General features: G+C 37.0%; 1 protein-coding gene across 1 annotated transcript; it reads left to right on the top strand.

Moving 5' to 3' along the window:
- Positions 1-51,658: 51,658 nt before the first annotated feature.
- LOC109000251 (BAHD acyltransferase At5g47980-like) lies at positions 51,659-52,978 on the top strand. Its single transcript, XM_035687177.1, has one exon. The coding sequence runs from the start codon at positions 51,659-51,661 to the stop codon at positions 52,976-52,978; it is 1,320 nt and encodes a 439-aa protein (XP_035543070.1).
- The last annotated feature ends 19,111 nt before the right edge of the window (positions 52,979-72,089 follow it).

Here is a 72,089-nt window from a genome sequence, read left to right as displayed (position 1 = left end):
ACAATTCAGCCACCCACATTGCACTGCCTTCTCCCTTCTCCTGTGCGGTAGGTCCTTCTTTCTTGCAACTTTGGTACGCAATGCTTCTACACTTGTGATGGGTGGGCTGTGGGCCACAAGCCCACGTGTTCTCATGACATTACCAAAGTGCTTTTATAATTTTAGTAGTATGGGCTTTCGCATGGATTTATTTTAGATTCTTCTTACTTTAGGATGGTTAGTTTTTAAATGAGTTGAATTGTTTATGTTTAAAATAGATTTGTAGTATTTTACAAAAACTATGTTAACGATTTTTTTAATGAACTTTATTTTATTGTATTAAGGTATTATTTTAATTTGGGTTGTGCTTAGTATTGTTAAATTAGGCATGAGCTTATTCGAATAAAAACTATTAGCCATAATCTTGATTTTACAGAAAATATTTAAAGACTTTAATAAAATTTATCGAGTATTAATTTTTATAATTAGTTTGGTAGTATATAGTAAGTGTTCGATCTTTTATTTTAAAACACTTTAAGCCAATTATATAGAAATAAATCTTTGATGGTTATATTTAGATATGATTAGTAGTTTACATGATCTTTAGTATAAGTATTATTAAGGATATCTTATGAATTACTATTGCTTAAGAAATTTATGATGTCCTACTATATTATTTGTTCGCAGTATTGAATTATCGTTTTAATAATAATTTATAGAAGGATGAGTTTTAAATATAATTAAGTTAATTTTCAAAATGAATTTAAGTTGTTTTGCCATTTTTGATAAAATTATTTTATAATAAGTTAAGACTATTTTTTTAATGATAATATATTTATTAAATTTCTGATAACTAGATAGTTACCAAAGCTATTTCCGTTGTTTGAATTTTAAGTAAACGGAAAGTTTTAGCAAGTCCTTTTAGAAGTTTAGTAACGCTTAGTGTTTTGTATAGGTGACGATTAACATTCATTCAGCATGATTATGGAAAGATTCAGAATAGTACTTAAGAAGTTTAGGGAAATGGGATTCATATACTAGTTTTGCATAAAAGAAATGAAATAAGGTTGACTTTAAAAATAAACATGTTTTTTTTTTAAAAGAACTCTGAAAACGACCTCAGATGTTTATTCTACATATGCATAAATTCTATATAAGAGAAAGTATTTTCTATCATGACTGGTGTAGACATGAGCTAATTTTGTGCATTCTGTTTCTGAACTATGAAAAAAGAGCAAATTTGAAAATCTAAAAGTTTTTACTATGAATAAATGAAGATGTTTTGGATTCTGTTTATTTCGAACATGTGAAATGATCTGAAGCTATTCAATATTTTGTTTTAATATGATGTGTCATCTGAAAACCTTGGCATGAAATTCTGATTCTGTATCTGAATGAGATCTGATTCCAAGGATGTTTCGTTCTGTTTCTGCTAAGGCCCAGCCACGAGTATCATGGTGGTTTATAACCCTACCACAGGGGTGAAATATGGTATACGACCCAGGCACAGGTATAATGGTGGTTTATAACCCTATCATGGGGGTGAAATATGGTGTACGACCTAGCCAAAGGTATAATGGTAGTTTATAACCCTACCAAGGGGGTTAAACATGGTATTTGTTCCGATGTGATGCTATGAGATGATATGAATATATTGTTTTAGTTTGGATATGCCAAAGGATTTTCTTTTTGGGAACAAGTTTGATTTTCTGAAAATTTCGCTCTGATATTTGTACCAAGTTTTGTTTATGCATTCTGAAAGTAAATGTGTTGTTTCTATATTTTGAAAGTAAATGTATTTTTTGGGCATACCGAACTTTATAAATGATCATGTTTACATGCTAGTATATGCTCTCTGCTTACTGAGTTGTTAATAAATCACTCCTTATCTCCACAATATTTTTCAGATATTTTGATGGTTCAGCTGAGAATCAAGATTATGAGACATTGGGTGCGATGATTTAAGTATAGTGGTTTAAGCATAGGAAGCTTTTATGAGTATTGTCGATTTTTATTAAGAAATTTTGTTGTGTTATGATGACTTAGCACTTTGGAAAATCAGTTATATTGAGGAAATTAGATTGGATCGAATTTTTTATATGATATTAGGAATTTGGAGTCTATTTTTTATATTGTTGAAATGTGAGTTTTAGTGTTAGGAAGTAACTCTCCGACCCGTGTGGGACCGGGGCGTTACAGTTGGTATTAGAGACATGTTTGTGGTTCTTCAAACTATAAACATATGAGGTTTAAATATTTGTGGGTTTTATGGTCTTAGAATTTTGCGAACACCCAGATACGATTTTTTGATGATATGTTAGCACTTGCGGACTGATGAAATATGTCCCACAAAGATTTTAGATTTTTGCACATTTTAGGAAAACGATTTTTTAAGACATTCAAGATTTTAATTCCGGTAGGCGTAATTTTGTGGACTGTTGGAAATGATTCTGACAAGATTTAAGGTTTAGACTTTAGGTTGACTTCTTGGAGAGAGTTTTGCATAGGAACTTGAGGCTTAGACTTGTGATATTGATGTTTTAGAGGCTACAATCATGTTGGTATAATTTCTGAATTTGACTCTGGTGACATTGTAACTCACTCACGTACCTCTAATTTTAGAGGTACGTGAGTGAGTTACAATGTGTTTATGACTACAAGTTGTTAGAGTGCGCAGCAGAAGCGTGGTTTTAGTGATATTATAGTTTGAGAGTTTATTTCATTATTTGTATGAGGTTCATGGATTATGCGGAGAGTTCGAAATTATTATTTTGGTCTTTAATTGCATTACTGAGGTTTATATTTTAGACTTGAAATTGTAGTGTTTGCAAACGTGTATGGCTAGGGGAAATATGAGAGAATATGATTGACAATATTGGAGAGTTAGAATTTGAAATATTAGGTTTGACAAAATGGACGATTGGGATAGGCATGAAATGGTTGTACCGGATAAATATTTAGGCTTTGCTTGTGGCACTAGCAAATTTCGAGAACGAAATTTTTTTTAAAGGGGGTGAAATGTAACACCCAGGCCCAATCTTAGCCCAGGCCCATAGAGAATTTCTATTGCTAAGTAAAATCGCTCCATTTATGAGTCGTGTGTACACTCTTATTTTTTTTTATTTATTTTCTTATTAATAATATTATTTGTTTTATCTTCTTCATTATTTTTTTATTATTTAATTTTTTTTTTCTCCATCTCTTCTCTCCCCCACCAGACGGATTTCCTCGATAGTTTTCCTTCCTCGTTACCCACGTCCGAATTGCCCTCAACAATCGCTCTCCCACATCCTTTTATTTTTTTCCCTTTCCTGTGCACCTTCGATGCCGTTTCATTTTCTCTGATAAACTTTACCTTGTAAATGCTCTCTATCTTGCTAATCTTCACCGTCAGTTTATTTTTTTCTTTATCACTACTCACATCCCGTTTCAAACGTGCACCCACCTAGCACTCAACGTTCTCTGTGAATCTCCTCCGCGAACCACCTACCACCTCCAAACCATGCAGGGAGCACGATGGAAGCAACCAACTGCACCTAGTTGCAGCACCGTGGGACTGCCCCCACGGCCTAGCCTCTCAGTGTCATCAAACGGGAACCAGCTCCACTCACACGGCAATGCCACTACAAGCTGCCAGACCCGCCCGTTGACCCATACTCCCCAGACATTCAACACATAAACGCCACCATCACCATTGTCCGTCGAAAGCAAAAGCCGGAGCTGCTTTGTTTTGGAACTATGGAAACAGAGCATCGTCGCCCAAACTGGGAACCATGACTAGCCATAGTTGGGCAGCGACGCCACCATCAGCAGCAACAGACGACTAAGATTTGAATATAGGATATTATTTTGTGCCTATTTTCATGATTTTCTCGTCTAAATTAAATGCAACCGCTTATGCTTGTGTTGTTTAGCTTCAACGATCTCTCTAATTCTTAAGGCTGCTACTAGATTAAATCTTTAGCGCTTGTTTTAGGTTGCTTAGTAGTTAAGGTTAATTAGATCGCTTGTTTTCTAATTAACTGCGACTAAGGAGAGATAGGAAAATAATTCCAATGGTGAATATTCAAAGTATGAATTAATATATATTTGCATCGATGATCAGTTGTAAAATTTCGATGGTGGATGTTGACTTAGATCAAGGTTTATTCTTTTGATTCATTTTGATACTTTAATTTGAATTGTTCCTTAGTTGTTCTTCTTAAAATTATTTTTGTTATACTCAAAACCCCCCATCCTTGTTCACGTAGCATAAAACTAGGCTAAATACTCTCTGTGGGAACGATCTTTACTTGCACTATTACATATATTTTTAGGAGCATATGTTTTATTTTTGGTTGCCTGCGATAGCACACCAGAGACAGATAAAGAGATAGAGAAAATGCCTCAAGCATTTGCAAACTCAGTCATGAATTTTGAGCATAAAATAGACCCAAATCAGAATCAAATGAAGAGAACAAACCTTGGGATCACGAGGATGATAGTGAGTTGACGACAACGATGATGGGGTCACGAGGATGATGGGATTTCTTCAATCGACAGTTCGGCATTGAGGAAGGGAGGCTAGGGTTTCTTCAGAGAGAGAGAGAGAGAGAGAGGGATATGGGAATGGGGAAGGGTTTTTAACCCTAGTGTCAAAACGATGCCGTTTTGGTTTATCAAAACGTCGTCGTTTTGACACTGGGTATGGTTTGAAAGAAAACCCGTGTACCCGAGTATTGTTATGGGAGTACCGACCCGGGTTTATTCTGGATCGGAATAATTGGAATCCGAATACCCAGGTTATGGACCAAGCCTAAAAAAAACCAAATCGGATGAACAGTCCTACATACACCATTTACATTGATCACATCGTATGGACTATGGTACCAAAATGTAGTTTATACAACAAACCCATAAATAACAAAACATACAATTAATCAAAAGTGATCATTATGTACTCATAAATTTGTTGTCGTGGCATTTTAATCAAGTTTAGAGTGGTCAGCGGGTCCCACCTTTGCTGATGAAGTTATATAACTAGTTGTTATCTCCTTTGTATTTATTTATTTTTTTGCAAAGTAAATATTCCAGAAATAGAAAGAGAAAAATGAATCTTAGAGGATTAAGATTTGAAACTTGCTTAATTATATTTTAAATTAAGTGGTTATTTGGGATTGCAATAGGAAATAAGATTTTCTATTGTAGAATTTTTAATTGTAAAATTATACTCAAAAGTTCTACTATTAAAAATATTTTAACTATTTGGTAAGCTTATACTTAAAGAGTTTTTAAAATTAGAGACACTGAGTTTTGAACAAAAGGTTCAATTTGGTACTTTTTAAAAAAAAAAAAGATCTTCAGCTTGTTTGACAAGTTGAATGCACTTTTGTTAAATTTACCATGTTGGTATAAATGCACTTTACATGCGAGGAAAGAGTCGCGTGTGATAAATAAGCCAACTACTAGTATAGTGGCTAAGACTGTTCATCCAGACCGGGTTTTTTCCTGGCCCGATATGTAACACCCCACTTCCCAAAAAGACATTTTATAATTTTCGAGGAGCCAGTGTGCTACTACTAAACTTGAATTTAAAAATTTTTCTTTTTTTTAAAACCGCGCCATATGCGAAAGTTTCCATAAATAAAACAAACTTTAATAAATACTGAAAATCCAAAATAGAGTGTGCGGAAGTACTTATTTAAAAAAAATACAGAAGTCTCATGTGCTTCTCAAAATAATTTATTTAAACTTTAAACCATTGAAATAATCATAGCATAATCTGTCTAGACCTCTGCCTCACCTCCCGGAGTCAAGTCCTGTCTTACAGTCTCATCTTCATAAATGTCATCACTTAGGGTAGTTTAAAAACATAAAAAAAAAAAAAAACTAAAATGAGTCGAATACTCAATAAGCAACACATCATGCAGTAAACATAATAAACATAAGGTTTCAAAAAAAAACATGCATATTCATAAATACATATAAATAACATGAACATGAACATTAACTTATCTTTCACTTATCATAAGCCGTTACTCACTGTTGACCCCCGTGAGCTAGGGTTAGCGAATCTAAGTAGATTCTGATTCTGCCCGTGGCCGTGGGTTGTGGAATCTATACATAAGGAAGACATAATAGGTGCACTACCAGCATGCACGACCTGGCAATGCAATATGCCTATAACATAGGTACCGTCTTCTTATCATAACATAGGCCGTTACATATCTTTTCATAATCATACTTGTATACTTGTAATTTCATAGATTTCAAAGGAAATCGCATACATACTTGTCATATCATAGATTTCAAGAGAAATAACATACATACTTGTCATATCATATCATAGATTTCTAATGAAATCATATTCTTTCATAAAAGTTGTGATACATGTTTCCTCACATAAATTCATGACTTTTCATAAATAATTTTATGCATAACTCTCACATAAAATCATGCATGACTTTCCATAACTATTTTAATGCATAAAGTACAACATAAGATCGTCAATTTTCATAAACCTTCACATAAAATCATGACCCTCATAAATCTTTTGATGCATAACTCCTTTCATAAAATCATGAGTTTTTATAAATAATTTAACGCATAATTCTTCACGTAAAATCATGGATTTTCATAATTTTATCATGTCTTGGGTACATAAAAAGGGGCTTCCAATGGAGGGCGTACATGCATAATATTTTTATAAAAGACATGCCGTTTACCGTACATACGTGCAAGGGTATGATGATATTACTTACCTTGCAGTGTTAATCCACTATTTTCAGCGTGTAGTCGGTCGCCTATAAAAATAAACACGTAATTTTCATAAATTTCTAATTAAACAAGTGATTTTATTTAAAACCTAAAATACTAAAATAGTCTGTAATTCCAAAACCTAGATTCTTCCTAGCACTAAAATATTCTCATCTTTTAATCCTAAATAGGCATGGGTATTTTTGGAAAACAAAACAAAGGGCATTTTTGTAATTTAACTAACCCACCTAAAGTTGATTTTACAGGTTGCATGCATTCGGGTTGGGTTTTACGCGGGTTGCATGCATTCGGGTTGGGTTTTTACGCGTGAAGTAAAGGGTAAGGGCGTACTGAGAGCTAGGCGTGAGGCTTTCGAGCTTAGTGGTGTTGAACGGCGGAGCTGGGTGGTTCCTCGGTGGCTCAAGGCTGGAGAGATAGAGAGAAACCGAAAGCTTGAGAGAGAGAGAGAGAGACCATGTAACACCCCGTATTTTAGTGTATTTTTACTGAATGAATTATTTTTATGGATTCAAAATTTATTCTCTTATTTTAAAATTATTGGATTTTTAATTAGGTTATTTTTAGGATTTTTAATTTGGTGAAAATTAATTTTTATGTGCTTTCTTAATATTTATTTATTGTTGTGCATTTACATTACTTTTCATATTTAATTATTTACTGTGAGATTTAATTATTTTAATTTGACTTAACCATTACGTTTAAGTTATTTTATTTAACTTGTGGTTTTGAAATCGTTTCCATTGGATCATTTTTGTGACCCAAGTTATGAGGATTGGACCTCATTTCTTTTCCCTCCATTTTTCTTTCCTCTCATTTTCTTTTTCTCTTTCCTCTTTTCTTTTTCTTCTTTTTTTCTTTTTCTTCTTTCTTTTCATTCTTTTTTCTTTCTTTCCCCAGGCTCTCCCGCGCGACGTCCAGCCCCTCCCTCTCTCTCCGTCCGATCTTCCTTCACCGCCCAGTGCCGCCGTGAGCCGACGGTGGCCGTCAACTCCCATCCCGTTCGCCTCCCCTGCCGCTGGCGACCTCACCCCACCAACCTCACCTCCATTCGCGCCGCCGTTAACCACCAGTAGCCCTTCAAAGCTGCGGTGTCACTTTCGCTCCAGCGCCACCGTCGCACCACCATTGGCCACCATCTTCACACCACTTCATCCCCGGCCTCTTGCCAACCCATTGGACCCAACCCCACCTCCGATCCACCACCGGTGAAGCACATTCTTCAACATTTCCGTTTTGGGTTTTGGTCTTCTACCGCCGCCCACGCAGCCACCCACGGCCAACCTTCACCACCATTAGCTTCACCGACCTCCCTAGGCCCTACCTTATCATTTTGGGTCTTCGTTTGTCTCTGTTGAAAAGTGGGTATCTGTGACCCACGGCCACAGTGTATTTTACACTGTTCTGTAGCTGTTTTTCCACTTCTTGCAGCTTCGTGATCCTTCGGAAATTGCTTTATAGCGCTGTAAGTATTTTCCAAAGAATTCTTGTGAATTTATTGTATTTTTGCATTAACACATTTCACTGTATTTGAACTGTTGATTGGTTTTGCCGGACTGAGTCCGAGGAGTACGAGGGTCGGATGGATTGGTGATTGGAGTTGTTTGGTTGGATTTGATTGGATTGGTTATTGATGGTTGTTGATTAGTGTCGGTACATGTGCATTTCATGATTTCATGCATGATCATGTTTGTAAAGGAAAACTGGGTTTTCGTGTATTGCATTCATGTTCATGTGTTTATGAAAACTGGATTTTCATGTGATTGGAATTTGGGTGCGTGCGTATCACGACCCCAAGCCGAGATGGGGCATTATCTAGGTGGAGCTCCTCTGGTTACTCGGGAGTGGAATATACTGAGTAACGTCCCCTGGATTGTCGTTGGGCGACAATGGGATCGGACAAGAGATTCGTGCCGACTCTGTGGTCCTTCTGATGGCGGGGACTAGAGGATGTCTGGCCATGTACGCGCTGGGCGCGGAACTGGGTATCGCTCGTTGCATAGTGGGTGCTCGGCCTTGAACGCTCTGGGCGCGAAACTGGGCATTGCTACGAAGCCAGGACGTGCGGATGGTCCCTAGGGGAGGCCATGGTGCATAGGGTATTAACGGATTAATTGGCTATTTTCTGGGAAAATAGTGTGAGTTGGATTTTGTGTAAATCGTTTTCTAGGAAAATGTTTTACGGATTATTTTTGGGCCAAATGGGATTTTGGCGTGTGTTGGAAAATTATCATTTTCGGGGAAAATGATGTTTTGAGGAAAATGCATATTTCATCATATGCATGCATGTTGGTTGCATTAATGCATTTTATTCCTAAGAATTATTTGGGTTATACTTATCTGCGGTACCATTGTGTGGTAACGCAGATTTTGATGCAGATGAGGAGGAGGAGGGCGAGCCTGAGGAGACGGCTCCGCCCGATGAGTGTTCTGGGATCACTGGCTTTGTTGTTTTATTTTACTTATTTGTATTTTGGGACATGTGTTAAACTTCAGTTTGGATGACTGTATAACTACTTTCTAAACTTCACTGATGTTTACTTGTATTTAAATTCTGGTACTTAGTTGACTAATCCGCTGCATTGTTTTTTGTACACTGTCGCTTGTACACACACTTGGCACTTTCATTGGGATGCATGACCGTGTTGTCATCATCCCGGTGTCTCGATTCCTGTGTTTCCTTACATGGGGGTCGGGGCGCCACAGACCAAGTGAGAGAGACGAGATGAACGAGGGGGAAAGGACATGGCTTGAGGGAGAGGACTTACATATGGTGGTCCAGGGCGTAGCTAGCCGAGTTGCGGCCCTGTGTTGAGGACGTTTCCGACGAGGAGTGACGGTTGAAAAGGTGGGAACTTGGCTGTACGGTGGCTCCCAAAATACTCTGTTTCGAGGGGCTAAAACAGGGGAGGATGGCAGCGGCTTGTTGGCTATTCTGAGGGCAGGCCGTGTAGTGGTTCTGCTAGCTGGGCAACGAGGACGACTAGGGCAGATCTAGGTGGTCCTTCATGGTGCTGTGGCTGATGGAGGAGATGTGGTGGAGCTTCCTGCGGCACCGGTGCAAGCAAGGGTTAAACTTGCTACTGCGATGTGCAGTTTTCTTTTAGACTTGTTCTATGTAGTGGGCTGGCGGTTTGGGATGCACGTGAAGGCTTGGCTGAGCGACGGTGGTGGAGTGGGGCAGCCGTGCAGTGGGACTAAACTTGGGGTTGGGCAGTGCTAATGCACTGGTTTCAGTTGTGCAGGTGGTTTGTTGGGCGGCTATCTGGTGGCTGCAGTGAGGTGATCCGACTCTTGTAGTGGTCAACGGAGGATTGAGTAGAAAACATGGTTGTCTTCGGTATTCAAGGTGGAGGGAAAATGACATGATAGTCTGCGGGTGTGAGCGGCTGGTTTCGGCTTGAGGATGGGGCTGGTGGTTGTTCACACTGGAAAAATTGGCTCGGGTTGGATCTAATGACCTTGAACTAGCGCGATGCTGGATTCTTAAAGACGTTCTTTTTGGTGCATTAGTAGAACTTAAGTGTTGCAAGAGAAATCAACAACGTTATATAATATATAAAACCAATATAGATGTAAATAAGTTGTAGGAGACAAATCTAGAATACCTGATGTAACACCCGAGCCTAGCACCAAGCCCTTTTCTTTATTTTGGAGTTTATAGGTACGAAAAGTCCATTTGAAATTGCGAGTAAATTTTTTGGAATAAACTACGGCCTACTATTTTTATTTTGGCATAATATGATTTTATTTCATTGGATTTGAAAATTAGGGTAAAAATCTTCTTATGGGTCGAGAAAATTTTGGCCAAGTTGGATTATTTTTAGAGTTGAGTCGAGGACCAAAACTCAGGAAAAAGCCCACTTATTAATTTCTTATTCCACCCAAAATGTGAGCCTAAAAATTCAAAATGGGCCCTACCCAATCACCTCAAAACCCAACACGTGAGAACCAACCAACGTTCAGTTAGTTTCTTTAAACCCCCCTCCCCCTCCCCCAATCTTGCACGACTCCCATCCCGATGCACGTACATCTCTCCTTCCCTCATCCCTTTAGGGTTTGTTTTTGGTTTTCGTTCGCCTATATATACTTAGCTAATCCTTCGTGCATGAAGAAAACCCAAGAATAGGGCTGCTGTCTCCTTCCCTCATCCTCCATTGTACAGAGAAGCAACCTCTCAAGAGTCAAACTGTTGCCTCGCAAGGCAACTCCCCCACAATGAAGCCGCCACCCTCCACAACCTCCATTCAGTCACCGTTGCTGTCTCTGCACAACCTAACCCCATGAAGACTAGCAATGGAAGCAACCTCCACGTTCACTGTGGCAGTTTCTCCTCCATGGAAACTCCTTGAGCCATGCACATAGCAACCCTCCCAACACCTTCACGTCATAGCCATGCACCATGGTGGGAAACAAGTACCCCTACCACCCAACCCCTCGAGAAACTGCTACAGCCTTGTTCCTTGACATAAACAGCAATGCCACCCCCATCATGCAGCACAACAACTTTGAATGGAAACCAACATGCCCAGACCACCTCTCAAGACAGAAACCACAGGCCCTCAGCCTAAACCTCAGCCCTACACCACCACACTGTCACTGTGAGATGCCCCTGCAGACCACTAACCACCACGGTTAACACCAAGTGAGCCGCATGCCTTTTGGTTAACACCCAAAGAAAACCGCCCCTGTTTTCCGTACTCAAAATAGAGCAACAAGCATGGGCGTGATACTCCACTCGACCACCATGCAGCCAACCTCCTTCGTTCAACCACCACGCAGCCACCGTGATACTTCTGACGCACCACCCATAAAACCATGTCGAACCTGGTGCCGCCGTGAGCCACCATCACATGATATCTCCACCCCACTCGATAACGCAACTCTCCCCTCTTTCTACATGTTTCTCTCTCTTCCTCATGGTGCACTACCATCGTGCTCCATCGTAGACTTCAGCTCACCCACAAGTGAGCCCTTCATTGCCTCCCTCATGTGACCTGCTGCCGCTCCTTGCCGCTCTGCCATAGACATCCACCTAGGCCACCACTACAAATAGCTCTTAGTGACGATTTATATTTGTTTGGCATTGTTGAGGAAAATTTCTGAAAACTTAAGAAGTCCAGGTAAGCAGGGTTCCTATGCTAGACTTTGCATAAAAATAAAATGGACTGGGGTTAATTTTTGAAAAATATGCATATTTTGTTATGAAAAGAAATTGAAACGACTTCAGTTATTTGTTTTGTATTACTCATGAAATTCTATATAAGAATAAAGTATCTTCTAGCATGACTGGTGTAGACATGAGCTTATTTTTGGTATTTTGTTACTGAACTAAGAGAAAGAAGCGAATATGAAACTTGATAATTTTTGCATGTGACGTGAAGATGTTCTGAATCTATTTTGGAAAATGTGAAATCATCTAAATTTATTTTAGTACTCTATTTTGATATGATGTATCTGAAAAAAAAAATTCTTTGGCATGACTTTCTGATTCGGTTATGACTTTGATTCTGGTTCTAATTATATTTCGCTCTGATCTCTAGCCCTCTCAAGGGATACAATAATGACCTCTGGCCTTGTCATCGGATATAATAGTGACTTCTAGTCTTTTCACGGGATATAATAGTGACCTTTGGCCCTACTATGGGACATAATGGTGGTGTTTGCTCTCAGTGCAATTGTTTTGGTAACATGGTTATTTATGTTCTGCTTAGCTTTCTGCAGAAGGCACAACCCTACCACGGGGGTTAAACGTGGTCTCAGTTCTGATATGATGCTTTGATATGATATGATATGATAACATGAAGATGTTCAGTCAGGATGTGCCAAAGGGGTCTTTGAATATGAAAAATTAGTTTTTTAATATGAACAGTTTGAATTGTCGCTCTGATTTTTTTTGATAATATGTATGTTTTGAAATTTGCTTATTGAAACTGAAATTTTTTGTTTAGTCATTTTGAACTCTAATGCCCCAGCCCTGGATTGGTCTGAGAATTAGTACCTGTCAGTTATAAACCTGTCTCTCAACACATCTAAAATCCCCAAAGATTTCGAAAACAATAATCAATCTCATATATGCCAAATAGACACATAATAATCTCCACAAAGTCATCACTATATTAATAACATAAACCAAATGGGCCTAAATATCCCAATAGGCTCAACATAAATGACTGATAAATCTTCAAGTCTTACTAAAGAAAAAAAAGACACATAAACGTATCTAAAAGACATTAGAAATCTTTTGTTAACAGTAGTACCCTAAGGTACCCAACAAGCTATCCTTAGCTTAGCCTTTCTCATAATTTCTATTCTTGGTCCTCAGCTGAACCATCCACATCATCTAAAAAATATTTGGAGAAAATGGGTGAGTTATCAACAACTTAGTAAGCAAAGAACATATACTAATATGTAAATGTGAGCCTTTTAAGAAAAGTCGGTATGCAGAAACAAAAATTTCATTTTCATATGCACATCTCAAATTGTATTATCAAAAAATCAGAGTGACTTTTCAATCTTTTCGTAATAAAAAACCAACTGCTCATATTCAAAACCCTTTGGTCATATTCAAAAACACTTTGGCATAACATAACTGAACATCTTCATCTTATCATATCATATCGTATCGTATCATATCATGTCACCATATTATATCATATACCATATTTAACCCCATGGTAGGGTTGTGCTATCCCCGATGGCCAACCACAGACCTCAACTTAGCCACCAGTGAGCCCGTCTCTCATGTGACCTGCCATCGCTGCCATCCTTGTGGCCCTAAACATCCACCTAGGCCATCGCTACACATAACTCTCAATGATGATTTATATTTGTTCATCATTGTTGAGGAAACTTTCTGAAAAGTTAAGAAGTCCACGTAAGCAGGGTTCCTATGCTAGACTTTGTATAAAAATAAAATGGACTGAGGTTGATTTTGGAAAAATGCATGTTTTGTTTTGGAAAGAAATTGAAACGACCCTAGTTATTTGTTTTGTATTACTCATGAATTTCTATATAAGAATAAAGTATCTTTTGACATGACTGGTGTAAACATGAGCATATTTTTGACATTATGTTACTGAACTGAGAAAAAGGAGTGAAAATGAAATTTGATAATTCTTGCTTTTGACGTGAAGATGTTCTGAATCTATTTTGGAAAATGTGAAATTATTTAAATTGATTTTAATACTCTATTTTGATATGATGTGGTATCTGAAAAAACCTTTAGCATGACTTTCTGATTCTATTCTGACTTTGATTCTAGTTTTTATATAGTGATTCTGAATCTATTTTGCTATGATCTCGAGCCCTCTTATGGGATACAATATTGACTTCTAGCCCTGTAACAAGATACAATAGTGACCTTTGGCCCTATCACGGGATATAATAGTGGCATCTAGCTCTGTTAGGGGATATAATAGTGACCTCTGGCCCTACCACGAGATATAATAGTGGTCTCTATTTTGAGTGGAATCGCTTTGGTAACATGGTGATTTATGTTCTGTTTGGCTTTCCGCATAATGCACAACATTACCACAGAGGGTTAAACGTAGTCTCTGTTCGAATATGATATGATGAAATAAATATGTTCAATCACGTTGAGCCAAAGGGGTCTTTGAATATGAAAAGTTGGTTTTTGAATATGAACAGTTTGAAGTGTCGCTTTGATTTTTTGATAATATGTATTTTTTGAAATTTACATATTGAAGCTGAAATGTTTTTTTTATGCATTCTGAACTCTATGAAAATACTCATGTTTACATACTAGCATATGTTCTCTACTTACTGAGTTGTTGATAACTCAACTTATCTCCATAATATTTTTCAGATGTAGTGAATGCTTAGACTGAGGATCGAGAATAGAAAATAGGTAGATTGAAAACACGTAGGGAGTAAGTATTAAGATTATTGAAAGGTTATTATTTTGTACATTGATCGATTTATTGGGATGTTGACAATTATATTAAGTCTTGAGTTGTCATATTTATGGTTATGGAGTTTTTGAAAATGGATGAGGATATGTTTATGGAGTCTTTGGAATATTTATTTGTATTGTGAAAAAGGATTTAGGTGACAGGTAGTAACTCTCTGACGTCATCTAGGACCGGGGCTTTTCACCTGATAATCTGGGCTTGTGAAAAGATCACCACACTTCCTCCAATCGTCTAACTTCATATCCTGAAAAGGGAACTGAGCAGTCTCTTTGAACGTCTCAAATTTCTTGGAGTGGTCATGACATTGTTTGTAACGCCCCATCCTCGAGGGTCTGGAGAGTTAACTCATGTCACTTAAAAATCATTTTCTATCCATATAGTAGATACTCAAAATTTTCTCTATCGCATAAAATACTCATTAATTCACATTAAATACTCCAGTATAATTATTCTAAGACAATACCAAGTCTTAATATAAACATCAACCTCACAAAAAAACACATCATCAGAGCGCAACAAGCTTACTGAATAAAAATCCTCAATACTTATGTAAATCTTCTATACTTAAACCATCATTTTTAACTCCTCTCGCCTATGCTCCATATTCTGGATCCTCAACTGGAATATTCAACTCATCTAAAAAAATATTGTGGATATAAGGGTGAGTTATCAACAACTCAGTAAGCATAGGACATATGCTAGCATGCAAACATGAGCATTTACAGAGTACAATATATAGAACAAAATATTTTCCAGAGTAATCATGTAGAACAAAACATGTTTTCAAAAGTAACAGAGCGATGGTTTTAAGACAAACAAAACCCATAGTACTTTGGCATAACATAACCTAAGCATCTTCATCACATCAAAACAGAGCATCTTACAGAGCAGAGACCATGTTTCACCCCCGTGGTAGGATTGTGCTATCCCCGGTGGCCAAACTGGATAGAGACAGAGGTGAAATCTTTCCCTTATTCTTCTTGGAGCCTCGAGTGTGCACACAAGAAAGACCACAATAAAACCACTTTATTTCCAAAGTGGGTGCACTCAGAGACAGAAATGTTGGTACCAACCCAAACAGAGCAGAGTAGAGACAAAGTCAGATACAAAAAAGCAGTACATCATGCCAAAGGTTTTCATATGCCATATCAAAATAAAATAGAGTACCAAAACATAATTAGATCATTCTCACATGTCGAAAACAAAAGTCAGAACATCTTTCTAATTCAATGCACAATTTTTCAAATTCTCAATATCGCTCTTTTTCAGATTTTAGAGATAACATGACAAAAGTTAGCTCATGTCTACACAATGTATGTCAGAAAATATTTTCACTTTTTTACACAGATTTCAGGAGTAATGCAAATAAGTGTCCGAGGTTGATTTTTCCCAAGTTTTCATTTCATCTCAAAATATGCAAAGTTTTCAAAAAGTCAACCTCAGTCTCGATAACTCGTATAAAACCTAGGATAGGAACTACGCTTACCTGGACTTCTTAACTTTTCCAAAATTTTCTCAAAAGTGCCGAACAAATATTACTCTTCACTTATAAGATAATCACGTAATTTCCGTAAATTTTCAGTAAATCACATATTTCAAAATTTAAGCCTAACCTTCTAAAATGACCTATTTTAATTCCTCAAAGCTTAAAAATTCTCATAACCTCAAAATAACATTATTTTCCAAAACCATCAATATCCTCTTAATCGAACAAGTATTATGATAATTATGGAACTCAGTAAAAAGTAATATTTAAAATATCTAAAATACCAACAAAATATTATAAATCAATAGAATACTCTGATTACTTTAAAAATCTTATAAAATACGTCGTGAAAACTCCTCTCTTAAAATAGATTTACTTGCTTTAGTTAACAATATTATTAAAATATTATCTACACAAAAATAATATTTTATGAGACTTAAAACAAAAACCCATTTAATCATAAATCCAAAAAGAACCTTCGAAAACATATATATGGAAATTCACTATGGTTAAACTAGTAAGTACCCAACCATTAGGTTAAAACTTTCCATATATATCATATATATATATATATTATGTACGTATATATAACTTATAAGAATAAACCAGACGAACACACATACGGGATTAACACCCAGTATGCGACAACAGCAGCTTACCCGAAGAAACCAAGGCACGTAGGGAGGGGTGAGGCGTGACGGGGCTAGCTGGAGGGACCGAGGTGGGGCGACAGAAGAGCGGGAGTGCGGCGGGAACTCCATCGAGCTGGGCTGTGCATGAGTGAACAAGAGAGAGTGGTGAGAGAGAGAGAGACGGGGAGAGAGAGATGTGCGTGATAGGAATAGAGATGGAGAGAAAACACACGGAATACTCACCGAGAGGGTAGCGATGTAGCAGCAACAAGGTGGTTGGGCAGTAGCAGATCATGGAAAGGTTGGGGTGTTGGAGTTGCCTGGCTTCCCTTCGCCATGGTTGGTGGGACCGAAACAAGAAAAAGTGCCCTGTTTTGAGATGCAAAAACAGAGGTCCTTCGGTGTCTTTGAGGGTGGTGTTTTCCGACATGGGTTCATGGCTGGGTCACAGTGGTGGCTTATGGCAGCGCTGTGGTGGAGTATGCAGCGGCTTGAAGCTGCAGTTCCTGTGTGATGGTTGAGTAAAACCGTGAAGGTACAGACTGGCTTTTGGTCGTGCGTGGGTGAGTCTCTTGCCGTGTGATCCATGGGCTCGGCATCTCACATGGTGCTACGGGATGACAAAAAAAAATCTTGGTGGTGGTTGGCGGTAGCTACGTGGAGGTACAGGACTGGGTAGGTGGTGCACAATTGGAGCGGCTTGGGAGGAACTGCGCGAAGCTGGGCAGCGGCTACTCTTGGGATCGAAAAGAGACGATTGTGTATTCTAACGTGTGGTATATATAGGTGAGTGAAAGACCAAATTAAAACCCTAGATATGGGAGAAAGCGGTGTGCATGCATAGGGATAAAACCGACTTAAAAACTATGTACAACGTGGAATCTGAAAATATGATAACACGGGCTTGGGCTTTATGGTCCATAAAAAAAAATATATCGGCTTGGCGCTAGGTCTGGATGTTACATTGTTCCTTGTGAAGCCAAAATAATGTAACCTTCAACTCATTCAAAGGTCACACTTGTGCCCTGCGACCAAAATTTAAGTCGAATTCAACCTAAAAAATGAAATGCGTAAAAAATATGAAATTAAAATATTTATAAAAAAACTATGGTATATAAACTCACCAGTACATGACTTCGAATGTGATCCTTAATCTCATTAGCAACATATCGCTACGACCACACATAAAATGACGCATAAGCTTGGACTAGTGTTCCGACATAGGAGGAAAGCAATGTAGCACAATTTTCCACACCCTGAGTGATGTTTTAATCTTTTCAATAATCCATATTTATAGTTATTAGGGAAGTTGATCTTGATTTTCCCACGCCTTCTATTTTTTTCCAGAGCCAGGCCACGTGTTAAGCCACGACCACGACCTGACAAGGCATCAACTAATTTATTTAAAATTATTAAAACCATTCTCCCCAAGTATTCAAACACACTTAATTATCAACAAGATTTTTCTTACTAGTAGGTGTGGACTGGCTGTTTGCCTCTTGTGTATTAACTTGATCAGGAGCGAAGTCCTCAGTTGGGGAGTCCTCAACCAGTTCGGGACTTGGCAGAGGAGGTACATTTCTTCTCTGTCGTTTTGGTGGCATCCTTGGAAAGCATTAATATTTTCAATGAACTAAATTAGAAGAAATTATGAAAAATGTAAGCAACCGTCACCTATGTAAATAAAACATTTAATACTTTAATGCTTCATCTCTAGAAGTATTTTTCATGCTTGTTTCATAATCTTATTCGATAACATCTTCGTAATCTCCTTCCACATCGTCATTTTCTTCTTTGTCTTCTTCATTGACTTCTTCTTCTGATTTATCAAACTCTTCAATTGAAGGATCATTTAATACGGATGGGTTGAGATGTACGGGTGGGGCGTCATCTCTACATAAGGGGATTAATTCGAGTGCATCAAGGTCAACAAATAAATTAATATCCTATCCATCTTCCTGGTTGGCCTTTATAATCAGAATGTCATTTTCATCTCTACTATAATCGTGATCCACTACAAATCTTGCATCATAAATAGTCCAAGGAACAAACTTATGTACGACACGCCATAACAAGACTGCATCATACGGGACACGCCTGTTTTTCCTCATTCTCCTTCATCTCATCCCTCTCATTATCGTCATTCACATGCCTCATTTCACTGCCATCACCGAACATAATATTGCCAGATTGTTCATATGGTTCACCACGAAATACCCATTGAGTATATTCCAAATCCATACTGTAACACTCCGTATTTTAGTGTATTTTTACTGAAGGATTATTTTTATTTTTTCAAAAATTTATTCTCTTATTTTAAAATTGGTTGGATTTTTAGTGAGTTTATTTTTATGATTTTAATTTGGTGAAAATTATTTTTATGTGCTTTCTTAATATTTATTTTTTGTCATACATTTAAATTACTTTTCATATTTAATTAATTACTGTGGGATTTAATTATTTCAATTTGACTTTATCATTACGTTTAAATTATTTTATTTAACTTGTGGTTTTGAAATCGTTTCCATTGGATCATTTTTGTGACCCAAGTTATGAGGATTGGACCTCATTTCTTTTCTCTCTATTTTTTCTTTCCTCCTTTTCTTTTCTCTTTCTTTTCTTTTCTTCCTTATTTCTCCTTCGGTTTCCTTCTCCCGCGCGAACGGCTTCCCCTCCCTCTCTCCGTCCTTTCGTTTCATCACCACCCAGCGCCGCCGTGAGCTAGCGGTGATCAACACCGCCCAGCCCATTAGCTTCCCCAGCCGCCGGCGACCCTACCCCACCAATCTCATCTCCATTCGCACCGCCGTTAGCCACCACGAGCCCATTGAAGCCGCGGCATTCTTTTCGCCGCTGCGCCGCCGTCGCACCACCATTGGCCACCATCTTCACACCACTTCATCCTCGACCTCTTGGCAACCCATTGGACTCAACCCCACCTCTGATCCGTCACCGGTGAAGTACATCCAACTCCATTTCCGTTTTGGGTATTTTTGGTCTTCTACTGCCTATTGCGCCGCCACGCACGGCCAACCTTCACCACGACTAGCTTCACCGACCTCCCTAGGCCCTACCCTATCATTTTTGGGTCTTCGTTTGCCGCCGTTGAAAAGTGGGTATCTGTGACCCACGGCCACAGTGTATTTTACACTGTTCTGCAGTTGTTTTTCCACTTCTTGCAGCTTCGTGATCCTCCGAAAATTATTATATAGCACTGTAAGTATTTTCCAAAGAATTCTTGTGAATTTAATGTATTTTTGCACTAACACATTACACTGTATTTGAACTGTTGATTGGTTTTGCCGAACTAAGTCCGAGGAGTACGAAGGTCGGATGGATTGGTGATTCGAGTTGTTTGTGTGATTGATTGGGTTGGTAATTGTTGGTTTGGATATGGTGTGGTTCAAGTAAGTACATTGCATTTTGCACGCTTGATCATGTTTGTAAAGGAAACTGGGTTTTCGTGTATTGCATTCATGTTCATGTGTTTATGAAAACTGGGTTTTCATGTGAGAATGGAATTTGGGTGCGTGTGTATCACGACCCCAAGCCGAGATGGGGCATTATCTCGGTGGAGCTCCTCTGGTTACTCGGGAGAGGAATATATTGAGTAACGTCCCCTAGATTGTCGCCGGGCAACAATGGGATCGGACGAGAGATTGGTGCCGACTCCGTGGTCCTTCTGCTGGCGGGGACTAGAGGATGTCTGGCCATGAACGCGCTGGGCATGGAACTGGGCATCGCTTGTTGCATAGTGGGTGCTCGGCCATGAACGCGTTGGGCGCGGAACTGGGTATCGCTACGAAGCCAGGACATGCGGATGGTCCCTAGGGGAGGCCATGGTGCATAGGGTAATAACAGATTAATTGGCTATTTTCTGGGAAAATAGTGTGTTGAATTTTGTGTAAATCATTTTCTGGGAAAATGTTTTACGGATATTTTGGGCCAAATGGGATTTTGGCGTGTGTTGGAAAATAATCATTTTCGGGGAAAATGATGTTTTGAGGAAAATGCATATTTCTTCATATGCGTGCATGTTGGTTGCATTAAATGCATTTTATTCCTGAGAATTATTTGGGTTATACTTACCTACGGTACCATTTTGTGGTAACGCAGATTTTGATGCAGATGTAGATGAGGGTGAGCCTGAGGAGTCGGCTCCGCCCGAGGAGTGATCTAGGATCACTGGCTTTGTTATTTTATTTTACTGTATTGTATTTTAATTTTGGATGACTGTATAACTACTTTTTAAACCTTACTGATATTTAGATTGTATTTAAATTCTGGTACTTAGTAGACTTAATTATCCGATGTATTGTTATTGTAGACTGTCGCATGTATACACACTTGGCACTTTCGTTGGGATGCGTGACCGTGTTGTCATCATCCCGGCGTCTCGATTCTTGTGTTTCCTTACATGGGGGTCAGGGGCGCCACAGGTTGTATCAGAGCAGTTCGGCTCTGGGTAAACCACATGTCCTGTAGGTGCAGTACCAGAAAGTTTTAAATGTTGTGATTTGAAATTATTTAATTTAAAGTATGTGGTTTTTATTTTTTTTTAATTAGTTTATTGTATACTAATTGTTTGTTATGTATTTTATTGCTTTATTTTATGTAAGTTATTTTATTGTTTTAATTATTTTATTGTGAACTACTTTATTGATTTTATTCATTTTGTCGTATGTTATTTTATTTATGGAATTTCATTTTATTTTGTTTTGTTTTGTTTTGTTCGAAATTGAAAGGCGGGTTAAGGGTTGCACTATGACAGGAAGATGGTACGACTGAGAATGTCATTGTTAGGCTTGAACATTTGGTGTAGTAAGCCTTAACTCTTGGTGATTGATTTATTTTAATATCGAGGTTCGAACATCATGGTCAGGATGAACTCTTTGGAGTAGGAACTTAAGTTGCTGCTAAGGAGGGGAATAGTTTTAAATTGCTTAGGATAATTGAGGTTTTAGGTTCCGTAGAATTTATGTAATGAGTCTATGGGGTAGGAGGTTGTAAGATCAACGAATTTCAAGGTTAGAGTTATGAGGAGTTCATCTAAGGTTTGAGGCCCCATAGTTTTTAGGAAATAAGTTATGAGATTTAAGGTGGTAGGTTCAACAAGCAATTGAGGGATTACTTAGATTAGAAGTTTTCAATCTTGCCGACCTTGATAAGCAATTTGATAATATTTGGAGTTTTAGAATTTAAAAGTTTTATAAGGTGAGTGTTTTAGATTTAAGGTCATTGATCTTCAAGATTTTGGAAAATGATTTTTATCTGGTTTAGGGTTTCAGAATTGCAGAGTTGAAGGGCTGAATTAAAATAGGATTGATGAGAGTTGAGTTACTAATGTGAGAATTTTTTTCAAGAAAGAATTTCTTTGGAGACTGAAGGTAATGATCTAGTTCGTGTATTTTTTGAGGATTGAGGATGTTGATCTAGTTCGGAAGATTATTGCTTTTAGCTCGATGTTTCAGTGATAGGTTGAGGATTTAATCTATATCAATTTTAAGGATAATAGATTGTACGGATGTAGGAAATGATTCTTGTTGATTTCGAGGATATAGGTCTAGTGATGGAAATGGTAATGATGATCACTTGCACAATTGGAGCATTTTTGGTTTTGGCTAAGAGTGCATGAGATTGATGCGTAGTAGTGGTGAGTGTTTAAGGATTTCGGAGAGTTCAGGTCCTAGTCTCATTTTGGTTTGGAGGAAGTGACTTTGGTAGGTGTTGAAGAGGAGTCGACACAATAGTAGTAATTCAAGAGACCTTGGCTTGGAGTTTTTGGTGAGCTGATCCAAGCGTGCAGTTGAAGTGGGTTACTCAATGAATTAGGGTTGGGAATAGTTATTATGATTATCTTCAGGAATTAATTGTGACTTGAGGTTACCTAGGAATTTAAATTTTTGAGGCTATACTTTCTTTTGGAGATTGAGCATCCAGTTGGTTGAATTAAGGACATTGTTATTTAACTTGAAGAGAGATTGATGGGATGTCATGTATGGTGTATGATAAGATCTTCGAAGTTGAAGCTTAGGCATCAACAGTGGGTAATATGATCAAGTATTTGGGTTAATAAAACATTAGGATCCATGGGTGTTGTGCAATGGCTTTTGGTGGATTAAAGATTTGAGCAGTATGGCTTGCTTTGAGGTTTAATAGTGATGTACTATTGAAGGAACTAGTTGTGTTAATGCTAGCTTGGAGTAGAAATAGGTGGGTGAGTTACCAAGAAGGTTTGTTAATGTTTTGGTCTAGTCTATGGTGGTTCGTAGTGAGTTTAGTCACTGCTAGATTAGATGTTGTTCAGAATGTAGATGATGAGCTTTTGGGTTTAGGTTGTTAGGTAGAAGTCTCTAGGCACTCTTTTTGGTTCGCTAGGTTGGAATTGAGTCTTTTAAAGTATGTTTCTTATCTTAGATGAGATGAGTGTATTTTGGGTTGAGGTTGCTTATTTTCAATTTGGGATGCTGAGGTTGTTTGAGATTGGGTTTCTGTCAATGATCATGGATGTATTTTATGGAATTTGAGTTATAACTCGTGGGTTTGGGAAAGAGTATTTTTCTACCAAATTGTGATAAGAGTTTGTGGTTAGTAGGAATGGAGCCACCTTGTACTCGATGGTGTTAGTTTTATGAGGACATAAACTTTATGCATGTGGCGAATATTAGAAGGCGCAGCAGAAGCGTGATATTTTGGGTTGAAGTCAGGAGTCCAGATTGTGCTGATTTTGAGGAATTAGTGGTGACTTGAATTTTGAGAATATACTTGTAATTGGAGATTAATCATTTGGTTGTGCAAAATTTGTTATTGATGGTTAACTTTGGAAGTCGCTATTAGGTTACCAAAAGTAGAATTCAATGAAAGTTTAGAAGTTGGAGCATAGGAGTTGATTGAGGTTGGCACATATTATTGTATGGATCTATTGATCATTGGAATTTATTGGATGTTGTATTAAGGTTCTCGAGGAAATGAGATTTTGGATAGTATAGTCACCTTGGGAATACTGGTTGTGATGTGCCACTGGGAGACTAATACGAGTATGTTGGATATCGCCATGTTTATTGAGAAATGTGCCGCGTGCCGTCAAGTGAAGGCTGAGTATCAAAGACCTGCTGGTATACCTCAACCTCTCCCTATTCCATAGTGGAAGTGGGATGATATTCCTATGGATTTTGTTGTGGGTTTGCCGAGGACACCAAGTGGAAAGAACTCAATTTGGGTGATTGTTGATCGGTTGACCAAGAGTGCCCATTTCTTGCCTATTAATAATACTGACTCTTTGGATAAGTTGACTTGGTTATATGTCAAGGAGATAGTGTGTTTGCATCGAGTACCCAAGAGTATCGTGTCGGATCGGGATCCGTGGTTCACCTCCCATTTTGGAAGAGTTTGTAGGCAGCCTTAGGCACTAAGTTGAAGTTTTGTACTGCATATCACCCTCAAACAGACGGTCAATCTAAGCGTACTATTCAGACTTTTGAGGAGATGTTGCGATCTTGTGTCATGGAATTTCAAGGAAGTTGGGAGAATCATCTGCCGCTTATTGAGTTCTCTTATAATAGCAATTTTCATTCATCCATTCAGATGACCCCGTATGAAACTTTGTATGGAAGGAAGTGTAGATCGCCCTTGTGTTGGGATGAAGTCGACGAGAGCAAATTGTTTGGGCCTGAGTTAATTCAAGAAATGAGGGATCAAGTTCAGTTTATAAGGACTAAAATGGCGGAAGCGCAAAGTCGCCAGAAGAGTTACACAGTTACAAGAAGAAGAGACTTATCCTTTGAAGTAGGTGACTGGGTTTATCTCAAGTCTCTCCTACGAAAGGCGTTAAGCGCTTTGGTAAGAAAGGAAAGTTTAGTCCAAGATATGTTGGCCCTTTTCAGACCGTAGAGAAGGTTGGGTTTGTTGCTTATAGAGTGGCCTTGCCGGACTATTTTGGCGGTATGTTCTTGAGTCTGCTCTTAGTTTAATCTTATTCCTGTCTTAGTCTTAATGTTGACCTTGCCAATTTCGAGGACGAAATTTTATTTAAGGGGGGGAGGATGTAACACCCCGTATTTTAGTGTATTTTTACTGAAGGATTATTTTTATTTATTCAAAAATTTATTCTCTTATTTTAAAATTGGTTGGATTTTTAGTGAGTTTATTTTCATGATTTTAATTTGGTAAAAATTATTTTTATGTGCTTTCTTAATATTTATTTATTGTCATGCATTTAAATTGCTTTTCATATTTAATTAATTACTGTGGGATTTAATTATTTCAATTTGACTTTACCATTACGTTTAAATTATTTTATTTAACTTGTGGTTTTGAAATCGTTTCAGTTGGATCATTTTTGTGACCCAAGTTATGAGGATTGGACCTCATTTCTTTTCCCTCTATTTTTTCTTTCCTCATTTTCTTTTCTCTTTCTTTTCTTTTCTTCCTTATTTCTCCTTCAGTTTCCTTCTCCCACGCGAACGGCTTCCCCTCCCTCTCTCCGTCCTTTCGTTTCATCACCACCCAGTGCCGCCATGAGCCGGCGGTGATCGACACCACCCAGCCCATTAGCTTCCCCAGCCGTCAGCGACCCTTCCCCACCAACCTCATCTCCATTCACGCCGCCGTTAGCCACCACGAGCCCATTGAAGCCGCGGCATTCTTTTTGCCTCTGCGCCGCCGTCGCACCATCATTGGCCACCATCTTCACACCACTTCATCCTCGACCTCTTGGCAACCCATTGGACTCAACCCCACCTCCGATCCGTCACCGGTGAAGTAAATCCAACTCCATTTCCTTTTTTGGGTACTTTTGGTCTTCCACCGCCTATTGCGCCGCCACCCACGGCCAACCTTCACCACCACTAGCTTCACCGACCTCCCTAGGCCCTACCCTATCATTTTTGGGTCTTCGTTTGCCTCCGTTGAAAAGTGGGTATATGTGACCCACGGCCACAATGTATTTTACACTGTTCTGCAGCTGTTTTTCCACTTCTTGCAGCGTCGTGATCCTCCAAAAATTACTATATAGCACTGTAAGTATTTTCCAAAGAATTCTTGTGAATTTAATATATTTTTACACTAACACAATTACACTGTATTTGAACTGTTGATTGGTTTTGTCGGACTGAGTCTGAGGAGTACGGGGGTCGGATGGATTGGTGATTGGACTTATTTATGTAATTGATTGGGTTGGTAATTGTTGGTTTGGATATGGTGTGGTTCATGTACATCACATTTTGCACGCATGATCATGTTTGTAAAGGAAACTGGGTTTTCGTGTATTGCATTCATGTTCATGTGTTTATGAAAACTGGGTTTTCATGTGAGAATGGAATTTGGGTGCATGTGTATCACGACTCCAAGCCGAGATGGGGCATTATCTCGGTCGAGCTCCTTTGGTTACTCAAGAGCGGAATATATTGAGTAACGTCCTCTGGATTGTCGCCGGGCGACAATGGGATCGGACGAGAGATTCGTGCCGACTCCGTGGTCCTACTACTGGCGGGGACTAGAGGTTGTCTGGCCATGAATGCGCTGGGCGCGGAACTGGGTATCGCTACGAAGCCAGGACGTGCGGATGGTCCCTAGGGGAGGCCATGGTGCATAGGGTAATAACGGATTAATTGGCTATTTTCTGGGAAAATAGTGTGTTGGATTTTGTGTAAATCATTTTCTGGGAAAATGTTTTACGGATATTTTGGGCCAAATGGGATTTTGGCATGTGTTGGAAAATAATCATTTTCGGGGAAAATGATGTTTTGAGGAAAATGCATATTTCTTCATATGCATGCATGTTGGTTGCATTAAATGCATTTTATTCCTAAGAATTATTTGGGTTATACTTACCTGCGGTACCATTTTGTGGTAACGCAGATTTTGATGTAGATGTAGATGTAGATGAGGGTGAGCCTGAGGAGTCAGCTCCGCCCGAGGAGTGATCTGGGATCACTGGCTTTGTTATTTTATTTTACTGTATTGTATTTTAATTTTGGATGACTGTATAACTACTTTTTAAACCTTACTGATGTTTAGATTGTTTTTAAATTCTGGTACTTAGTAGACTTAATTATCCGCTATGCTGTTATTGTACATTGTCGCATGTATACACACTTGGCACTTTCGTTGGGATGCGTAACCGTGTTGTCATCATCCCAGCATCTCGATTCCTGTGTTTCCTTACATGGGGGTCGGGGGCGCCACACATACCATTCATAAATATATGACTTTCTACTTCATCCAGTCCTATAGTGCATAGCCTTTTGCACCCTCGTTATAGACATTTAATGTAATCGCAACTATCAGTAGAGGCCCAAGCAAAATCAATAAAGTTTTTAACTCTATATGCATACAAAACGAAGTCTTTTCCGAGTCTATCGCCAAGACGCATCTAATTTTTGTCAATTTCTAAAAAAACCTATGGATTAGTATAATGACAACTAATTTCACATGCATCACATGTTCCAATTCAATATTTCAATTTTCCATGTTCTTTAGATAAAGGTAGTTGGTCTTATCTCATTCGAGATTATATAATCCATATTACACAAGTTTTGTCACTCTTCTATTCTCCACGTCAATAGAAATTTCGGCAGCACCACCCCATAATTCTCCAACTATACAAGGTCACAAAGAGAGATTGTCACCCTACGAACAATATACCCGAAGAACAAATGAAGGAGACACCGAAATTTCCATCCTGAATGTGTAAAGAAAGAGTAACGAAAATGTACAATATAAATAATATAATCTCAAACTGTCAACACTAGACGATTTAGGAATTAGTGAACTCTTGAGTATACACTAATTCCCAGACAGGTATAAGGTTATTCATGCAATGTCACATACATAAGTTATAACACAAACTATAACATATAAGTAATGTATATTCATACTAAACTTCTTTGGAAGCCTTAGGAAAGCATCTATTGTTGGTCCTTTTTTGAGGTTTCGAAAGAAGTTTAGTATACTTTGTCCTAAGTATAGTATGTGAAATTGGTTATATGAATTATTTGAAATTAAAGTTATTAGTTATTTGTTAGATATAATTATTTGAATAATTTTAAAGTTATTTGAAATTAATTATTTATTTGTCTCAAACTTAGTTAGTTAGTTAAAGTTATTAGTTATTTGTTAGATATAATTATTTGAATAATTTTAAGTTATTTGAAATTAACTAGTTATTTATTCAAACTTAGTATTGTTTTAATCATAAAGATTAGTTATTTGCTTTAAACTTAGTATATATTATTAATTACTTATGTGTATTGTTTAATATCATATTAGTTATATATTTGTATTTGTTTAATCTCGTATATATTATACATAAAATTATCTTTTTTAATTTTAGTATCTTATTATTTCCTATCATTTAATTATGCATTCTTTAGATTTGCTATCAAAAAATAAATTATCACATAAACACAATATAATCACAATAATCACAAATCACAATATATTCACAATATAATCACAATATATTGACAAAATTCACAAAAAATCACAATATATTCACAAAATTCACAATACGTTTACAAAATTCACAATATATTCACAAAAAATCATAATATATTCACAAAATTTACAAAATAATCACAATAGATTCCAAGAAATTTCAATATAATCACAAAAATCATAATATCTAGTATATATCAACACACAATCAAGTTTAGAAATATATCAAGCTAAAATCACAAATTCCCTTCATAAATTACAACCTTTAACAAACTCCAACAAATATTCCTTCAAAATAAACACAATACTAGTTAGTTAAAAAAACAATAACAATATTCCTTACGAAAGAACAAATCTAAATAAACACAATAACAAAAATCACAATAAAAATAAACAAATCCTTACCTCTCTTCAACACACAATCACTCTATATCCTCTCGAGGGCCTCCTTGAGTAGAGGTTCCCTACCTGCTTCCTGCAGGGTTGAATCTCGGGCTTCCCTTTCATCTTAGTGTGTGAATGCTATGGAGGTTAATCAAGAGAAGATGTGTGAACAACTGTCCTTGACTGAGCAGGAAGAGGATGTTACAGTGGTGGACAAAGCGTCTCTTGATGGTGCTCTAGGAAGAAGGGAGAAGTGTTTGTTGTTTAAACTGTTCATTGTTAAACACTTTACCAAGGTGGCGTTTAAGAGTACTATGAAGCGTCTATGGCATCCTGGTAAGCCTGTTTCCATTTGGGATGTCAGTGCTAATTTGTTCATTGTTGAGTTTGATGATCCATAGGATAAAGAACGTGTTATCAGAGAGGGAGCTTGGGCATTCGATAAACACTTGGTTCTCAGAAGTGAGGTTGAAGGGCTACAACAAGTAGATCAAGTGTTGTTTCCTAAAGCACTCTTCTGGGTTCGAATTCGCGATCTTCCCATTACGGCTAGGAACTGGAAGATGGGAAACACAGTAGGGAAGGAAGTTGGTAGGGTGGTGGAGGTTGATTTGGAGAAGGCTTAACTAGCCTGGGGGGAGCACCTGCGCATTAGAGTTAAGTTGGATGTTACTAAACCATTGCTACGTGGTAATAAGGTTTGTATGGGCTGATCTAATCCCTTTTGGGTTTGCTTCTCTTATGAACGCCTCCTAAATTTTTTCCACATCTATGGCACCCTTGGCCATAGTCATAAGGAATGTAATCAATGGTAGCCATTGATGGAAAAGTTCTCTGTTTCTGATTTTCCAAATGGTCCTTGACTACGTGCAAGCAATTTTGGTGATTATGGAGGTCCTATACATAGTCAGTAGATTAACCAGGGAGGTAGCAGACCTCCGATGGGTCAGGTTACAGGTCAAGCCGCCAGCGACTCTCTAGGTAATCGGAAAGAAGCAGTTATTGAGGATTACGTTGGAAAGGAGGCTATTGGGGCACATATATCAAATTGTGATAATTGTGACACCTCGAAATTCCGCTTGGGATCGGACGGACATTTGAAGCGTCGAGACATGCAACACAAGGTTACCTGCCCCCGTTCATGACATATAAGATGCAATATTCCTAACATGCATCTAGCATTATGCAATATTCGCAGCGGATAATTTTTCTTTTTAGCAATACTATGCACCAAACCGAAATATCTCAAATACTTAAAACATACTTCATTCATAATGACGTACTAAACAACTGAGATCACAATAATAGTCCATATGGTTGTGATCAAAAGAGTGCTGGAGATTGAACTCCACAAATACAAGTAATAACCTGAGGTAACTACTGTACTACCATCTACGTCGCACCATCGCTTAATCGATCGTTTCCAGATGGTCGATTCTCGATTCTCCTTCAGATCCTGTAATAAAATCTACCATTCGGGGGGAATGGTAGTTGGGACTACCATAGTGAGATTTGATTACAAATCTCAGCAAGTTAACAAGAAACTTCCACACAGGTTAATGATGCATGCATGGCAGTAAAAGCATGAATGCATAATCAAATCATAAGTAATCATAGCATAACTTGACATACAACATGACATAACTGGCATAACTTAAACTGAAACTGAAGCTTAGCATGAACGTGAACTTGAAACATAACGTGGACTTGAAACATAGCATGAACGTGAACATGCATAATTTGAACATGAACTTGAACATAACTTGAACCAGAGCAAGACATAACATAAATGTGAACTTGGAATATAACGTGAACATGAACATAACATAACATGAACTTGAAACATATTCTTGTCTCATGGGATTACCATGATTGCGTGAACGTAAACTTGAACATAACATAACGTGAAACATGACTTGAACTTGGAATCTTATTCAATAGACTTAATCATTAACGTGACCATATGGGTGCTACACAGGTCCCCTTGAGCCGTGTGTCCCTGCCGATTACCGCATCACATCACAGGTGTCTATACCAGCTGTGAGTGCGTTAATACGTACTCCACAGTTGTTGTGGCCCCACGTATTCTACGTGTCACAATTGCTGTGTCTCACGTAGTGTATGCTCCACAGTTGTTGTGGCCCCATGACTTATTTGTTTGTGCCACACTTGCTGTGGACACACGTAACATAATGTGTGGCACCATTGGCGTTAGTGCCTGGCGCGCTCCGGTGACCAGCTAATTAGGCCCATTCGCAACCTGTTGACTGTACTTCGTCAACCCAGGGAATTTCACACCTATTTAGACACTCCAGCGTGAACAAAGGAGTTCCACTAGGATATTACCCCATCCTAGCGCTTAGGGTCGTGATTGACATGAATAACTTAACTGGCATAAATGACATTTCGTAACGTGACGTAACATGAACGTGACATAAAAGACAGAAGTTCTAACGTAGCATAACGTGACATGAACTAAGACGACATACATGACATACTTCGAGACATAAATGTAACAGAGAACATTTCATAACATGGCATACATGTAACAGATAACATTTCGTAACATAGCATACCATGTAACAGACAACATTTCTTAACATGGCGTAATATGTGACAGTGAATATTATATGACATGAAATACATGTAACATATGGCATACTTAACTTACCATGACATACTTGCAATGTATAACAATGTATAGCAATACGTGACAGAATATCTTGTGTAACAGATGAATAATTCATGACAGAATAAATTCTGTGTAACAGATAAATATGTAATGACTTGGCATGGCACATATGATAACATGCATACATACAATTTAGTTCCCTTACTTATCACACATACACATTAAATTGATAGTAAGTTAAAAGCTAACTTACCTCGATCTTCGCGCTTCGAGACAAAACTCAAGTGCGATCACGGGAAACTGAAAGTAGTGATTTCTAAAAATTAGAACTTAATCACTAACAATTAGGAATATGGAAAAATATCAACTTAGAGTAAAATTACCATTTTACCCTCCACATGTGGAAAAATGACCATTTTACCCCTAACTTAAAGATTTTGCATCATATCTTCAAAAATCACCAAAATTTACATACCTTATGTAAATTTTGTCCTAAACTCAAATATCAATTCAAAAAAAATTAAAACTAAATACAACCATTAAAACTCTATAGGTCCGAAACTTACAAGGCTATTTCCCTTGATTTTGTTGTAATTCTTTCAAATTTCAAAACTCATGATTAAACCAAAATTTTTCTTCTACTATACTCATAACATATTCCTAAGAATAATCATGTTTTGAATCATGAACAAAAGTCATCAAAATCACTAAAACCATACTTGAACTTTTTGGTTTTTCTTCTAAGTTCAAAATAGAATTTGTTTCCAACTTATAAAGATGTGATCTTCAAACCAAAATATCACATGGTTTAAAAAGATGTTCTAAAACAGATCCAAGCTTCAAACTCAAGATCACATGGGTAAACATCAACCAAAACATAAATTTAGCCAAGAACATCATCACTTTGGCCTAACCGAATATCTCCTTGCATAAAATTTCATATGTTCGAAACTAACATCAAATATCTTCAAAATAACATTGTAAAATGTATATAAGATGCTTAGTATCTTCCAATAAAAATATCAAAGCCATTGGAATAAGATTAAACCATAAAAGATTTAAACTTTCTCAAAACAGAAACTGTTTTTCCTCTTCCAGTTTCTAAGTTTCTAGAGCTAAGAAAATATTTCACCAAAACTTTTAATCATGCAACAAATCCTCAACCAATAATCATATACACATGTTAACAGTACTCCATAAAAATTTCGGACCAAGAACTATTCATTAGCTTGGTCAAAAACTCCAAAATATAACACACTCTCCAGTTTATCGCCCAGAATGACCTTTATGGGTTCTAAACAACTTTTTACCAATCAAATGATCTCCAAATGGAACAAATAAGATATCCACGTAAACTAGACTCCAAAATAAACAACTTTAATGAAGGAAACGTTGTGAGGAAACACTTACAAAAGCTTCGAAACAGGCATTCAAAAGAGGTAAGAAAAACTGTCCGAGAGTGCCTTTTGTGTTCTATGAAGGAAAAGTGTAAAGGAGAGTTGCTTTTTCGTGGGAAGTGGACTGAAGAGCCTCTTACACAAGTTATGGGAAGTGATAGGACTGAAGGAATGGTTGAGTGTTGGCCTTTTCTTCTCATAAAAATCAGACCAAGATCTTTTCTCAAGGTGGAGTGTGAGAGTGAAAGAGTGAGGTGGCCCTCTAGCTTTGTCTTTCAAGAACCTTCTAGGCCCTTCTTGTAAATATCTGGCCAGCAAAGTGGGGGTACAAAACTTAGCCATGAAGCAATCCTATGGTGACCACATTCGTGGGCCTTAATGGGCCTAAACCGAATGGGCCTAAATTTTGGGGTTTAAAGAGGGTTTGGGTTGCTATCAAGCCCAAATCCAATATCACTTGGTCCAATCAATTTTTCAAGGTTAGCAAGGTTGGATAATGATGTTCAAACACAAATTTGAAGGATTAATAGCATGTGGAAGTGATTTAATCAAGTGATTAAACACAATGCTAGAAATCGGATTAGAAAGGGTTTAGAGGCCAACTTTAGGGTTTTGGGAAAACCGTTTAGGGTTTCGATTTCAACAAAGCTTTTGGGCTTTCAATTGGATTCCCACCATTTAGGGTTTCACTAGGATTGAAACCTTTTTCGGTCTGCCACCAATTGGTTGAGTAGATGAAACAAAGTTTTGCTTAAGTGACATGATCTTACACCTTGATTCCTTCAAATCCAACAAACGTTCCTTATGGTGCCAAGTGTCTAAAATTATTCACTAAGTGTGGCTAAGATCTTGCCAAGTGTCCAAATAAAACTTCTCTAATCTAATTTGGACATTCCACACTGTGATTTTGAAACACTGCAGTTGGTGTGCTTACCGAGGTTACTATTCACTTCGAAAAAGTGAATTATAAACTTAGCACTAAAAATTCCTAAATATTCATATTATCCTATACTGAAAATATTTTACCGAAATTCAACCTCAAAGTGCCCATAAAAATCAATTCACAATTTCCAACAGACGTTTCGTCCGGAATTATGAAAATAGGCTATTGTGCCATAAAATCCTAAATAATCCACTGAGTCTAATGGCCTAGACCATAATGCAATCTGACACTTCTAACTATCTCAAATAAATAAAACTCAAATTTCTAGCACTATAGTGAGTGATAACACTGACTATGTTGACAGACTATATGCGATTGGTCGATTCGTAAAAACTTATGGGATTTTTACGAGATTCCTAAAGTCAATAGAAATTCCACCAATGAATTTCTAGCGGGCTGTCACAATAATGATCATCAGATTCCGTTACCGACGGTATGTAATGGAGAGATAATTACAGGCCAAAGGTTATCTAGCCAGTTCTCAAGTGATAAGGTGGAAATTGTAACTGATGCAGATGGTACAGGGCATAGCGTGGTAACTGTTCAACAACAGGAAAAGGTGGAAATTGTAACTGCTGTGGATGGTACGAGGCACATCATTGAAACTGATCAACAGAGGGGTAATTGTGTCAATTCGATAGGGGAGGCTATTGTTCTTATGGTGGGAAGGATGTTTTGAATGTAGAAGAAGAGAACCTATCTACCTCTAGTACTATTCGTAAATAGAGGAGAACTCAAAGTCCCAGGTGCACCATTCCTTATCTATAAGTGATCATGGGAGGCCCAAGAGACATCATGGTATTGTTGATGCTTTGGAAGTAGCTAAAGCTCCTAAAAGAATTAAAAGCAAAGCTAAACTCCATGATGGGAATGAGGAACCCATTCCACAGGTTTCGGTGGTGGTTGGTGCACAGCCTCACCGAGCTCAATAAAGATCCTAAGTTGGAATAAACGAGGGCTTAGGAACCCTCATGGTATTCGTACTCTTTCTGATCTAATCAGAAAAGAAGATCCTTATGTTTTCTTCTTGCAAGAGACAAAACTTATTGTTGCACAAATGGAATTTTGTAGAGTTAGATTAAATTTTAATTGTTGCTTAACAGTTGATATTGTGGGTAGAGGTGGGGGCCTTGCATTATTATGGAAAAGGGAAGTGCCATTGTCCATTCTGACTTACTTAGCCTCACATTTTGATGCTATGGTAAGTGAAGATTCAAGCAATTGGTATTTGACATGTATCTATGGCCAACCTAATACTACAAGATGAATGGATACTTGGAATTTGTTAAGAAGTTTGAAGAGGAATCCTGAGGAGGCTTGGCTAGTGTATGGGGACTTCAATGAGATTTTAACAGTACAGGAGAAATGGGGGGGAAGAGATTGACCACAATCGCAAATGCTTGACTTTCAACACATGTTTCTAGACTATGAGTTAAGGGACCTTGGATTCCATGGTCCAAAATATACTTGGTGCAATGGAAGACAAGATGTGGCTCAGGTCTTTGAGAAGCTGGATAGGTTCCTTGGTAACAATTCTTGGTGTAATCTATTTAATAGAGCCTCACTCACCTATGGTTCTATCTCTTATTCTGATCATCTCTCTTTATGAATTGAGTTAGAAGGTGCACAGTCAAGAGGGGGAGGTTCTAAACCTTTCAGATTTGAGGCAATGTGGCTTGAAAAAGTGGAATGTTCAATAATAGTTCCAACATGAGTGGCTCACTATTGCCTCTTCAGGTGGCATGCAGGTGTTATGGATTGCATTTTTGGCTGTAGCAATAAGTTACAAAGGTGGAATAAGTCCAGATTTGGCAAGGTCCAAGTCAAGCTAAAAGAGGCAAGGCTCAAACTCTCTCTGGCACAAAATAAAGACCCACCAACTTTAAATACTAGGGAGATTGTTAGAGCTACAGATGAGGCTCAGAAATGGATGGATAGATAGGAGAATATGTGGAAACAAAGATCAAGAGCTTTATGGTTAGCTAAGGGGACCAAAATACAAAAATTTTCCATGCTAAAGCATCTTAAAGAAAGAAGAAGAATCACTTATCAAAACTAATGGATGCAGGGGGCTGCTGGCAGGAAAGGGAGGATTGTGACATATTAATTGCTAACCACTTCACTTTTTTGTTTACATATGTAGGTTCTCGAGACCAGGAGGTTATTCTTGAAAAAATGGAGAGGAAGGTCTCACCTGAGATGAATGCTGACCTTATTAAACCATACACAGCTGTGGAAGTTCTCCACGCTTTGAAAGAGATGCATCCTAATAAAGCACCAGGGCCTGATGGCATGTCACCTCTCTTCTTTCAGAAATTTTGGCCTGACATAGGTACTTGCATCACTGTTGTTGTCTTACATGCTTTGAATCATTGTGAAATGCCTCAAGATATTAATCATACTTTCATTACCCTAGTTCTTAAGAAGAAGTGTCCCAAACAATTAATGACCTTAGACCTATTAGTTTATGTAATGTCATATATAAGCTAATTTCTAAGGTTATTGCTAATAGAATTAAGCAAGTATTACCAGTGGTGATCTCAGATTCTCAGTCTTCTTTCTTAACTGGAAGACTCATCACAGATAATATCCTCGTGGCCTATGAAGTTTTACATTTTTTAAAGAGGAAGAAGAAAGGAAAGAAAGGCTTTATCTCCATTAATGGCTCTCCTATTGGTTTTATTGTTCCTTCTAGAGGTTTGAGGCAAGGAGACCCTATTTCTCCTTATCTCTTTCTCCTGTGTACTGATGGGTTGATTAGTCTATTGAGAGAGGCTGGAATAACTAAGTCTGTTCCTGGAATACAGATTTGTCGTGGGGCCCCTAAGCTAAATCATCTACTATTTGCATATGATAGCTTGATTTTTTGTGCTGTAAATGTGGATACAAATGTAAGATTGCAAGCTTTGTTAAAGCAGTATGAAGTTGCTTCAGGCCAACAGCTAAATAGAGAGAAAATTGCAACGGTTTTCAGTGCCAATGTGAAATAGAATAACAAGCAGGCTATTATGAACTTGTGGAGCTCATCTCATGTGAAGCAATATCATAAGTATCTTGGCCTACCCCTAGTGGTAGGTAGGTCAAAATCAAGGGCATTTGATGGAATCAAGCACAGAGTTTGGCTCAAATTGCAAGGATGGAAAGGGATTATGTTTTCCCAAGGGGGAAGGGAGGTCCTTCTAAATGTAGTAGCTTTGGCAATCCCATCTTATGCTATGAGTTGTTTTAGACTTCCAACAAAGATTTGTTCTCAAATAGAGAGTATGATGGCCAAATATTGGTGGGGTCAAAAGAATGAAGAGAGAAAGGTTCATTGGCTAAGCTGGAAGAAAATGTGCAAATCAAAATTTGTGGGAGGAATGGGGTTCAAGGAACTAGAGACTTTCAATATGGCTATGTTGGCAAAACAAGCTTGGAGGTTATTGCAGAATAAGGAGAGCTTATTACACATGTTGTATGCTGCTAGATATTTTTCTAATGGTGACCTATTGGCAGCTTCTCTTGGAGGTAATCCCTCCTATGCTTGGAGAGGAATATGGGAGGCAAAGAACCTGCTTGTGAAAGGGGGTAGGTGGAATGTGGGAAATGGAAGTTCTATCCATATTTTAAACGATGCTTGGATTCCTGGAATTCGAAACCTGAGACATGAACTGGGTTCTGAGCAGAGTGTTGAGCAACTCTGTCAATTAGAGGACCAAGTTTCCTCACTAATTGATCCAAGTACTAAATGGTGGGATCTTACAAAGGTTAGAGCATTATTCAATCCAAAAATTGTTGTTGTTGTTATTAGATTGGACCGTAGTCATACTGGAGCTATAGATCAGTGGATGTGGGAACATACAAAGTCAGGTACTTTCTCTATTAAAAGCGCTGACAGATTCTTTAAGAATTGATTGGAACCTAAATGTGGGGAGTCCTCGAATGGTGCTTTGATGAAGATGTTTTGGACTGCTCTCTTGAAGTTAAAAATCCCTCATAAGATTAAGGTTTTTGCTTGGAGAGCGTGTAAAGACAATTTACTAACTAAGGCCAATCTGATTAAGAGAAAACTGGATATTAAGGGGCAATGTTGTTTTTGTCAACATCAAATGGAGGATTTGTGCCATGTTTTGCTATTATGCCCTTCCATCCATGAATTCCTAATTCACAGGTTTTCCGTCATTCAAAATGGAGCTCATTTCAGTTCTTTTATCACTACTGCAATGGACCTTGTTTTCAAAGGTTCAACTGAGGAGTTATCTGACTTCTTCTTGATGGTTTGGGCCTTTTAGTTTAGAAGGAACAAGATGGTTCATGAACAGATTGCCTAACCACCACAACAAGTTATTGGATTTGCTTTTGTAAAGAAATTGAAGAATGTATCAGTTAGGCATCATTTGGGCTCTCCTAATCCTATAAATCTATTGTACAAATGGTCACCCCCTCCACAAGACTCTCTTAAGCTAAATATTGATCGTGCTCTCTTTTTTTCCTTGAATAAAGCTGGAATGGGTGATGTTTTGAGGAATCATGTGGGAGAGGTGCTTATGGCAATTAGTAGAGTTGAGTCTATTTATCTAGAACCAGAACAAGTAGAAGCTGTAGCTTTATTGAAGGAACTACAATTGTGCATGAATATGGGCATTCCGAATTTGATTATTGAAAGTGATTGCTTGTTTCTGGTGGAAGAGGTTAATAGTTCAGTTGAGTTGAGTGCAACTATCAGATCTGTGGTAGCCAATGTCAAAAGCTTGATGCAAACTTTCCCTCAATGCAGTATTCAGTAAAGTAATAGATTAACAAATGAGGCTATTCATCGACTTGCAAGACATGCATGGTCCATTGAAGATATGATCATTTGGTGAATAGTGTTCCTCTTATCATTGAGAATGTAATTTTCATTGATCAACACTATTGTAACCTGTCTTAAGGTGTTATACCTTATGAAATGAAGTGATTTTCTATCCAAAAACAAAAAAACACAATCACTCTCACTCTCACTCTTACTCCCACTCTAACTCCCTCTCACTCTCGTTCTCTCGCACTATTTTTCTCTCTCACTTCACATTCTTCTCTCTCTTTCTCTCTCTCGGGGATAAGAACAAGTAGGATTCCCATGTGTTTAAACACAGCCTAGATTTGTGTGGGGCGTGTTATAATTTTTTTCAAATATTTTGACTTATTGCAGCAACTTTTGACGTTCTAACTTAGATGAAAGTAGGTTTCCTAGAATTAACGCGAGAAAGATCCTGCCAATTTTAGCACAAACATTTGAACTTAACTAGTCTACGATCGAATGTAATTCATAAACGTTCAAATTTGTAAATGTTGACATGCGAACTTGTTTAAAATTAGGTTCCCATATAATACCATAGAATTAATGCGGGAAATGTGCTGCCAATTTTTTTAAAAAAGTTCAAACCTAACTTGTCTATGTTCGAATGTTCAGATGTTGACATAAAATTAACGCGGCAAAGGTCCCACCATTTTTCCAAAAGCGTTCGAAGGTTTATTTAAATGTTCCCACATACACTGTCTCATATTTGAACATACATTTGTTTGTTCGAACGTGGACCATATATATATGTTTTTTTTTTGAAATAATGGTTTATAAAATATTATACTTACACAGTATATTTAACATACTAATGTATATGGTATAGTATATAATGTAATATATAGTATATATAGTTAGTATAGTAATCTACATAGTTAGTATAGTGATCTATATGGATTAGTAATCTATGAATATATAGTTACTACATTAATCTATACTTTTAGTATAGTAGATATAGTATATATAGTTAAGGAGTTAATTTCTTTTGATATAGGGGAAATAAAAATTTAAATTCTTTGGTATTAGAGCACCTGATACCAAAAAACCCACTACTAGTATTCCTATAGAACCTAATAACATCAACCAAAAATTTTATAGTATAATAGATATAGAAAAAAATTTACAAGACTATACAATTCCTAATGTTCCAAAAAATCAAATATACAAACATTCAACTTTTTCTTCTAAACTATAATTTCTTACTAATTATACTATTAAAACAGTAGAAAAAAATAATTAGTTTAAATAATGATTATAAATCACTACAATTATTATCAAAAGAAGCTATAAAATATCATAAAGAATAGAAATATTCTTTCATACATATTGGATTAGTACAAGTGGCTATAAAACCACTCACTAGAAGAGATTAAATACCTCAGTATTACTCTGTATAAGAGATGAGTGAAACAATAATTTTCATGATTCTTTACTTGGAATGATAGAATCAAGTTCATTCTAAGGTACAGATTATTTTAATTGTTATCATAATTATTCACTTTCATTATTTGATATTAATATCCTACAGGTTTTAACATTGAATTTTAAAACAAGCGGTTATCATATGATAAAAGGATCACATCCTTTAACAGTAGTATATAGGATCAATTATAAACTAATGAAAACAACATTGGAGCCACAAGCTCTCATTACCAGTCCAAGAAGATATATATTATTATTACAATCTAGTACACAAAAGTTTAGTGTACAAATTCTTAAACAAATTAATTGGAACCAAATTGCTCTCCCTAATAAATGGCAATTAGAAAATATTGCTTCATTACCTAAAATAGAAAATAATTCTATAAATGATATAGAATACATAGATAAAAAAATGAACGGAACATTCCAAGTTTCTTTCCAACCTTTTAGAAGATCTGCATCACATTCACATTATTCTTCTCCAGCACCTTCTAGTTATTATACATCCAGATCTGTTCTTACATCAATTTCTCGGAATAAATCTCAAAACTTTGACACTAGATCCCAGAATTTTGATACACAGATTCAGAAAGTTGTTCCTGAAAATATTATTGATACACCAATATACACTATAATCATCCAGATATGGCATCTGCCTCTAATAATCCTAAATAAGTAAAAGAACAACATTCTTCTCCAACATATTCACAAGTAGTTGGAGATGATGCCCAAATATACACCATGAGTAAAGAAGAATTTAAAATCAATCAAGAATATCTCAAACAAGATTATAAGAAAGAAGAAAATAAATAGAAAAGATCAGTATTTTGCTCAACTTTTACAAAAATAGAGATAGATTATATTCAAGAAAATTATTATGAGTACTTAAGAGGAATACAAATTAGTATACCTTTCTTTAGATAGTTTGAAATCTATAAATCAAACCAACTATCAACTATAAACAGGACTACTAATCAATGGATTAAAGAAGAGAATAACCAAACCTTTTTTGAAGAATACCCCCCTTTTGATGGAATTAAGTACAACCAAAGAAAAACTCAAATATTAGTTTCACCAATAAAACAATACAATACTACAGAAAGTAAAGGCACTGATGGAGGTAGAGGATTTGGCAACACGATGGGAGAGGCTACATCTATCCAAAGAAGAGAGCTCTTGCTTCCATGTAAAGCAGGAGAACACCAAAGAGGAGGAGGGACGGGGAAACTAATGTATAGTAGGGAAGGCCCTAACCGAGAAGGGAGTCAATAGTGAGGGTTTTAGGATTACAATGTCACCAACATGGAGATTGGAAGGGTGGGTTACGTTTAAGGAGCTAGGAGAACAATGTCTTTTGATCAAGTTCCAGAAGTTGGTTGACAAAGAGAGGGTCCTAAGTGGAAGACCATGGTTTTTTGATAGACATCTTCTCACCATGATGGAAGTGGATGAAATGGTGTCTATAAATGCACTACAGTTTCGCTATGAACCTTACAGGAGACTCAAAGAATGTAACGTCCATCCTTGTGGTGAGATTTTTTATAAAATAATTTAAGAAAAGACGACGGGAATTACCGTTCAATTTAAAACTTTTTACTTCCATACACAGGGTGTAAGACTCTACGTTATAAAATAAATTGTGTTTTGAGAATAAAAGAGGTTTACAGCAGAAAACATTAATCTTAAGATAAAAGGCCTCTCATACAATTAAAACTCTCATGCCTAGACTTCCGTGCCATTCCATTTGGGCTGTGTCCGTCCTGACGCGTACTGCTCATTTAGTTCCTGTGGGGGGAGGGGCACACATAAAAACTAAAATGAGTCGAATACTCAGTAAACATTACTCCATACCGTTAAAATATAATAACATAGGTTTTCAGTCATGCATTCATCATTCCATACATATTATACGTACATGCATACATGCATTCATTTGAAAACATCACTAGGCGGGGTTTTTCTCTAAAAACGATTTTCTTTTCGTAAAACGTATCTCCCGTCAATGCCTTCATTTCTTAAAGAGTTAATGCATTCATAAGTTCTTTCTTATCACTTTCTTTTGCCGGTACACATTGTTACGCTCCATGTGTTGGGGTTAACGATCTTCCTTTGGACTCGAACTCCGCCCGTGGCCACGGGTTCAGAATCCCTTTCAGTCAGAGGGCAGCACTGGGTGCACTGGGTGCACTACCAGTACTACTTACCCGGCATTACAATTTGCCCAGTTCTTTGGTACCATTTTCATTCAGTCAAGTGGCCATTATGTATTTTCATACATTGAACATTCAGTCCTTTCTTTCAGTCTAGTCCTTCCCTTTTCAGTTCTTTCATTTAACAGTTCGTTCATGGAAAACGTCATTTAAAAATATGAATTTAAACATCATCTTTCATGGCGTCCATAAAGCATCAGTTCTTAGGGACATTTTAACATCAGTTCATAAGAACATTTAAAACACTTTCTTCACGTCAGTTAAAGCATCATTTAAATCACGAGGCATAGGTCTCACATCTCCTTTTTTTACATACAATAGATATTGTGTATTGTCATCCATTGACATGCATACAATTAATACTTTGGTTGTATAAAAAATGGCTACCAAAAAGGGCCATACATACGTATACCTTTAAACACTTAGCAAGTTTTTTCATAAAATATCGTTTCCTTTTGTTTTGTAAAGCGTCGTAAAGGAAAACCATTTCATTTTCATTTCATATCATTTTAAAAAACTCTAGAAGAGTATGAACATATACTTACCTGGACTCCATGCCATACTCATTACATGCAGTCCATTCATGTGTGTGTTAGATGGCAACCTACATGCATACACATAACCTTGACGTTATTCTCTATCTAGTGCATAAGCAACTATACTTAATATAGAACTACACTTCACTTGAAACACTCTCTTTCTATCTCGTGCTCTTAGGTGTCCCTTTACTATGTTAAATGTGATACCCCATATGATATGGATAAGGGTAGGTGGTGTATGGGATCCCACATTGCTTGGGAAGGAGAAGTTCTTGCTATTTATAAGGTTCCAATGGGGCTCCAATTGTATCATTGACTAGTCCTTTTGGAGTATAGGCCATGTAGTTTGGGCCTTCTGTTGGGGCATTACAAATGGTATCAGAGACTATCCCAACCAGAAATGTGGGACTTGAGCCATGCCACCTACAATGGACAGGCACGATTAGGACGTCGGGGGTAGATTGTGATACCCCATATGATATGGATAAGGGTAGGTGGTGTATGGGATCCCACATTGCTTGGGAATGAGAAGTTCTTGCTATTTATAAGGTTCCAATGGGGCTCCAATTGTATCATTGACTAGTCTTTTTGGAGTATAGGCCATATAGTTTGGGCCTTCTATTGGGGCGTTACATTAAAACCTTTAGGGACCCATTTACTTTCACTACATCTTCCAAACTCAACATTCTACTTCGAGTGCTTATCCACTAGGGTGAACCCATGATTCACCTTAGGATTAAGCTACTAAAACCTTCGTCTTACTCTTCTATTGATCACATTCCGATGCATGACTCTGACCAACTACGTCACGCATCACAATCCTAGACAATACTCTCGTCACTACCTTCAAGTATTTTAGCTCACTCTAAATCCTCATTCCCGTCAATACGTGCCACACGGCTTTAAGCCAACTTTGAGGCTTAAGCACCGTGTAACCATGCTTAGGACAGATTACCCATTACATATGGTAAATCTGTCCGGCATATGTGTCTAACCAGATTACACACGTACCTCACCCCTTTATCACCTAAGACCAGCATATAATATGTTGATCACATGCTCTTATGGACAAGGGCCATACTTCCGATACCAACCTTCTCTTAACCCGGCCAGCATGACTAACCTGTGCATTGCTCACTATCCGGCATGGCCAGTGGCGTCGGAAGCCACTAGGTTGGGCGGTAGTGGTCACTACTATGACCTTACGATAGGACTAACTTGGAGACCAGATCTAGAATTTTGGTGGGTAGATTTGGGCTATGCGAGGGTGGCTGACAAGGTGGGAGTTCATGGGTAGTGGGTAACATCGCATACGGTGGCGGTTAGCCACATGCAATGGCTATTTGGCCACTAGAGGTGGCTAGAGGTGAGGGTCTGGAAGGGACTGAGCATGGAGGGGCTTAGGAGGACCTTGGTGAGGTGGTGGTGGCATCGGTAAGGTGGTGCGGCGGCTCTACGGATATAGATGTAAGCCATGCATGAGGGAGAGTTCGTGAGAGAGAGGGTGTGCGTGAGGGGTAGATCGGGGCTATAGGTGGCTGGGGTAGGCCAATGGTGGCCAAAGGAGGCTCGAGACGGTGATTGGACGCCCTGGGTGGCGATGTACGATGGTTGAAGTGGAGGAACCCGTGCTTGAGGGAGAGAGCTCGTGCATGTGAGGGAAGGGTTACCGCCTTCGGGTCAAGTGGAGGAGGAAGGGGGTGGCCAGGGGTGCTCGTGGTGGTGCTCGATGGCCTGGGTGGCAGCATATGGCTGTGCTAGGAGCTGCGTATGGCGAACCCGTGTGTGAGGAGATGCAGACGTGCGTGGGAGAGGGTGGTTGTGAGATGGAGGTTGGGTTTGATGGTGGGAGCTTGCCAACATGAAAGGGAGTCGCTGGTGGTGACAATGAGGCTGGGCAGCGCACGGCGGCACTGAGCTGGGCTGAAGGGACGGATCGGGTGAGAGGGAGAGGAGACGTGTGGTGTAAGCTGAAGGGAGAGGAGAGAGAGAGGGGGAAAGGGAAAGTGAGGGAGAAAGAGAGAGGGCTTGGGTATTTAGTCCAGACACTTCAATTTAGGATAGTCAAAACGATCTAACGGTAAGAGATTAAACACCAATTTAACTTAAAAATACTAGGAGGAATTAAGATAAAATATTATTTAAACTAAACTTTAGTTTATAAAATAATATTCCTTCATCATAGATAAAATGATGAAGTCTTATTTAATATTTTCAAGAGAATAAAATCATTTAATTAATTAGAGTTTTCAACATAATTTAAATCACATAACATTTTAAAAAACTGAAATCATTTTAATAAAATGATATTAAAATTATTTCCTACAATTATAATATTTTTGGAGCACTTCAAAAATATTATAATTGTCTTATTTAAAATTAGGCTTGGTTCAATAACACTGGAAATACCTCATATAAATATTTCTAGGGTATTTAAAATATCCGAGGGCTTTAAAACACTAGGCTTACTTTAGAAATCACATAATATCTTTAAAAACACACCATCGAGATTCAGCACCCATAATGAGACTCACAGTCGAATTTGCGTACTTCAGAAAGAATGAGCGGGGTGTTACAAAGAAATCGCTTTCTACTTTTGAAAACAAGGTAGAAGTTCATTGTGGGTAGTAAAGGGGTTGCACAGTAGAGGCTTACCAGGCGAAGAGGGAGACAGGGCAATGGGTGGTTTATGGTGTTGTTCACATAGCACAAAACTAGGCTAAATACTCTCCATGGGAACGATCCTTACTTGCACTACTACATATACTTTTAGGAGTATATGTTTTATTTTTAGTTGCCTGCGACAGCACACCAGAGACAGATAAAGAGATAGAGAAAACAGACCCAAATTAGAATAAAATGAAGAGAACAAACCTTGGGATCATGAGGATGACAACGAGTCGACGGCAACGAGATGGGGTCATGAGGATGATGGGATTTCTTCAATCGACAGTTCGGCATTGAGGGAGGGAGGCTAGGGTTTCTTCAGAGAGAGAGAGAGGGATATGGGAATGGGGAAGGGTTTTTAACCCTAGTGTCAAAACAATGCCGTTTTGGTTTATCAAAAAGTCGTCGTTTTGACACTAGGTATGGTTTAAAAGAAAACCCGTGTACCCGAGTATTGTTATGGGACTACCGACCCGGGTTTATTCTGGACCGGAATCCATAATCGGAATCCGAATAATTGAGTTATGGACCAAGCCTAAAAAAATTCAACTCGGATGAACAGTTCTACATACACCATTTGCATTGATCACATCGTAAGGACTATCGTACCAAAATACAGTTTACACAACATACCCATAAATAACAAAACATACAATTAATCAAAAGTGATCATTATGTACTCGTAAATTTGTTGTTGTGGCGTTTTAATCAAGTTTAGAATAGTCGGAGGGTCCCACCTTTGCAGATGAAGTTATATAACTTGTTGTTATCTCCATTGTATTTATTTTTTTTGCAAAGTAAATATTCCAGAAATAGAAAGAGAAAAATGAATCTCAGAGGATTAAGATTTGAAACGTGCTTAATTATATTTTAAATTAAGTGGTTATTTGGGATTGCAATAGGAAATAAAATTTTCTAATGTACAATTTTTAATTGTAAAATTATACTCAAAAGTTCTACTATCAAAAATATTTTAACAATTTGGTAAGCTTATACCTAAAGCGTTTTTAAAATTAGAGACACTAAGTTTTGAACAAAAGGTTCAATTTGGTACTTTTTTAAAAAAAATTGATTTTCAGTTTGTTTGACAAGCTGAATGCACTTTTTTTAAATTAACATGTTGGGTATAAATGCACTTTACATGCGAGGAAAGAGTCGCGTGCGATAAATAAGCCAACTACTAGTATAGTGGCTAAGACTGTTCATCTGGACCGGATTTTTTCCTAACCCGATATGTAACACCCCGCTTCCCAAAAAGGCATTTTAGAATTTTCGAGGAGCCAGTCTGCTACTACTAAACTTGAATTTAAAACTTTTTTTTTTTTTTTAACAATGCACCAGATGCGAAAGTTTTCATAAATAAAACAAACTTTAATAAATACTGAAATCCAAAATAGAGTCTGCAGAAGCACTTATTTAAAAAAAATACAGAAGTTTCATGTGCTTATCAAAATAATTTATTTAAACTTTAAACCATAGAAATAATCATTGTATAATTTGTCTAGGCCTCTGCCTCGCCTCTCGGAGTTAAGTCCTGTCCTGCAGTCTCATCTTCATAAATGTCATCACCTGGGGTAGTTTACAAATATAAAAAAACAAACTAAAATGAGTCGAATACTCAATAAACAACACTTCATACAATAAACATAATAAACATAAGGTTTCAAAAAAAAAGCATGCATATTCATAAATACATATAAATAACATGAACATAAACATTAACTTATCTTTCACTTATCATAGGCCGTTACCGACTGTTGACCCCCATGAGCTAGGGTTAGCGAATCTAAGTAGATTCCGATTTCGTCCGTTGCCGTAGGTTGTGGAATCCATACATAAGGAAGATATATTGGGTGCACTACCAGCATGCACGACCTGGAAATGCAATGTGCCCAAAACATGGGTACCATCTTCATATCATAACATTGGCAGTTACATATCTTTTCATAATCATACTTGCATACTTGTCATTTCATAGATTTCAAAGGAAATCGCATACATACTTGTCATATCATAGATTTCAAGAGAAATCACATACATACTTGTCATATCATATCATAGATTTCAAATGAAATCACATTCTTTCATAAAAGTCATGATACATGTTTCCTCACATAAATTCATAACTTTTCATAAATAATTTTATATAACTCTCACATAAAATCATGCATGACTTTCCATAATTATTTTAATGCATAAAGTAAAACATAAGATCATCAATTTTCATAAACCTTCACATAAAATCATGACCCTCATAAATCTTTTGATGCATAACTCCTTTCATAAAATCATGAGTTTTCATAAATAATTTAACGCATAATTCTTCGTGTAAAATCGTGGATTTTTATAATTTTATCATGTCTTGGGTACATAAAAAGGGGCTACCAATTGAGGGCGTACATGCATAATATTTTTATAAAAGACATGTTGTTTACCGTACATACGTGTAAGGGTATGATGTTGCTACTTTTCATAAATTTCTAATTAAACAAGTGATTTTATTTAAAATCTAAAATACTAAAATAGTCTATAATTCCTAAACCTAGATTCTTTCTAGCACTAAAATATTCTCATCTTTTAATCCTAAATAGGCATGGGTATTTTTGGAAAACAAAACAAAGGGCATTTTTGTAATTTAACTAACCTACCTAAAGTTGATTTTACGGGTTGCATGCATTCGGGTTGGGTTTTTACGCGTGAAGCAAAGGGCAGGGGCTTACCGAGAGCTAGGCGTGAGGCTTTCGAGCTTGGTGGTGCAGAACGGCAGAGCTGGGTGGCTCAAGGCTGGAGAGATAGAGAGAAACCTAAAGCTTGAGAGAGAGAGAGAGACCAAGTGAGAGGGACGAGACCAACGAGGGGGAAAGGACACGGCTTGAGGGAGAGGACTTACGTATGGTGGTCCAGGGCGTAGCTAGCCGAGTTGCGGCATGTGTTGAGGACGTTACTGACGAGGAGCGACGGTTGAAAAGGTTGGAACTTGGCTCTATGGTGGGCTCCAAAAATACTCTGTTTCTAGGTGCTAAAATAGGGGAGGATGGCAGCGGCTTGTTGGCTTTTCTGAGGGTAGGCCGTGCAGTGGTTCTGCTAGCTAGGCAACGAGGTGGACTAGGGCAGATCTAGGTGGTCCTTCGTGGTGCTGTGGCTAATGGAGGAGATGTGGAGGAGCTTCCTGCGGCACGGGTGCAAGCAGGGGTTAAACTTGCTACTGCGACGTGCAGTTTTCTTTCGAACTTGTTCTGTGCAGTGGGCTGGCAGTTTGGGGCGCACGTGAAGGAATGGCTGAGCGATGGTGGTGGAGTGGGGTAGCCATGCAATGGGACTAAACGTGGGGCTGGGCAGTGCTAACGCACCGGTTTCAGTCGTGCAGGTGGTTTGTTGGGCGGCTATCTGGTGGCTGCAGTGAGGTGATCCTCTTCTAGTGGGCGATGGAGGATTGAATAGAAAACATGGTTGTCTTTGGTATTCAAGGTGGAGGGAAAATGACGTGATAGTCTGGTGGTGTGAGGGGTTGGTTTCGGCTTGAGGATGGGGCTGGTGGTTTTTCACGTTGGAAAAATTGGCCCGGGTTGGACGTAATGAGCCTAGCTCTATATATAGACGAATGAAAACCCCAGTGAAGAAGGAGAAGAAACGTACATGCATGGAAGTGGATTAGATTTCGTGAGTGTTTGAATTTTATAGAACCAAATCCGTAGTTTTATTATGAAGAGAAAATAAGAATAGTAATAGTGTTTGGACTCTAACACACACGTGCTTGGAGTAAAAATTAAAAAAAATAAAATAATAATAATGGAGCCTTAACTCTAGGTTTTAAAAAAAATCATTTGATAATTCGCTTTAACTCATTTATTGAGCTTTAAAAAAATTTATATGTAATTTATCCCTAAAAATATAGGATCGGGTCGTTACACGATATGAAACCTAGATAACCAGATTCTGGCTCAGATGAAATCTGGGCCGAAACCCGCATTACAAAATCCGAATTAATTCGGGTCGGATCTGGTTATAAAACCTGGGTTCCGGATTTAACATCCGATACCCGGGTTATATATAAAAAAAAAGCCCTCATTCTTCCTTGCAATGTCTTCTCTCTCTCGCTCAAAGTCCACTTCCAAACCCTTGTCCTTGACTCCCTGGCTCTCCATCTCTCTCTCTTGCCAAAGTGTCAAACGGAAACCCTAGCTCTCGATCTCTCTTCTCTTGCCCAAAGTCCAAACGAAAACCTACGCTCTCTCTCTTCAGTCTCTTGCCCGTAATAAAGGGAAGAAGCCTTCTCTCTTCTCTTCTCTGTCTTACTTCTCTCTCTCTCTCTCTCTCTCTCGACAGAGCTCCGAAACCACAACCATCGCCGTCGGTGCTATCAGAGGCCACCATCCACAGAAGACAGAAGCCTTTTTGCTACTCTCGGTATGTTCCTCTCTCTCTCTCTCTCTATTTTGAGCGTTTAGATCTCTTCTCTTAGGGGGAGGTTTCTTTCATTTCTAGAGTGTGTTGGGGAAAGCCGAAACCCTAGCCATCGTCGCCGGTGACTAGTAGAGCTGTCGTTTTGCTAGATCTGCTCTTTTCTTTTTGGGTTTTATTTCGTCGCCCAGATCTATAACATGTTATGTTGTGATAGCGCGTGAGTAGTGTTTTGGTTGGCCAGATCTACCGGTTACTCGAAACCCTCACTCTCACTCTCTCTCTCTCTCTCTCTCTCTGTTGAGCTTTTATAACTCATGGATTGTTTGGGACATTGGTGCGTGGTGGTATTTGTTAGATTTTTGTTTAGCTTAGATTCTTTATTGTTATTATTTTGTTAGTTGTGATTGGTGGTGAATAGAGTTTTATAGACTTGTTTTGCTTGACTATTTTAGAGAAAAGCAAAGGCTTTTTATAGGGTATTGGTGGCCTAATAATGATGTTTAGCTCATGCTTCTTTTTTCTAATCTCAATAGTTCTTGGCCTAAAATGCATTTTAATTTTGCTTACCCAAACAAGCTTATCTGAAATAATAGGATTTTTGTTATCTGAACTCTTTTTTGCCATTATGCTCTGTCTAGAGTTGTTCACTATTATTGCCAAACACTAGCACATGCATTTGCAAGCATACAATAGACTATTTTGGGTGATATTGAATCTGATATGCATCTTTTCTATGACTGCCCTTTAGCTTGCTTGGACTGTTTGGGTGCATTTCTTGACATTATTCTGATGTATCGTCATTAATTGCAAAACCATTTTGAGGTGCTGCAATCTTTATGTATAAAACCATCAATTTTTATACTCATTTTCTATACTCTTTTATAATATTCTATTTGAATATAATATGCAGAACTAGTTAATGAGCTTTTTCATTTATTGGCTACAGGAATTGACAATGAACTATTATTTGGTGAGATTAAATCACTAAGAGAAGACTGTGCTATTGATTTTGTAACTCATTTCTTATAATTTTGTGTTTGGTAATGTAATTTATAAATACCATTAGTGTAATATGTAGTGGATTACATTGTGATGCATGCACAGAAGAATATTGGATTTGTTTTTTTGTTTTACATGCATTTAGTATTTTTTGAACACAAATATTATGCGTTTCATGAACTTGACTTCTTAGAAAAAAAAAGTTTATAAAATAGACTTTTACTAAAATAAAAAAAATCCGGATACAACCCGGATTTCCGGGAATCCACCCGGGTTCCCGGGTCGGAACCCTGATGAAGAACACCCCTAATAGTGGCGTAGTGGGCATGGATGTAATAATTGGCTATGGGATGGATTGGATTAGAGATGAGTTGAGATGATTTGTGAATAGTAAAATAAAATATTATTATAATATTATTATTATTTTGAGATTTGAAAAAATTAAATTGTTTGTTCTATTTTGCATTAAAATTTGAAAAATTTATAATAATAAGATAAATTGAGATGAGTTTAAATTACATCAAACACCAAGCCAACTACTCGCATCCCTCTAATGATGAAGTATGTGCCGTAATGAAATGAGTATGTGTCGAAACGAAATGAATACAATTCATTGAAGTTGTACAGATCAAGCTCGCATGCATGCGGTGACTGTCCTAGCTAGGTGGCCTTAATTTACGTCATGTTTCCCGCCCTTTTATGCGTTCCTTCCCGCATGAAGTCAGCTTATAATTAGCTTTGATTAATTTACAATGCAGTAGGACATTAGTTTATATAATGTTGAATGAATATGATAAATTTACAACGTAACCTCTTAAGACACGCAGCTTATAACTCTATATAATTAAATATAGGATAAAATTATAGATTTGAAAGTTATTTATATATAATAATGTAGTTTTTAATTTAAGTTTTAATAGTGAAGCGGTGACATAACCTCTTGGAACATTTCTCTCTCTCTCTCTCTCTCTCTCTCTATATATATATATATCAAAGTACAAGAGTAAGTGGACAAATAGCTAGCCATGGAGATCAAAGTTGAGATGATCAATAGAGAGGTAATAAAACCTTCCTGTCCAACTCCCCATCATCTTAGATGCTTCGACCTCTCCCTTTTAGATCAGCTACTACACGAAAATTATATATCAGTGGTGATATTCTACTCAAACAACCCTTGTGATCTTCCCCATTTCAAGGCCGTTGATATATCCCATAGGCTAAAGACATCATTGTCTGAAACCCTGCGTCGTTTCTATCCACTTGCTGGGAGAGTAAAAAATAATGTCTCAATTGAGTGCAACGATGTTGGCGTTGATTATTTGGAAGCACGAGTCGATTGCCATCTCTCAGACATTCTTGAACAACGTCCCGAACAGAAAATGTTGTACCACTTTCTTCCGAAAGTGACTGAACCTATGGATCAACCAAGCTTGGAACCTTTGGTTCTAGTTCAAGCTAGCTTCTTTGAATGTGGTGGATTGGCCATTGGTGTGTGTGTTTCCCACAAGGTAGCCGATGCAGCCACGACTAGCATGTTCACTAATAGTTGGGCTAGCGCGGCTCTTGCCGCGTCTGGTGAAGCAGTGCTGCCTCCGGAATTCAGTGCCGCATCTCGCATACCTCCGAGACATAAATTGCCCTCACTAGCCATGAGCTTGGCGAACGAGACGACTGTTTCAAGGAGGTACGTGTTTGATGCACCAAAGATTGATGCTCTCAAGACAAAAGCCGCCTGCGCCAACGTTCTACAGCCCACACGCGTTGAAGCAGTCTCATCTCTTATTTGGAAATGTGCAATAACCGTCTCAAGATCAAAACGCAAGTTTCTATTGCCATCTAGACTGACCCAAGCGGTGAACATCCGCGAAAGGCTTACTCCGCCCTTTCCTAAAAATGCTTTTGGAAATCTCGTGTGGTTTTATCGGCGAGAGACAACAGACAATGAGATACAGTTGCATCGGTTGGTTACTGAGTTAAGGAAAGGAAAAGAAGCTTTTAGTGAAGATTATGCATCAAAGTTATCTGGGGACGAGGCTTTCTCTGTGGTTAGTCCAGATATCAAACATCTTAGTAGTCTTTTCGCCTCACAGGGTAATACAGACCACATTTTCATTTCCAGCTGGTGCAGATATCCACTATATGAGGCTGACTTTGGTTTGGGGAAGCCAACATGGGTGACTATGGGTAATAATATAATGTTCAAGAATTCCATATATCTGATGGATACGAGAGATGGCAGCGGAATAGAAGCTTGGATTACTCTTAGTGAAGAAGACATGGCATTATTTGAACAAGATAAAGATCTGCTTGGATTTGCATCTTCCAACCCAACTGTCCAGGATTAAATCAGAATTTTAGTGTATATGTTACCTGGCTAGAGATGGATGATCAAGAGATGCAAGAAGTTTTTAGTTGGAGTCCCAGTACTTAAGTACTACTAGTCTAGATAAATAAGGAGAATCAGCATTATATCGTGATCAAATATTGGTTGCTGATTGTTGCGGAGGATTGATATGGAAGGTGCACAGCTAATAAGGACGGAGCTTCCAGCGCGTTTATGGCTATAGAATAAATAATTTGTTTAGGTTGCACTGTTTAGGAAATATGTCAATCCGCATTTAATTTTCGTATGCCCTGTTTTGGAAGTGTAACGTTCAACATTTAATTTACGTAGGATGCTAGCGTCACGTTGATATAATTTTTCACAAGGAAAAGATTTTTCAAAGGCTGACTACATCTCAATAATTTTTCTTACAATTAGGAAGAAAACACACAATAGCTAACATATTAAAAGAAATAGAAGGTAAACATAATATCTATTCACATGTTGATATAATTTATTCACATAAAATGAACTCACTTACATAATTATCTTTAGCGACAGGATCAATCCACTCGTTGTACACATCAGGTAGCAGCATTGATATGAATGAGAGAAAAATTTTCAGGATCATCGCGTTTCTAACAAAGCCACATTAGTAATTTTAAAAAAGCATACTATGACTGAATTTTAAAAAATATTAATTACCATTTTATCGGTAAGGTGTTGGAATGACCTTGAACTGGCGCGATGCTGGATTGTTAAAGACGTTCTATTATGTGCATTAATAGAACTTAAGTGTTGCAAGAGAAATTAACAATGTTATATAATATATAAAACCAATATAGATGTAAATAAGTTATAGGGAACAAATCTAGAATACCTGATGTAACACCCGGGCCTAGCACCAAGCCCTTTTCTTTATTTTGGAGTTTATAGGTACGAAAAAGTCCATTTGAAATTGCGAGTAAATTTTTTGGAATAAACTACAGGTCTACTATTTTTATTTTGGCAAAATATGATTTTATTTCATTGGATTTGATAATTAGGGTAAAAATCTTCTTATGGGTCGAGAAAATTTTGGCCAAGTTGGATTATTTTTAGAGTTGAGTCGAGGACCAAAACTCAGGAAAAAGCCCAGTTATTAATTTCTTATGCCACCCAAAATGTGAGCCTAAAAATTCAAAATGGGCCCTACCCGATCACCCCAAAACCCAACCCGTGAGAACCAACCAACGTTCAGTTAGTTTTCTTTAACCCCCCCTCCCCCAATCTTGCATGACTCCCATCCCCATGCACGTACATCTCTCATTCCCTCATCCCTTGTACCCTTAGGCACTTATTCCACTCTGATTAATTAATTTGAATTGATTAATTAATTTAATCAATCCAAATATCTAAGTTCCTCCATGGGGACAATAAAGAAAATCTTAATAACATAAATTAAAAATTCTCTAAAACTCGAAATTATCCTTAACTCATCAAATCAAAATATCCGAAACATAAATTCAGTTTACTGACTACGACTCTCAAATATGCACTTGTACCCTTAGGCACTTATTCCACTCTGATCATCACACCTGCTAAAACTTTCTACTCTTGTTCTCCAGCTGGACCATCAATATTATCTGAAAAATATATGGAGATAAGGGGTGAGTTATCAACAACTCAGTAAGCAGAGGACATATACTAGAGTGTAAACATGAGCATTTACAGAGTTCAGAATGCAGAATAAAAATATTTTCTTTCAGAATGCAGAATTAGAATAATGTTTTCAAAATGCAGTGTCAGAACATGTTATCAAAATATCAGAGCGAAAGTTCGAAAAATATTCATAATTAAAATCCCTTTGGCATAGCATAAACTGAAACATCACATCTTGTTTTATCATATCAGAACAAAAACCATATTTAACCTCCGTGGTAGGATTGTGCAAATCTCGGTAGCTAACAGAGCAGAAACAGAATGTGAATCTTCCCCTTATTCATTCTCAGAGCCCCGAGTGTGCACATGGGAAAGACCACGCAGAAAACCACTTTGTTTCCAAAGTGGGTGCACCAGAAATAGAAAAGTTGGTATCAACCCGAACAGAGGCCACAGTTTTACACCCGTGGCGAGGTCAGAATGGAACAAAAACAAAAACAGAATGTTATGCCAGAGCTCTTCAAAAATCACATCAGACCATATCAGAGTACATAAAATCTTCAGAACAGAACAAAATCATTACACAACATTTATGCACAAAATTTCATATTCGCTCTCTTTTTCAAAGTTCTGAAACAAAATGTCAAAAATAAGCTCATGTTTACACCAGTCATGACAGAAAATAATTTATTCTTAAACAAAATCTCATGAGTAATGCAGAACAAATAACTGAGGCAGTTCAAATTTCTTTTCAACATCAAATATGTATATTTTCCAAAAATAACCTTAGCTCATTTTATTTTAATACAAAGTCTAGCATAAGAACCCCGCTTACCTGAACTTCTTAGCTTTTTCGGAATTCCTCAAAAATGTTGAACAAATATTAATCGTCACCTATAAAATAATCAAGTAATTCCCGTAAATTTCCAATCAACCACTTATTTCGATGGTTTTATCCTAAGCTTCTAAAATAACCTATTTAATTCCTCAAAACCTAAAATTCTCATAATTCCCAAAATACCATCATTTTCTAAAATCATCAATATCCACTTAATCAAATTCATACCGAAAAGATATTTAATCAGATAAGAGTTAAGACAATTACGGAACTCAATAAAAAGTAATATTTAAAATATCTAAAGTACCGACAACGTTTTATAAAATACGCCATGAAAAATTCCTCTCTTAAAAAAAATAGGTTTACTTTCTTTAGCTAATAATATTATTAAAATATTATCTACACAAAATAATATTTTATGAGACTTAAAAATAAAACCCACTTAAAATACATAACCCAAAAAAAGCCCTATTGTCCGAAACATATAACTGGAATTTACGCTAAGGTAAATTGGTAATAGTACTCATCTAACAAGTTAACACTTTACATATATATAATATATATTATGCACGTATAAAACCTATAAGAACAAGACCGAACAAATAAACACACGGAAAAACACAAGCATGCGGCGGCAGAAGCTTACTCAAGGGAAATCGAGGCACGCATGGAGGGGTAAGGCACGACGGGACTGGCTGGAGGAGCTATGGTGGCGCGGTAGAGAGCAAGAGTGCGGTGGAGCTGCTGTCAAGCTTGGCTAAGCGCGAGAGAAAGAGAAAAATGGAGAGTGAGAGAGCGAGGACCACCACGTGTGGAAAGAAACAGAAACAGACCGTGAGACAGGAAGGAGGCGTTCGACGAAGGCTCACCGCGAGAAGAGAGAGAGCCGTGGTCGAGGCAGAGGGGTGCAGATCAGTGGCTATGAACGAAGGTGGGGTGGTGGCTATGGTTCACGGTGCCCTCCAAAGATGCTCTATTTTTGGGAGATAAAATAGAGGCTCAACGAGTTGACTTCGTGAAGAGGATGGTGGTGCACAGTGGGTTGGTGGAGCATATGGGTTGGAGGGCGATGCGCTGTTTGCAAGTAGGAGTTGTGGCTATGACTTTGAGTGGCAGGGCAGCAGCGTGAGGCTTCTTCGCGCAGAGGGTGACTCGTGATGATGATCTCCCTCTAAAGATACAAGAGAGACGTGCCTGTGGAGAGTGTTGAAAATAGACGTGTGTGTGCATGGAGTGGATTAGAGGAAACCCAACGGGATTTAAAAAAAAATAAAGACGGAAATAGAAATAAATAAATAAACATGCGGGAGAGAAAAAAAATTGACGTGTGAAAAAAATATAAACATAGTTATAAATATAAATAAAAATAAAATGAGCTTGAATCGGTCCGAGTGTTACAGGCATTGTTGAGGAAAATTTTTGAAAAGTTAAGAAGTCCAGGTAAGCGGGGTTCCTATGCTAGACTTTGCATAAAAATAAAATGGACTGAGGTTGATTTTTGGAAAATATGCATGTTTGTTTATGAAAAGAAATTGAAATGACTTCAGTTATTTGTTTTGTATAACGCATGAAATTCTATATAAGAAGAAAGTATCTTCTAGCATGACTGATATAGACATGAGCTTATTTTTGACATTTTGTTACTGACCTAAGAAAAAGAAGCGAATATGAAACTTGATAATTTTTGCATGTAATGTGAAGATGTTCTGAATCTGTTTTGGAAAATGTGAAATCATCTAAATTTATTTTAGTACTCTGTTTTGATATGATGTATCTGGAAAAAAAAAAAAAAAACCTTTGGCATGACTTTCTGATTCTGTTCTGACTTTGATTCTGGTTCTAATTATGTTTTGCTCTGATCTCTTGCCCTGTCAAGGGATACAATAATGACCTCTGGCCTTATCATCAGATATAATAGTGACTTCTGGCCTTTTCACGGGATATAATAGTGACCTCTGGCCCTACCACGAGACATAATGGTGGTGTTTGCTCTGAGTGCAATTGTTTTGGTAACATGGTTATTTATGTTCTGCTTACCCTACCATGAGGGTTAAACGTGGTCTCAGTTCTGATATGATGTTTTGATATGATATGATAAGATGAAAATGTTCAGTCAGGATGTGCCAAAGGCGTCTTTGAATATGAAAAGTTGGTTTTTAATATGAAAATTTTGAATTGTCGCCCAGATTTTTTTTGATAATATGTATGTTTTGAAATTTGCTTATTGAAACTGAAATGTTTTGTTTAGTCATTTTGAACTGTAATGCCCCAGTTCTGGATTGGTCTGAGAATTAGTACCTGTCAGTTATAAACCTGTCTCTCAACACATCTAAAATCCCCAAAGATTTCGAAAACAATAATCAATCTCATATTTGCCAAATAGACACATAATAATATCCACAAAGTCATCACTATATTAATAACATAAACCAAATGGGCATAAATCTCCCAATAGGCTCAACATAAATGACTGATAAATCTTTAAGTCTTACTAAACAAAAAAAAGACACATAAACGTATCTAAAAGACATTAGAAATCTTTTTGTTAACAATAGTACCCTAAGGTACCCAACAACCTATCCTTAGCTTAGCCTTGCTCAAAATTTCTATTCCTGGTCCTCAGCTGAACCATCCACATCATCTAAAAAATGTTTGGAGAAAATGGGTGAGTTGTCAACAACTCAGTAAGCAGAGAACATATACTAATATGTAAATGTGAGCCTTTTTAAAAAATTTGGTATGCAGAAACAAAACATTTCATTTTCATATGCACATCTCAAAATGTATTATCAGAAAATCAGAGTGACTTTTCAATCTTTACATAATAAAAACCAACTACTCATATTCAAAACCCTTTGGTCATATTCAAAAACATTTTGGCATAACATAACTGAACATCTTCATCTAATCATATCATATCGTATCGTATCATATCATGGCACCATATCATATCATATATCATATTTAACCCCATGGTATGGTTGTGCTATCCCCGATGGCCAAACCGCAAACCTCAACATAGCCACCAGTGAGCCCCTCACTCACGTGACCTGCCGCCACTGCCAGCTTTGTCGCCCTAAACATCCACCTAGGCCACCGCTACACATAGCTCTCGGTGATGATTTATATTTGTTCATCATTGTTGAGGAAACTTTATGGAAAGCTAAGAAGTCCAGGTAAGCAGGGTTCCTACACTAGACTTTGTATAAAAATAAAATAGACTGAGGTTGATTTTTGGAAAAATGCATGTTTTGTTTTGGAAAGAAATTGAAACGACCCTAGTTATTTGTTTTGTATTACTCATGAATTTCTAAATAAGAATAAAGTATCTTTTGACATTCCGTTACTGAATTGAGAAAAAGGACTGAAAATGAAATTTGATAATTCTTGCTTTTGACGTGAAGATGTTCTGAATCTATTTTGGAAAATGTGAAATTATCTAAATCGATTTTAATACTCTGTTTTGATATGATGTGGTATCTGAAAAAACCTTTAGCATGACTTTCTGATTCTGTTCTGACTTTGATTCTGGTTCTGATATAGTGATTCTGAATCTATTTTGCTCTGATCTCGGGCCCCATTATGGGATACAATATTGACCTTTGGCCCTGTCACAGGATACAATAGTAACCTCTGGCCCTGTCACGGGATATAATAATGGCACCTAGCTCTGTTAGGGGATATAATAGTGACCTCTGGCCCTACCACGACATATAATAGTGGTCTCTATTCTGAGTGGAATCGCTTTGGTAACATGGTGATTTATGTTCTGTTTGGCTTTCCGCAGAATGCACAACACTACCACAGGGGGTTAAACATGGTTAGTGGTCTCTATTCTATGTGGAATCGCTTTGGTAACATGGTGATTTATGTTCTGTTTGGCTTTCCGCAGAATGCACAACCTTATCACAGGGGGTTAAACAGGGTCTTTGTTCTAATATGATATGATAAGATAAATATGTTCAGTCATGTTGAGCCAAAGGGGTCTTTGAATATGAAAAGTTGGTTTTTGAATATGAACAGTTTGAAGTGTCACTCTAATTTTTAGATAATTTGTATTTTTTGAAATTTATATATTGAAACTGAAATGTTTTGTTTATGTATTTTGAACTTTCTGAAAGTGCTCATGTTTACATACTAGCATATATTCTCTACTTACTGAGTTGTTGATAACTCAACTTATCTCCACAATATTTTTCAGATGTAGTGAATGCTTAGACTGAGGATCGAGAATAGAAAACAGGTAGATTGAAAACCTGTAGGGAGTAAGTACTGAGATTATTGAAAGGTTATTATTTTGTACATTGATCGATTTATTGGGATGTTGACAATTATATTAAGCCTTTAGTTGTCGTATTTATGGTTATGGAGTTTTTGAAAATGGATGAGGATATGTTTATGGAGTCTTTGGAAAATTTATTTGTATTGTGAAAAAGGATTTAGGTGATAGGTAGTAACTCTCTGACGTCATCTAGGACTGGGGCTTCACACCTGATAATCTGGGCTTGTGAAAATATCACCACACTTCCTCCAATCGTCCAACTTCATATCCTGAAAAGGGAACTCAGCAGTCTCTTCGAACGTCTCAAATTTCTTGGAGTGGTCATGACATTGTTCCTTGTGAAGCCAAAATAATGTAACCTTCAACTCATTCAAAGGTCACACTTGCGCGCTACGACCAAAATTTAAGTCGAATTCATCCTAAAAAGTGAAATGCATAAAAAATATGAAATTAAAAGATCTCTAAAAAAACTATGGTATATAAACTCACTAGTACATGACTCCGAATGTGATCCTTAATCTCATTAGGAACATATTGCTACGAACACACATAAAATGACGCATAAGCTTGGACTAGAGTTCCGACATAGGAGGAAAGCAATGTAGCACAATTTTCCACACCCCGAGTGAAGTTATTAGGGAAGTTGACCTTGATTTTCCCGTGCCTTCTATTTTTTTCCAGAGCCAGGCCACGTGTTAAGCCACGATCGCGACGTGACAAGGCATCAACTAACATATTTAAAATTATTAAAACCATTCTCCCCAAGTATTCAAATACACTTAATTATCAACAAGATTTTTCTTACTAGTAGGTGTGGACTGGCTGTCTGCATCTTGTGTATTAACTTGATCAAGAGCGAAGTCCTCAGTTGGGGAGTCCTCAACTAGTTTGGGAATTGGCAGAGGAGGCACACTTCTTCTCTGTCGTTTTGGTGGCATCCTTGAAAATCATTAATATTTTCAATGAACTAAATTAGAAGAAATTATGAAAAATGTAAGCAACCGTCACCTATGTAAATAAAACATTTAATACTTTTATGCTTCATCTCCAGATATATTTTTCATGCTTGTTTCATAATCTTATTCGATAACATCTTCGTAATCTCCTTCCACATCGTCATTTTCTTCTGTCTTCTTCATCGACTTCTTCTTCTGATTTATCAAACTCTTCAATTGAATGATCATTTAATACGAATGGGTTGAGATGTACGGGTGGGACGTCATCTCTACATTAGGGGATTAATTCGAGTGCATCAAGGTCAACAAATAAATTAATACCCTATTCATCTTCCTGGTTGGCCTCTATAATTAGAATGTCATTTTCATCTCTACTATAATTGTGATCCACTACAAATCCTGCATCATAAATATTCCAAGGAACAAACTTTTGTACGACACGCCATAACCAGACTGCATCATACGGGACAAGTATGTTTTTCCTCATTCTCCTTTATCTCATCCCTCTCATTATGGTCATTCATGTGCCTCATTTCACTGCCATCACCGAACATAATATTGCCAGATTGTTCATATGGTTCACCACGCAATACCCATTGAGTATATCCCAAATCCATACCATTCATAAATATATGACTTTCTACTTCATCCAATCCTATAGCTCACAGTAAAGGCCCAAGCAAAATCAATAAAGTTTTTAACTCCACATGCATACAAAACATAGTCTTTTCGAAGTCTATCGCCAAGACGTATCTAATTTTTGTCCATTTCTAAAAAAACCTATGGATTAGTATCATGACAACTAATTTCATATGCATCACATGTTCCAATTCAATATTTCAATTTTCCATGTTCTTTTGATAAAGGTAGTTGGCCCTATCTCATTCGAGATTATATCACCCATATTGCACAAGTTTTGTCACTCTTCTATTCTCCATGTCAATAGAAATTTCGGCAACATCACCCCATAGTTGTCCAAGTATACATGGTCGCAAAGAGAGGTTGTCACCTTATGAACAATATACCCGAAGAACAAATGAAGAAGACACCGAAATTTCCATCCTAAATGTGTAAAGAAAGAGTAACGAAAATGTACAATATAAATAATATAATCTCAAATTGTCGACACTAGACAATTTAGGAATTAGTGAACTCTTGAGTGCACACTAATTCCCAGACGGGTCTAAGGTTATTCATGCAATGTCACATACATAAGTTATAACACAAACTATAACATATAAGGAATGTATATTCATACTAAACTTCTTTGGAAGCCTTAGTAAAGAATCTATTGTTGGTCCTTTTTTGAGGTTTCGAAAGAAGTTTCGTATGCTTTATCCAAGTATAGTATGTGAAGTTGGTTATATGAATTATTTGAAATTAAAGTTATTAGTTATTTGTTAGATATAATTATTTGAATAATTTTAAAGTTATTTGAAATTAATTAGTTATTTCTCTCAAACTTAGTTAATTAGTTAAAGTTATTAGTTATTTGTTAGATATAATTTTTGAATAATTTTAAGTTATTTGAAATTAACTAGTTATTTATTCAAACTTAGTATTGTTTTAATCATAAAGATTAGTTATTTGCTTTAAACTTAGTATATATTATTAATTACTTATGTGTATTGTTTAATATCATATTAGTTATATATTTGTATTTGTTTAATCTCGTATATATTATACATAAAATCATTTTTTTTAATTTTAGTATCTTATTATTTCCTATCATTTAATTATGCATTCTTTAGATTTCCTATCAAAAAATAAATTATCACATAAACACAATATAATCACAATAATCACAAATCACAATATATTCACAATATAATCACAATATATTCACAAAATTCACAAAAAATCACAATATATTCACAAAATTCACAATATATTCACAAAAAATCATAAAATATTCACAAAATTTACAAAATAATCACAATAGATTCCAAGAAATTTCAATATAATAACAAAAATCACAATATCTATTATATATCAACACACAATCAAGTTTAGAAATATATCAAGCTAAAATCACAAATTCCCTTCACAAATCACAACCTTCAACAAGCTCCAACAAATATTCCTTCAAAATAAACACAATACTAGTTAGTTAAAAAAAAATCACAATATTCCTTAAGAAAGAACAAATCTAAATAAACACAATAATAAAAATTACAATAAAAAATAAACAAATCCTTACCTCTCTTCAACACACAATCACTCTATATCCTCTCGAGGGCCTCCCTGAGTAGAGGTTCCCTACCTACTTCCTGCAGGGCTGAATCTCGGGCTCCCCTTTCATATTAGTGTGTGAATGCTATGGAGGTTAATCTAGAGAAGATGTGTGAACAACTGTAACGCCCCAGTTAACTCATAACACCTGATAAACAACTCTAACAAGGCTAGAGTACTTCCAAATTCAAGAATATATCCATTTTACCAAACCTCAAATCGAACGTAAATACTTCAATTAAATAAATCAAATAAACTCATTTATCCAATATTCAATCCAACAACCCAAATAAAATCAACTCTTCTTCATGTCTCAAATAACAACTAGGAATAATAAAACATTAACATAGTCTCCATAAACCGTCTAAATCCATTGAAGTAAACTTAAGAAAGATAAATAACCTCTAACACCAACACTAATATCATGAGATACCCAACAATAAATCAATGCTAATCTTCTCCATAGACTTTAATACTGATCCTCAGCCGAACCATCAATGTCATCTGAAATATTATGGAGATAAGGGGGGTGAGTTATCAACAACTCAGTAAGCAGAGAACATATACCAGTGTATAAACATGAGCATTTACAGAAATCAGAATGCAGAACAAAACATTTTCATTTTCAGAGTGCGGAAGCAGAACATGTTATTAAAATATCAGAGCGAAGATTTAGAAATAATTTCATTCAAAATATTCTTTGGCATAGCATAAATGATCATCGTCATCATCAAAACATCATATCAGAACAGAGGCCATGTATAACCCCCGTGGTAGGGTTGTGCATCTGCGGATAGCCAAGCAGAACATAAAACACTCTGTCACCAAGGTGTGCACTCAAAACAGAGACCACTACTATAACCCGTGGCAGGGCCGTATCCACTATTATTACCCGTGGTTGGGCCGTATCCACTATTATAACCCGTGGTTGGGCCGTATCCACTATTATTACCCGTGGTTGGGCCGTATGCCACTATTATCACCCGTGGCAGGGCCGTAACTGAACAGAACAGAAACAGAATCAAATTCAGAATCAGAGAGTCATGCCCACGTGTTCTCATGACATTACCAAAGTGCTTTTATAATTTTAGTAGTATGGGCTTTCGCATGGATTTATTTTAAATTCTTCTTACTTTAGGATGGTTAGTTTTTAAATGAGTTGAATTGTTTATGTTTAAAATAGATTTGTAGTATTTTACAAAAACTATGTTAACGATTTTTTTAATGAAATTTATTTTATTGTATTAAGGGACTAACGTATTATTTTAATTTGGGTTGTGTTTAGTATTGTTAAATTAGGCATGAGCTTATTCGAATAAAAACTATTAGCCATAATCTTGATTTTACAGAAAATATTTAAAGACTTTAATAAAATTTATCGAGTATTAATTTTTATAATTAGTTTGGTAGTATATAGCAAGTGTTCAATCTTTTATTTTAAAACACTTTAAGCCAATTATATAGAAATAAATCTTTGATGGTTATATTTAGATATGATTAGTAGTTTACATGATCTTTAGTATAAGTATTATTAAGGATATCTTATGAATTACTATTGCTTAAGAAATTTATGATGTCCTACTATATTATTTGTTCGCAGTATTGAATTATCGTTTTAATAATAATTTATGGAATGAGTTTTAAATATAATTAAGTTAATTTTCAAAATGAATTTAAGTTGTTTTGCCATTTTTGATAAAATTATTTCATAATAAGTTAAGACTATTTTTTTAATGATAATATATTTATTAAATTTCTGATAACTAGATAGTTATCAAAGCTATTTCCGTTGTTTGAATTTTAAGTAAACGGAAAGTTTTAGCAAGTCCTTTTAGAAGTTTAGTAACGCTTAGTGTTTTGTATAGGTGACGATTAACATTCATTTAGCATGATTGTGGAAAGATTCAGAATAGTACTTAAGAAGTTTAGGGAAGTGGGGTTCATATACTAGTTTTGCATAAAAGAAATGAAATAAGGTTGACTTTAAAAATAAACATGTTTTTTTTTTAAAAGAACTCTGAAAACGACCTCAGATGTTTATTCTACATATGCATCAATTCTATATAAGAGAAAGTATTTTCTATCATGACTGGTTTAGACATGAGCTAATTTTGTGCATTCTGTTTCTGAACTATGAAAAAAGAGAAAATATGAAAATCTAAAAGTTTTTACTATGAATAAATGAAGATGTTTTGGATTCTGTTTATTTCGAACATGTGAAATGATCTGAAGCTATTCAATATTTTGTTTTGATATGATGTGTCATCTGAAAACCTTGGCATGAAATTCTGATTCTGTATCTGAATGAGATCTGATTCCGAGGATGTTCCGTTCTGTTTCTGCTAAGGCCAAGCCACGAGTATCATGGTGGTTTATAACCCTACCACAGGGGTGAAATATGGCATACGATCCAGCCACGGGTATAATGGTGGTTTATAACCCTATCATGGGGGTGAAACATGGTGTACGGCCTAGCCACAGGTATAATGGTGGTTTATAACCCTACCAAGGGGGTAAAACATGGTATTTGTTTCGATGTGATTTAATGAGATGATATGAATATATTGTTTTAGTTTGGATATGCCAAAGGATTTTCTTTTTGGGAACAAGTTTGATTTTCTAAAAATTTCGCTCTGATATTTGTACCAAGTTTTGTTTATGCATTCTGAAAGTAAATGTGTTGTTTCTATATTCTGAAAGTAAATGTTTTTTTTTTGGCATACCGAACTTTATAAATGCTCATGTTTACACGCTAGTATATGCTCTCTGCTTACTGAGTTGTTAATAACTCACGCCTTATCTCCACAATATTTTTCAGATTTTTTGATGGTTCAGCAGAGGATCAAGATTATGAGATATTGGGTGCGATGATTTAAGTATAATGGTTTAAGCATAGGAAGCTTTTATGAGTATTGTCGATTTTTATTAAGAAATTTTGTTGTGTTATGATGACTTAGCACTTTGGAAAATCAGTTATATTGAGGAAATTAGATTGAATCGAATTTTCTATATGATATTAGAAATTTGGAGTCTATTTTTTATACTGTTGAAATGTGAGTTTTAGTGTTAGGAAGTAACTCTCCCCCCCGTGCGGGACCGGGGCGTTACAGTTGGTATTAGAGACAGGTTTGTGGTTCTTCAGACTATAAACATATGAGGTTTAAATATCTGTGGGTTTTAAGGTCTTAGAATTTTGCGAACACCCGGATACGATTTTTTGATGATATGTTAGCACTTGCGGACTGATGAAATATGTCCCACAAAGATTTTAGATTTTTGCACATTTTAGGAAAACGATTTTTTAAGACATTCAAGATTTTAATTCCAGTAGGCGTAATTTTGTGGACTGTTGGAAATGATTTTGACAAGATTTAAGGTTTAGACTTTAGGTTGACTTCTTGGAAAGAGTTTTGCATAGGAACTTGAGGCTTAGACTTGTGATATTGATGTTTTAGAGGCTACAATCATGTTGGTATAATTTCTGAATTTGACTCTGGTGACATTGTAACTCACTCACGTACCTCTAATTTTGAGGTACGTGAGTGAGTTACAATGTGTTTATGACTACAAGTTGTTAGAGTGCGCAGCGGAAGCGTGGTTTTAGTGATATTATAGTTTGAGAGTTTATTTCATTATTTGTATGAGGTTCATGGATTATGTGGAGAGTTCGAAATTATTATTTTGGTCTTTAATTGCATTACTGAGGTTTATATTTTAGACTTGAAATTGTAGTGTTTGCAAACGTGTATGGCTAGGGGAAATATGAGAGAATATGATTGACAATATTGGAGAGTTAGAATTTGAGATATTAGGTTCGACAAAATGGACGATTGGGATAGGCATGAAATGGTTGTAGTGGATAAATATTTAGGCTTTGCTTGTGGCACTAGCAAATTTCGAGAACGAAATTTTTTTTAAAGGGGGTGAAATGTAACACCCAGGCCCAATCTTAGCCCAGGCCCATAGAGAATTTCTATTGCTAAGTAAAACCGCTCCATTTATGAGTCGTGTGTACACTCTTATTTTATTTATTTATTTTCTTATTATTAATATTATTTGTTTTATCTTCTTCATTATTTTTTTATTTTTTAATTTTTTTTTCTCCATCTCTTCTCTCCCCCACCAGACGGATTTCCTCGATAGTTTTCCTTCCTCGTTACCCACGTCCGAATTGCTCTCAACAATCGCTCTCCCACATCCTTTTATTTTTTTCCCTTTCCTGTGCACCTTCGATGCCGTTTCATTTTCTCTGATAAACTTTACCTTGTAAATGCTCTCTATCTTGCTGATCTTCACTGTCAGTTTATTTTTTTCTTTATCACTACTGACATCCCATTTCAAACGTGCACCCACCTAGCACTCAATGTTCTCTGTGAATCTCCTCCGCGAACCACCTACCACCTCCAAACCATGCAGGGCGCACGATGGAAACAACCAACTGCGCCTAGTTGCAGCACCGTGGGACTGCCCCCACGGCCTAGCCTCTCAGTGTCATCAAACGTGAACCAGCCCCACTCACACGGCAATGCCACTACAAGCTGCCAGACCCGCCCGTTAACCCATACTCCCCAGACATTCAACACATAAACGCCACCATCACCATTGTCCGTCGAAAGCAAAAGCCGGAGCTGCTTTGTTTTGGAACTATGGAAACAGAGCATCGTCGCCCAAATTGAGAACCATGACTAGCCACAGTTGGGCAGCGACGCCACCATCAGCAGCAACAGACGACTAAGATTTGAATATCGGATATTATTTTGTGCCTATTTTCATGATTTTCTCGTCTAAATTAAATGTAACCGCTTATGCTTGTGTTTTTTAGCTTAATCGATCTCTCTAATTCTTAAGGCTGGTACTAGATTAAATCTTTAGCGCTTGTTTTAGGTTGCTTAGTAGTTAAGGTTAATTAGATCGCATGTTTTCTAATTAACTGTGACTAAGGAGAGATAGGAAAATAATTCCAATGGTGAATATTCAAAGTACGAATTAATATATATTTGCATCGATGATCAGTTGTAAAATTTCGATGGTGGATGTTGACTTAGATCAAGGTTTATTCTTTTGATTGATTTTGATACTTTAATTTGAATTGTTCCTTAGTTGTTCTTCTTAAAATTATTTTTGTTATACTCAAAACCCCCCATCGTTGTTCACATAGCATAAAACTAAGCTAAATACTCTCCGTGGGAACGATCTTTACTTGCACTACTACATATATTTTTAGGAGTATATGTTTTATTTTTGGTTGCCTGCGATAGCACACCAGAGACAGATAAAGAGATAGAGAAAATGCCTCAAGCATTTGTAAACTCAGTCATGAATTTTGAGCATAAAATAGACCCAAATCAGAATCAAATGAAGAGAACAAACCTTGGGATCACGAGGATGATTGTGAGTCAATGACAACGATGATGGGGTCACGAGGATGATGGGATTTCTTCAATCGACAGTTCGGCATTGAGGAAGGGAGGCTAGGGTTTCTTCAGAGAGAGAGAGAGAGAGAGAGAGATATGGGAATGGGGAAGGGTTTTTAACCCTAGTGTCAAAACGATGCCGTTTTGGTTTATCAAAACGTCGTCGTTTTGACACTGGGTATGGTTTAAAAGAAAACCCGTGTACCCGGGTATTGTTATGGGAGTACCGACCCGGGTTTATTCTGGGCCGGAATAAATGGAATCCGAATAACCAGGTTATGGACCAAGCCTAAAAAAATCCAACTCGGATGAACAGTCCTACATACACCATTTACATTGATCACATCGTATGGACTATGGTACCAAAATGCAGTTTATACAACAAACCCATAAATAACAAAACATACAATTAATCAAAAGTGATCATTATGTACTCGTAAATTTGTTGTCGTGGCGTTTTAATCAAGTTTAGAGTGGTCGGCAGGTCCCACCTTTGCTGATGAAGTTATATAACTAGTTGTTATCTCCTTTGTATTTATTTTTTTTTGCAAAGTAAATATTCCAGAAATAGAAAGAGAAAAATGAATCTGAGAGGATTAAGATTTGAAACGTGCTTAATTATATTTTAAATTAAGTGGTTATTTGGGATTGCAATAGGAAATAAGATTTTCTATTGTAGAATTTTTAATTGTAAAATTATACTCAAAAGTTCTACTATTAAAAATATTTTAACTATTTGGTAAGCTTATACTTAAAGAGTTTTTAAAATTAGAGACACTGAGTTTTGAACAAAAGGTTCAATTTGGTACTTTTAAAAAAAAAATAGATTTTCAGCTTGTTTGATAAGCTGGATGCACTTTTTTTAAATTTACCATGTTGGGTATAAATGCACTTTACATGCGAGGAAAGAGTCGCGTGTGATAAATAAGCCAACTACTAGTATAGTGGCTAAGACTGTTCATCCAGACCGGATTTTTTCATGGCCCGATATGTAACACCCCACTTCCCAAAAAGACATTTTATAATTTTCGAGGAGCCAGTGTGCTACTACTAAACTTGAATTTAAAATTTTTTCTTTTTTTTTAACAACGCGCCATATGCAAAAGTTTCCATAAATAAAACAAACTTTAATAAATACTGAAAATTCAAAATAGAGTGTGCGGAAGCACTTATTTAAAAAAAATACAGAAGTCTCATGTGCTTCTCAAAATAATTTATTTAAACTTTAAACCATTGTAATAATCATAGCATAATCTGTCTAGACCTCTACCTCACCTCCCGAAGTCAAGTCCTGTCCTACAGTCTCATCTTCATAAATGTCATCACCTGTGGTAGTTTAAAAACATAAAAAAAAAACTAAAATGAGTCGTATACTCAATAAGCAACACATCATGCAGTAAACATAATAAACATAAGATTTCAAAAAAAAGAAAACATGCATATTCATAAATACATATAAATAACATGAACATGAACATTAACTTATCTTTCACTTATTATAAGCCGTTACTCACTTTTGACCCCCGTGAGCTAGGATTAGCGAATCTTAGTAGATTCTGATTCTGCCCGTGGCCGTGGGTTGTGGAATCCATACATAAGGAAGACATACTAGGTGCACTACCAGCATGCACGACCTGGCAATGCAATATGCCTATAACATAGGTACCGTCTTCATATCATGACATAGGCCGTTACATATATTTTCATAATCATACTTGCATACTTGTCATTTCATAGATTTCAAAGGAAATCGCTTACATACTTGTCATATCATAGATTTCAAGGGAAATAACATACATACTTGTCATATCATATCATAGATTTCAAATGAAATCATATTCTTTCATAAAAGTCGTGATACATGGTTCCTCACATAAATTCATGACTTTTCATAAATAATTTTATGCATAACTCTCACATAAAATCATGCATGACTTTCCATAACTATTTTAATGCATAAAGTACAACATAAGATCATCAATTTACAAAAACCTTCACATAAAATCATGACCCTCATAAATCTTTTGATGCATAACTCCTTTCATAAAATCATGAGTTTTCATAAATAATTTAAAGCATAATTCTTCACGTAAAATCATGGATTTTCATAATTTTATCATGTCTTGGGTATATAAAAAGGGGCTTCCAATGGAGGGCGTACATGCATAATATTTTTATAAAAGGCATGTCGTTTACTGTACATACGTGTAAGGGTATGATGATACTACTTACCTTGCAGTGTTAATCCACTATTTTCAGCGTGTAGTCGGTCGCCTATAAAAATAAACACGTAATTTTCATAAATTTCTAATTAAACAAGTGATTTTATTTAAAACCTAAAATACTAAAATAGTCTGTAATTCCAAAACCTAGATTCTTCCTAGCACTAAAATATTCTCATCTTTTAATCCTAAATAGGCATGGGTATTTTTGGAAAACAAAACAAAGGGCATTTTTGTAATTTAACTAACCCACCTAAAGTTGATTTTACAGGTTGCATGCATTCGGGTTGGATTTTACGCCGGTTGCATGCATTTGGGTTGGGTTTTTACGCGTGAAGTAAAGGGTAGGGGCTTACCGAGAACTAGGCGTGAGGCTTTCGAGCTTGGTGGTGTTGAACGACGAAGCTGGGTGGTTCCTCGGTGGCTCAAGGCTGGAGAGATAGAGAGAAACCGAAAGCTTGAGAGAGAGAGGGAGAGACCAAGTGAGAGAGACGAGATGAACGAGGGGGAAAGGACACGGCTTGAGGGAGAGGACTTACATATGGTGGTCCGGGGCGTAGCTAGCCGAGTTGCGGCCCTGTGTTGAGGACGTTTTTGACGAGGAGCGACGGTTGAAAAGGTGGGAACTTGGCTCTACGGTGGGCTCCCAAAATACTCTGTTTCGAGGGGCTAAAACAGGGGAGGATGGCAGCGGCTTGTTGGCTTTTCTGAGGGCAGGCCTTGTAGTGGTTCTCCTAGCTGGGCAACGAGGAGGACTAGGGCAGATCTAGGTGGTCCTTCGTGGTGCTGTGGCTGATGGAGGAGACGTGGAGGAGCTTTGTAACACCCCGTATTTTTTTTTTTTTAGTGTATTTTTTTTAATTGAAGGATTATTTGTTATTAATTTAAAATTTGATTATCTTGTTTTAAATTTTCAGATTTTATTGGGTTTTTTTTTTATGATTTTAATTTGTGAAAATTAAATTTGACATGTTTCCTTAATATTAATAATTGTTATGTAATTAAATTTCTCTTAATTTAAATTAGTTTGTGGGTTTTAAAATTATTGTATTGTTGGATTTAATTATTTTATTTTACTTAGTCACTGTGTTTAAATTTATTTTATTTAAAACTATTGTGATAAAATAATTTTTCGTTGGAATTTTGTGACCTAAGTTGTGAGATTTAGACCTCATTTTTTTTTCCTTTCATTTTTTCTTTTCCACTTTCTTTTTCTCTTTTCTCTTTTTTTCTTCTTTTCTTTTTTTTTTCCTTTTGCTTTTCCTGAACGGCTCCTGCGCGTGACCCAGCCCTCTCTCTTTCTTCGTCCGATCCTTCTCTCCCCCAGCCCGCCGCCATGCGCCTCCGTCCGGCGACACCGCCCAGCCCACGGCCTTCCCCACCCTCCGGCGACCACCTCCCTCCAATCTCAGCCCCTCTCGCTTCGCCGTTTGCCCCCACGCGCAACACTATGCCGCGGCGTTCCTTGTGCTCGTGCGCCGCCGTCGCGCCACCATCGGCCACCATCTCTTCACCACTTCATCATCGACCTCCTAGCAACCTAATGCA

The sequence above is a fragment of the Juglans regia genome, unplaced genomic scaffold (assembly GCF_001411555.2).
Source record: "Juglans regia cultivar Chandler unplaced genomic scaffold, Walnut 2.0 Scaffold_71, whole genome shotgun sequence".
Lineage (NCBI taxonomy): Eukaryota > Viridiplantae > Streptophyta > Magnoliopsida > Fagales > Juglandaceae > Juglans > Juglans regia.
This window is presented reverse-complemented; position numbering and strand designations above follow the sequence as displayed.

Bases quoted from the DNA above. Each gene is read 5' to 3' on its own strand.
- LOC109000251 (XM_035687177.1), top strand. From the start codon at position 51,659: ATGGAGATCAAAGTTGAGATGATCAATAGAGAGGTAATAAAACCTTCC.